At 43.4% G+C, this 63,360-nt stretch overlaps 3 protein-coding genes across 3 annotated transcripts; all 3 read right to left on the bottom strand.

Annotated features, from left to right (window-relative positions):
- Positions 1-7,634: 7,634 nt before the first annotated feature.
- On the bottom strand, positions 7,635-12,086 carry ccn1l2 (cellular communication network factor 1, like 2; the record flags this gene model as incomplete). The annotated part of the gene is made up of 5 exons (XM_079222984.1): positions 7,635-7,928; positions 9,043-9,245; positions 9,995-10,357; positions 11,405-11,618; positions 12,018-12,086. 5 exons carry the CDS (start codon positions 12,084-12,086, stop codon positions 7,635-7,637), a joined length of 1,143 nt encoding a protein of 380 aa, XP_079079110.1.
- A 13,916-nt stretch (positions 12,087-26,002) lies between these two features.
- Positions 26,003-50,570, bottom strand: fkbp15b (FKBP prolyl isomerase family member 15b; the record flags this gene model as incomplete). The annotated part of the gene is made up of 30 exons (XM_079221753.1): positions 26,003-26,733; positions 26,878-26,998; positions 27,814-28,571; positions 29,635-29,742; positions 30,365-30,478; positions 30,565-30,657; positions 31,395-31,547; positions 33,264-33,419; positions 34,013-34,149; positions 34,784-34,955; positions 35,535-35,567; positions 37,128-37,230; positions 38,319-38,413; positions 38,507-38,605; positions 38,741-38,850; positions 39,344-39,419; positions 39,502-39,581; positions 39,692-39,776; positions 41,484-41,600; positions 41,693-41,741; positions 41,837-41,985; positions 42,579-42,722; positions 43,803-43,871; positions 43,955-44,104; positions 44,209-44,307; positions 45,755-45,829; positions 45,917-45,986; positions 46,202-46,280; positions 47,642-47,745; positions 50,521-50,570. 30 exons carry the CDS (start codon positions 50,568-50,570, stop codon positions 26,656-26,658), a joined length of 3,726 nt encoding a protein of 1,241 aa, XP_079077879.1. The 3' UTR covers positions 26,003-26,655.
- A 2,515-nt stretch (positions 50,571-53,085) lies between these two features.
- Positions 53,086-58,072, bottom strand: fgf17 (fibroblast growth factor 17; the record flags this gene model as incomplete). The annotated part of the gene is made up of 5 exons (XM_079222065.1): positions 53,086-53,376; positions 55,717-55,823; positions 57,486-57,663; positions 57,856-57,892; positions 58,041-58,072. The coding sequence occupies 5 exons, from the start codon at positions 58,070-58,072 to the stop codon at positions 53,086-53,088; spliced, it is 645 nt and encodes a 214-aa protein (XP_079078191.1).
- Between the last annotated feature and the right edge of the window lie 5,288 nt (positions 58,073-63,360).

Genomic DNA, 63,360 nt, shown 5'->3' with positions numbered 1-63,360 from the left:
AATAGTAGTTAGTAGTAGTATTAATAGTAGTATATTAGTAGTAGTGGTAGTAATAGTAGTTGTGGTAGTAATAGTAGTTAGTAGTGGTAGTAATTGTAGTAGTAGTAGTAGTAGTAATAGTAGTATATTAGTAGTAGTGGTAGTAATAGTAGTAGCAGTAGTAGTATATAGTAGTAATAGTAGTAGTAGTAGTAGTAGTAGTAGTAGTAGTAGTAGTAGTAGTAGTAATTGTAGTAGTAGTAGTAATTGTAGTAATAGTAGTAGTAGTAATAGTAGTAATAGTAGTAGTAATAGTGTTAATAGTAGTAGTAGTAGTAATAGTAGTGGTAATAGTAGTAGTAGTAGTAATAGTAGCAATAGTAGTAGTAGTAATAGTAGTAATAGTAGTAGTAGTAGTAGTAGTAGTAGTAGTAGTAGTAATAGTAGTAGTAGTAGTAATAGTAGTATGTTAGTAATAGTATTAGTGATAGTAGTAGTGCTATTAATAGTAGTTAGTAGTGGTAGTAATAGTAGTATATTGGTAGTAGTGGTAGTAATAGTAGTAGCAGTAGTAGTAATAGTAGTAATAGTAGTAGTAGTAGTAGTAGTAGTATAGTAGTAGTAGTAGTAGTAGTAGTAGTAGTAGTAGTAATAGTAGTAGTAGTAGTAGTAATAGTAGTAATATTAGTAGTAGTAATAGTAGTAGCAGTAGTAGTAATAGTAGTAATAGTAGTAGTAGTAGTAGCAATAGTAGTAGTAGTAGTAGTAGTAGTAATAGTAGTAGTAGTAGTAATAGTAGTAATAGTAGTATGTTAGTAATAGTATTAGTGATAGTAGTAGTGCTATTAATAGTAGTTAGTAGTGGTAGTAATAGTAGTATATTAGTAGTAGTGGTAGTAATAGTAGTAGTGGTAGTAATAGTAGTTAGTAGTGGTAGTAACAGTAGTAGTTGTAATAGTAATAGTAGTATATTAGTAGTAGTGGTAGTAATAGTAGTAGTAGTAGTAATAGTAGTAATAGTAGTAGTAGTAGTAGTAATAGTAGTAATAGTAGTAGTAGTAGTAATAGTAGTAGTAGTAATAGTAGTAATAGTAGTAGTAGTAGTAATAGTAGTAGTAGTAATAGTAGTATGTTAGTAATAGTGAGAGTAGTACTGCTATTAATAGTAGTTAGTAGTGGTAGTAATAGTAGTAATAGTAGTAGTAATAGTGTTAATAGTTGTAGTAGTAGTAGTAATAGTAGTAATAATAGTAGTAGTAATAGTAGTAGTATTAGTAATAGTAGTAATAGTAGTAGAAGTAATAGTAGTAATAGTAGTAGTAGTAGTAGTAGTAATAGTAGTAATAGTAGTAGTAGTAGCAGTAATAGTAGGAGTGGTAGTAGTAATAGTAGTAGTCGTTTCAAAGCACTTACAGTTAAATGTTGGAGTCCTCGCCTGAATGTTCTCTGTTCTAAACCCTCTCTAACTTTGTTCTGCTTCACTTTATCAAAGTCAACTTTTGCAGAGAGAATGTTCACATATTGAGTTATGATTTGGGTTAGAGAATGTTCACATATTGTGTTATGATTTGGGTTAGAGAATGTTCACATAGTGTGTTATGATTTGGGTTAGAGAATGTTCACATATTGAGCTATGATTTGGGTTAGAGAATGTTCACAAATTGAGCTATGATTTGGGTTAGAGAATGTTCACATATTGTGTTATGATTTGGGTTAGAGAATGTTCACATATTGAGCTATGATTTGGGTTAGAGAATGTTCACATATTGAGCTATGATTTGGGTTTGAGTTGGACCTTACAGCTGCATCATTTCAAAGAAATAATCATCCTGAAAGTGCTTTTTTTTTACAGGCGGACCTGAAACCTTTTCATTTCTTTCTGTGTGTCATCTTCATTTACTCTTAACCAGTAACATATAGACTGATATGTACACATCTGAATAAAATCTCACATGTGTACCTTTTATTATAACACCAACATTATTAAAATAGCCCTGGTGGTTGCAGAGATACACCCTTTTTAGTTTGGGGATGATATTTTCGAGCGGGAGGCCTAAAAATAGGTTGGTTTTCTATTTTAAGAATGGTTATTCGAAAGCAAATGCAGAGAGACCTGATCCTGAAAGACCTCAGACTGACAGGGAGCAGATAAACGCTTTGATGTGTGAACGCTGTTTGAGCCCATGTGCTTGCAGGCTCAAACCTGTGCTGGCTCTAGAACAGGGGTTCCCTGTTTCTGGTTCCACAGAATAAACCCACTGACTATGCTGATCCAATAATATTTCCTCTAGTGCCACTGTGAGATTGCCATTTGTGGGTTTGAGTAAGATGTCTCCATAACTATTGGCTGGTCCTGGCTTTCATAGTGCCTGGAGGATAGCAGAATTTCAATGTGTCCATAACTTTGGTTTATGACCTAATATCTGAAAAACTAACATAACTCACATACTTAACAATCAAATGTTAGCATTCTAACGCACTGAATGATATCTGCACCAGCATATTTGCATGTTCAATGAGTCGCTATCATGGATATAGACTTACGTTTTAACACATTGCGGCAATTCTGTATAGTTCTACTTTGACTGGGGTCAATGGCATACCATTAGTAAGACACATCGACAAGATGGCATTACGTGGTGAGAAACTGATCCCAGTAGATGCAGCAGTAGTATCAGGAGCAGCAACAGTAGTAATAGTAGCAGTAACACAATGACAGTAGTAGGTTTAGGAAAGCAGTCATGTGAATCGGTGTTGACGTCACAGTGTTTGCTCGACTGTGAATCCTCAGCCTGAACCGGACCCCTTGTAGAAATGTTGACCTGAGGTCCATAAAAGTTGTTGGCTGTGACACTCCTAAAAATGGATGCGTCATGTTCCACACATTTGTTTTCAGCACGACAAGCCAATAACAAGTCATGTGCATGACGTAGGTGACTGTCCCGCATTGTGTTGAAGAGGAACCACTTCAACACATCCTTTTTCAGAGAGCATGCCGGGTCCTCTGCTGTCAGTGTGGCAGCCAACTTCTACCACTCCCCGAGGCCCCGGTGATTTCATCATATTTCCTGTTCCTCTGTCAAGGCCATGCTGAAAGTCACATCTCTCTGTGAGGCTGGACAACACCTGTAACTTCCAGTCTGGGTTCCCAGCCTATACAAAGCGCTGGGGGGGCATCACAGTCCGCAGACCACCAAGACAATCACTTTTATGAAGTTCCTTCACTGTCGTCCTTCTATTTTAGGGTCTATTTTTCTCTTTCTTGAGAGAAAGCACCTTATCACCACCTAATCATCCTTAATATCAATAACCATAAATTTACAATTTGGCATATGTAAACAAAACCAACAGCCAATGTCCTACAACTTTAAAACTAACATGTTGTCAAAATGAGAAAAACAACAACTTCAGTCCCCGAGGAGCAACGTTAGCATTGGTGACGGACGGTTGCATCCATCCCATTACCCAACCACGTCCTAAAAATGTATTTAGGACGATCCCAGCTGACATTGGGTGATCCCAGGGCTCATATAGAGACAGACATTCACACCGACGGGCAGTTTGGAGTCTAATTAACCTGAGCTGCATGTCTTTGGACTGTGGGAAGAACCCGGAGAACGTCCCACGGGGAGAACGTGCAAACTCCACACAGAAGGACCGCCTGGGACCGGCCCCTCTTGCTGTGAGGTGACAGCGCTTATGATTGTGTTTAGCAATAATAACTATTCTGTGGGCGCACATGGTGGAGGCTGTATTACATAGAGAGGAACTGATACCAAACTAATTTATTATTACTGTAAACTTCCTGGAAAAGGTAATGTCTTGTTTAAGCTTTGAGAAAACGATTGTCGTCTTAGTTCAAATTCAAGTCTAGTGTGAGTCTTTTACTCATTGCACTTTGATAGACAGACAGATGAGGAGCAACAGAAATATGTTCCTAATATCTTCCTCCCTCTGATTCTCAAAGTGCTTTTAATTTCACTGAACTGCCACGATGACCCTGAAACAGATGAGCAGTCAGACGTCGTCATGGGACACCGGCTTTCGTGCACAACAACTCAGTTGGAAGGATCATTTCCTTGAATTTACACCAACCAAACAGTTCAAGCAGACAAACATTGTCATCAAGGCTGATGTTGAGCTAAATGGGAACCGTTGGCGCCATCGATGACGACAGCAGACGGTAAGGACGTCTCCATGGTGATATGGTATGTCATGTGTGCTTTTTGGTTGCTGCCAATCGGTTGGCCGGTGAAAGAATTCAACCTTGTTTGAAGGAAGAGGACGCACAAAGGGATACTTATATTTGATCAGTTGAATTTATGATAGATAGGAAAACGTGCCAATACAACTGACTGTTCAGCCCAAGTTAGAACACCCGCGTCCTGAGGAACACAATCATATTAAAGTGCTCCTACAGGAAGTATATTTTTGTCCCTGGAAACTATGGACTCTGTGTGAGAGAATGGGAGCTCAATATGTTGTAATGCCACCATTGTAGGGGGCTGCACAGCATTAAAACATAATGAACTATCTAGTGTAGTTTTGTTTACTTGCACAAACACTCAAACATGCAATAACTGTGAGCTGCAGAGCTTGAGTCTGCATATAATGAATACAATATATATATCATCAGATTATCAGATTACCATGACATTAGCATCAGATATTCATAGTCCCCTGACACATAATCCTAACCTTACTTCTACTTCTACTGAAGAAGTATCAAAATGTAATGCGCACATTGATTGACACCTTCACACTTGGAGAATGAACCCGTTCCATGTGTAGGAGCCACCAAACGTTAAGTATGGTTCCACCACACTTAATACCTCAGGTGCAGCTGTAACTGGAGTCTGGAGAGTCGGTAGAGATGAGGCCCGCTGCATTAGTACTGACTTGGGCAGTCAGGAGCGTTCCTCCCTCCTTTCAGAAGGAAGCAGAGGCCAGGGTGAGGAATGTAGTGGTCCATCGTCATGTTTGTGCTCCAGAGCCAGCCGGAGCATTGTGTCAGGCCACGAGGGCTGAAGAACGCAGAGCTGGAAATGTGTGCAGACGTCTGAGAAGCTCTACGGTAGAAGACAGACTAATGAATAAAGGGTTAAGGGTTCCATTGTTAGAACAAAGGCCTGAAAAAGACGTGAGGGTCATGGTTGCCCAACCGAGGATGTTGGTGTAAACAAGCCAGAAATATGTCTGTTGAATAAAACATTTTCTTTAGGGTATTGAACAGTATAAAACTCACCAGTACATCCACTGTGTAACTCAGCAGGTAAAAAACTGCAACTGTATTTTTGGTTGATAAACAACAGCCATTTCCAGAGGAGACAAACATGCATTATCAGGCTATTGGTGTCACAACTGGATGATGCCGTTATTGACATTATTATTATTGCCTTCTCAGAATCATTCTAATGTGTTCCTTTTCGTTGTGTTTGCTAAAGCGCTGCAGGTTCCTGCTGAAGGGCTGCTTTGACTCTTAAGATCCTTCTCCACCTAAAGTGTTTGAGTGTGAAAGGTGTCCTGCCTTTTAAGCAACTCTAAGATTACAATTTGGAAAGCGCCCACAGCATGGGGGCTACTGAGAGGTAAAAGAATAATTGTGGTTAATTTTTGTTGCGATATTGGTCGTCTCACAGCTTTGTTCCAAACACCTTTGTGGGATGTATCCATATGACTTTGGTTATGCTCTGACCTTTCCTTTAGCGCCATCATCAACATAAGAAACCACACATTCCCCACCATAGCAGAGCACACGATGTGGAATCAGAAATCAAAAAGATGGACCACTGCTAAATGGTTCCTCCCTTTGGTACAGCTGGCTTTTGCAGTGTGATGAAACCCTTTGCCTGTGTGTAGATGCTATAGATTTCACCTTGTGAGTCATCATGACAACAGACCAACCACAGAGGAGTTTATACTTCTTTCTGTCTGTGGACAGATTTTGTCAAGGTGACAGCGTCACAATGTTGAAACTGCATTCACCAAACCTCCCAGGTGTGTAGTTGAGGTCCAGATGAAGGCTGAGTTGGAAGCTGGGTGTGGTGTGAGCGGGGTAGGGAGCAGGAAGAGGCTTTAAGTCCATGACAGCATTTAGTGTTGGGCCTGGTTCCAGCAAGATGGTTCAAGTAGCCTTTGGTTAGAGAAGCTTGTAAACAAGTAGAAGTCTCATAGTTATAGTGTAGAGCAGTTAACCTGACACCAGATGGTTCATGAACAGAATCTGAGAAGCCATCATTGGAAACTGCAAAAGGGCCGGCACTTTAAATAAACTTTTACCAAAGCAGTCAGTAGAAGAGTGAAAACATCTTTTACATGGAGAGAAGCCTTCAGTGCGTCCTCTCTATTTCTGAAAAAACGGATTCTACTGCAGCATCTATGCTAACGGATGCTACTGCAGCATCTATGCTAATGGATTCTACTGCAGCATCTATGCTAACTGATGCTACTGCAGCATCTATGCTAACGGATTCTACTGCAGCATCTATGCTAACGGATTATACTGCAGCATCTATGCTAACTGATGCTACTGCAGCATCTATGCTAACGGATTCTACTGCAGCATCTATGCTAACTGATGCTACTGCAGCATCTATGCTAACGTATTCTACTGCATCATCTATGCTAACGAATGCTACTGCAGCATCTATGCTAACCTCTTCAGGGGCCGCCATCGTTGTTTAGAATGAACAGCTGCTGCTTTGTGTGGTTCCACACACACACACACACACACACACACACACACACACACACACACACACACACACACACACACACCTAAGTGGCTCCTCACAGGATGCTGATTGGTCACAAACACACTCCATAGATGTATTATTGTATTAACCCCCAAAAAACAAGATGTATTACAAGTTGATACATTTTTATTTGATGCGCATGAAATTACAGACCAAAACATTCTATGAACACAAGTTTTAAATACATAGCATCATTTCACTCCTCAAAATACAACATTGTATGTACACTGTGAAGGACACACACACAACAATAAAATATATAATCACACCCCGAAAAATGAGGTGATCCTAGTATTTACCACTCCACAACTAAGAGTGAAGTCCATATACACTATATTCTTTGATCAATATACTGTAGTAGCATAATAAACACATTCTCTGTAAACTCTCACTGGTGAAAGTTTCTCATCCTTCACACACACACACACACATACACACACACACACACACACACACACACACACACACACACACACACACACACACACACTCAATGACACAGTCAGTACAGGTGCATCACAAAGGACAGGTAATAAAGAACACTTAGCCCCTATAGTAACTAATGAATACGTCATCTAGTTCTTCCTCATTATTTAAAATGCATGTCCCTAATTTCCATCACTTGTCATAAAAAGCTTCATTCTGTGTGACGGTCACATGGCTCCCTGTGGAGAGGACACAACATTACAGTTCAATAAAAGAAGTTTCAGTAAAAGCACAGCAGCACGCTGCAGAGCGCCGTCCTCAGTGCGGCCCTGAAACACTGGTGTGGACAGACTGGTGTGATTGTAGCAGGACGCTTAAAGTGCAAGCGAGGGTATTGCCTAGTTAGGGAGGGGTCACCCTGCTGACAGGCAGGGCGGTGCAGAGTCTTGCCCCGGCGTGCCAGGAGAGCCCGCCTCAGCGCCTGAAGGTGTGGATGTCATTGTGGAGGCTGACTGAGGGCCCGCTGTGTGTACGGCAGCTTGTGTTGCAGCTGCAGCGCTGGATCCACATGACTTTCCTGTAGAAGCCCTCTCCGTCGGGGCAGTGGAAGCGCAGCATCACGGTGCGGGAGAGGGAGGGCGTGCAGCAGCGGTCGTCGGTGCAAGTCCCACAGGTACGAGGGCGGTACCGCTGCGGGGTCCAGCATCCGGCGAAGGTGATGCTGACCGGTTCCTGGGGGCGGACAGTCCGCTGACACTTCTTCCCCTTCTGCGTGACAGAGAGAGAGCCATCATTACAATGACATCAATAAGTCACCTCAGGCTAGATCCTTCATACACTTCACATACACTGCACATACCTTTCCTTTTTTTACTTTCTTTATTGTTTCGTTTCCTAAATTATTACGTTTTTTTTTTATATATTGAGTATTTTGCATTTCTGATATTTGTTTTGTGATATTTTGTGATATTTTTAAGTTGTATTACATTTTTTCTAATATTTTGAATTTTTATTGAATTTTTTGTGTCTTATTTTTTGTGTCTCATATGTAAGTTGCTTGCTTCTGCGACAAGCGAATTTCCCCTCTGGGATAAATAAAGTATACATCTATCTATCTATCTATCTATCTAAACTATTATTGAATCTTCATCGAGGAACAATGCCGTATTTATTGATTAAATTATTTGTTTTCCAAACTACGTGAAAATCCCAGGTACTCAGAGGACAGTAGGCTGTAATCATCTCAAAGCCAGCTCATTACCAGTATGGAGCGTTCAGAGAAATGAGGGAGAAAAGAGAGACAAGTTCGTAATATTACCCACTAATATATGATGTTTATCTCCAATATTATTTCCTTTCTTAGCAGGTGTACCGTGAAATGCAGGTTATAAGGCACACCCTTTAACAGGGCTCTCAAGTTTTTAAGACAGGTAAGAGTGACATACTCCCCCCCCCCCCCATCCCCCCGCAGGGACCAGCTCTAGTTAGCGCTAGTTAGCGCTGCTAGTTAGCGAGCTGGCACTGTCTCTATGTTTGTTCTTGTTCTCACAGCTGTGGTGGAGGTGTCACAGGCTAATCCACCAGGACGTTATGGACATTGTAGCTTCTGCTACTACATCACTAGCTAGCTCACGCTACTAGTTCATGAGCTAGCGCTGTGGCGGTGGTGGGAGGCTAGCTTGCATTGCTACCTTGCATTGCCATCTCGCAAGCTTGCGCTGACCTGTAGCGCAGACCGGTTTTCCATTGCGCCTCTTTGGGTGAGCATGGTGGCAAATTAGCCCCACCGATATTTAAGCCGCACGTGTCAAAGTTGAGAAAAAAAAAAGAAAAAAAGTAGCGGCCTTTAACTCAAATTGTACGGTATTTGTTTGTTTAGTACCTTGCTAGCTACAGAAAGCTGCAGCTCACATTGCTGGATCTGGCATAGTCTGGTTTCTCTGAGCAGCCGACAGTCTGCGTTGTCGCTGCTCACTCGACTTGAGATGCCCATCCCACACGAGGTGGAGCACTCGGTCCACTCGGTGGTTTGTGGGAAACAGCTAGATTTGAGTAACACCTCAGACATGGGGAAGGACACCATCTCTGTCGGGAAAAACAAAGACGACGAGTCATTATCAAACAATGTATCCCAGCAAACGAAAAGCATCCATCCATATAATCATGATCTTTGGATTAGAGTAATGGGACTCCATTAATGGAAGAAGATGTCAGCCATTTGAGCACGATATCTCAACCACAGGACACATTAGCTGTGGGCGTCTATAGGCCGATGACACTGTATTGTCAATATCAGGTCTTCACTTCAACAAAATAAATATCTGATGTGTGGTTGCCATTGTATTAACTGAGCACATTCATGCTCCCCTGAGGCTAAACCATTTACTGTAGCGCCACCCTCAGGATACAATATCAGCTTTGCTCACAAGATGACAAATATAGCGATTCAAATTTTCACATTCACGCTATATTGTATATTTTTATATTTTTAAATCTCAGAATAAGAAACATATTTTGGTTAAATATATATATTTTCATATATTCTTTATTAAGCGGTGCCTAAAGATCTCTGACTGGAGTATGACATGTACTAGTCGTGACCTGCTTTATCACAGAATTACACCAAATGTCAAGTTATTGTTTTGTGAAGTCAGGACTATCTCTCTGAAACCGGTTCAAGATGGATTCCAAAGCAGTTTTTCATTTGCAGTTTTTGGATTTGTTTCATTATTAATAGCAATAGGAACACGTTGTGTTTGACTCTGCACACCGACAATGATAAATCTCCTTCGGGCCACATGCAGAGTTGGCGGCAGGCCTCAGTAGGAGCTCACCTCTGGGCGCGGCCCCTCCGACGGTGGCTGGGAGCCGAGGGTGCGGCGGGGCCTGCAGCAGGGCGCTGATGTGGTTGGGTAGGGACCGGCCGTCCGGCAGGGAGGTGTGCGCCGGCTCGTCTGGCTCCTCGCTGATGTGGTTGTCGTCGTCACACACCCACTCGTCGCAGCAGCCGCCCTCGGGCCGGGCCAGCCGGGGCCGCGAGCAACGGCGGCCGGGCAGCGGCAGCTGGCGCGGGCAGAGCGGCATGCAGCCCACCACCCGGTCCATGCAGGTGCACTGGTGCTGGCAGCTGGGCTGGAAGTCCTCGCCGTGCTGGTACACCCGGCCGCCAAACTCACACGGCAAACCCTGGGCCTCAGCTGTCACACACACACACACACACACACACACACACACACACACACACACACACACACACACACACACACACACACACACACAAAAGGAAACACAGCTGTGAAGGGAGACCTTTGAACTTCATAGGACACAGTGGAAAACCTGTGTTTAAGCACAATCACAAATACATCATAGTCAGCATCAAACTGCACAAATAATGTTACTTTCTTTAAAAGCACGAAGCTATTGTTAGGCCTCTGCTCGAAAGTTGCATACCCAAACTACAAAGGGTGTATCTCTGCAACCACTAGGGCTATTTGAATACTTTTGGTGTTATAATAAACAAGTATAATGTGAGATGTTGTTCAGATGTGCTAAATAAGAGTAAATGAACATGACACACAGCAAAAAATTTAAGTTTTCAGGTCCACCTAGAAAAAAAGCACTTTCGGGATGATTATTTATTTGAAATGATGTATTCGTAAGGTCTACACTTCTCTCAAATCAAAACACAATATGTGAACATTATCTCTGCAAAGTTTGACATTAATAGATTTTCTTGTGATTCATGTATATATTTTGCAATAAATAAATAAATGCCCATAAGTGGGCCTATGGTGTTTAAAGGTTTCTATAATCAAAAACAATGTGAACATTTGTGCAACAGAGGCAGACATGTCCTTTCTGTCAGCTCCTACAAGCCAATCTCGACAACTCTGGATCCTAAACGTCCCATGATGCAACTTCATACCACCTTTTATTTGACCCTTCTTGGCTGGAAAATGCAAAAATCTTTAAAACTCTACACTTCCAGTTTATGACACAAATTGTATTCTCCAAAACCACCCTGATGACAGTGCTGCTTTACAGCAATAGCACCAGTGAATTGCCTTGTTCATTATAGGTGACCCTTTGGGCCGGTGGACCTTTAAAGTGAATGAATGTTGTGACTCCCCATGATGTGAGCTGGAAGAAAAGTCAGAAAAAGATAAAGACAATGTTTGCTGCTGTGTTCTCCGCTCTCTGTGTGGACATAGCGTTGAAAGCAGTGTTTTACTGAAGTAACCCACCTCGACACAGTCCTCTGTGCGGGTCCCCTCCGGCCCCCAGGTGGCAGCGCAGCCCCTTGATGTGGTCGCAGGGCTCTGTGGCGCTGCAGTCCTGGTTGAATTGCCGGGCGCACACTTTACAGCAGCCACAGCGGTCGCTCACCCAGCTGACGCCCGGCGGGCACGGCTGGGGCGACGGGGTGCAGGAGCACTCAGCCGGGCAAGCACTGTCCTCCTGGGGACCGGGGTCAGAGGTCAGAGGTCAGGGGTCAGGGGTCAGGGTGGGACGGGTGAGATGGTGAACATGTACAAGCTAAAGAATAAGATCATCTGTGGCGCAGAATGCGTTAAAACAAAGACCTCCAAATGAGTCAAATTCATAAATTTCCTTTACTGATGTAATATAATTAAAGTCTACTCAGTGATTCACAGCTGATTTTATTCACACAAAATTAAGTCAAATGTAATTAATAATGAATAAACATTTCTTGAATTCAGCTCAATGTAATTCAAAACAGTACATCCTCTTTTTTATTATGTAAAGGTTACTATTATTTATTTAGCAGATATTAATGAATGCAAACCCCAGTTTTTACAGTGTAATGTTGCGTATAATGAAGTGAGAGCAACTCACCATCACTGCAGCGCTGCCCAGCACAAACAGGGTGGAAATGATCTGCTGCAGAGTAGCAGGGATCAGCATCCTGGTAATAAACAGATAAAAAGTATATTCCAAAGGAATAAAGATTGTAAGTAAGACGTTTTAGATGGACCGTCCTGAGTCCCTGAGGAAAGAGGTCTGGTTGTCGGTTGCAGGATCAAAACGGATCCACAGTTCAGAGTCTGTGAACAGAGGAACCCGTCTGCTCTCTGACAGTGACTTGTTGTGAGCTCACTCTGCTTCATGGAGAGGTCTCCCTGTGGGGGCCGTTCTTATAGACTCACAGGCCCCGCCCCCTCCGCCTTGTCATCGCCTCTCAAGACGGCTGCAGCGCGGCCGGAGGAGGCGGCGTGAAATACGGACAGAAACAGCTTCAAGTGACTGCGTGGTTGTGGACGTGTGACCTCAGGAAGAGATGCTAAGGTGTCCGGATGTAAATAAGAGCGACTGGAATATCAACCAAACCATGACTCACATATACGGAGCTTCGGGCCTCAAGGGTCATTTTAAGACACGGCAAGAAAAGCAAAGGAAAGGATTGGGGGAATGGAAACCTGAGAGGGGAATCCCACTCCATCATGGTCGAGTGAAGTGGAGAAAACCCCTGTGAATAAGTCTCCCTGCAGCTGCTCTGTCCTCGCTGCTCAGGACATCCTGTGTTCTCTCCATCGCTTTCCGATCGGGCCTCGATCCAGGAAACACAGGCCTGTCCTCGGGTTCCCAGGAGCGGGAGGAAAACCTCCTCATTCCCATTGTCACCCCAGAGCACGGAAAAAGTGTTTTGCTGGAGAGCAGGAAGGTGCTGCATTAACGCTTGCTCACACAGGCATGAGGGACATGTCATGTGATCGTTTGATAAAGCAGGTCTCCCTTTGCTGCCTGGAAAACACAAGTATGCATTTCATAAGTATGCATCTCACAAGTATGCATTTCATAAGTATGCATTTCACAAGTATGCGTTTCATATGTATGCATCTCATAAGTATGCATTTCCTAAGTATGCATTTCACAAGTATTTCATAAGTATGCATCTCACAAGTATGCATTTCATAAGTATGCATCTCATAAGTATGCATTTCACAAGTATTTCATAAGTATGCATTTCATAAGTATGCATTTCACAAGTATTTCATAAGTATGCATCTCATAAGTATGCATTTCATAAGTATGCATCTCATAAGGATGCATTTCCTAAGTATGCATTTCACAAGTATTTCATAAGTATGCATCTCACAAGTATGCATTTCATAAGTATGCATCTCATAAGTATGCATTTCACAAGTATTTCATAAGTATGCATTTCATAAGTATGCATTTCACAAGTATTTCATAAGTATGCATCTCATAAGTATGCATTTCATAAGTATGCATCTCATAAGGATGCATTTCCTAAGTATGCATTTCACAAGTATTTCATAAGTATGCATCTCACAAGTATGCATTTCATAAGTATGCATCTCATAAGTATGCATTTCACAAGTATTTCATAAGTATGCATTTCATAAGTATGCATTTCACAAGTATTTCATAAGTATGCATTTCATAAGTATGCATCTCATAAGTATGCATTTCACAAGTATGCATCTCATAAGTATGCATTTCACAAGTATTTCATAAGTATGCATTTCATAAGTATGCATTTCACAAGTATTTCATAAGTATGCATCTCATAAGTATGCATTTCATAAGTATGCATCTCATAAGTATGCATTTCACAAGTATTTCATAAGTATGCATTTCATAAGTATGCATTTCACAAGTATTTCATAAGTATGCATCTCATAAGTATGCATTTCATAAGTATGCATCTCATAAGGATGCATTTCCTAAGTATGCATTTCACAAGTATTTCATAAGTATGCATCTCACAAGTATGCATTTCATAAGTATGCATCTCATAAGTATGCATTTCACAAGTATTTCATAAGTATGCATTTCATAAGTATGCATTTCACAAGTATTTCATAAGTATGCATTTCATAAGTATGCATTTCACAAGTATGCTTTTCACAAGTATTTCATAAGTATGCATTTCATAAGTATGCATTTCACAAGTATTTCATAAGTATGCATTTCATAAGTATGCATTTCACAAGTATTTCATAAGTATGCATTTCATATGTATGTATTTCATAAGTATGCATTTCATAAGTATGCATCTCATAAGTATGCATTTCACAAGTATTTCATAAGTATGCATTTCATAAGTATGCATTTCACAAGTATGCTTTTCACAAGTATTTCATAAGTATGCATTTCATAAGTATGCATTTCACAAGTATTTCATAAGTATGCATTTCATAAGTATGCATTTCATAAGTATGCATCTCATAAGTATGCATTTCACAAGTATGCATCTCATAAGTATGCATTTCATAAGTATGCATCTCATAAGGATGCATTTCCTAAGTATGCATTTCACAAGTATTTCATAAGTATGCATCTCACAAGTATGCATTTCATAAGTATGCATCTCATAAGTATGCATTTCACAAGTATTTCATAAGTATGCATTTCATAAGTATGCATTTCACAAGTATTTCATAAGTATGCATTTCATAAGTATGCATCTCATAAGTATGCATTTCACAAGTATGCATCTCATAAGTATGCATTTCACAAGTATTTCATAAGTATGCATTTCATAAGTATGCATTTCACAAGTATTTCATAAGTATGCATCTCATAAGTATGCATTTCATAAGTATGCATCTCATAAGTATGCATTTCACAAGTATTTCATAAGTATGCATTTCATAAGTATGCATTTCACAAGTATTTCATAAGTATGCATCTCATAAGTATGCATTTCATAAGTATGCATCTCATAAGGATGCATTTCCTAAGTATGCATTTCACAAGTATTTCATAAGTATGCATCTCACAAGTATGCATTTCATAAGTATGCATCTCATAAGTATGCATTTCACAAGTATTTCATAAGTATGCATTTCATAAGTATGCATTTCACAAGTATTTCATAAGTATGCATTTCATAAGTATGCATTTCACAAGTATGCTTTTCACAAGTATTTCATAAGTATGCATTTCATAAGTATGCATTTCACAAGTATTTCATAAGTATGCATTTCATAAGTATGCATTTCACAAGTATTTCATAAGTATGCATTTCATATGTATGTATTTCATAAGTATGCATTTCATAAGTATGCATCTCATAAGTATGCATTTCACAAGTATTTCATAAGTATGCATTTCATAAGTATGCATTTCACAAGTATGCTTTTCACAAGTATTTCATAAGTATGCATTTCATAAGTATGCATTTCACAAGTATTTCATAAGTATGCATTTCATAAGTATGCATTTCATAAGTATGCATCTCATAAGTATGCATTTCACAAGTATGCATCTCATAAGTATGCATTTCACAAGTATTTCATAAGTATGCATTTCATAAGTATGCATTTCACAAGTATTTCATAAGTATGCATCTCATAAGTATGCATTTCACAAGTATTTCATAAGTATGCATTTCATATGTATGTATTTCATAAGTATGCATTTCACAAGTATGTATTTCACAAGTATGTATTTCATAAGTATGCATTTCATAAGTATCTCATAAGTATGTATTTCATAAGTATGCATTTCATAAGTATCTCATAAGTATGTATTTCATAAGTATGCATTTCATAAGTATCTCATAAGTATGCATTTCATAAGTATGCATTTCATAAGTATGCATTTTACAAGTATGCATCTCATAAGTATCTCATAAGTATGCATTTCATAAGTATGCATTTCATAAGTATGCATTTTACAAGTATGCATCTCATAAGTATCTCATAAGTATGCATTTCATAAGTATGCATTTCATAAGTATGCATTTTACAAGTATGCATCTCATAAGTATTTCATAAGTATGCATCTCATAAGTATGCATTTCATTAGTATTTCATAAGTATGCATCTCATAAGTATGCATTTCATAAGCATTTCATAAGCATTTCATAAGTATGCATCCCATAATGTCAGGAGAACGACCGGCTGTGCTTTCTGCGACCCGGAGGACCTGAACCTGTCTGGAGCAGGGAGACGTACCATTTATTTAATCACATGTTGTGTATCAATATTATAATATCACATCCATCATTTAAAAACATGTAGGAAATATTGGTTTTGAATGTCGACTTGAATATGCAATTTCACATCATTTTAGACCCAATATTATCACTGTAGGCCTAGATCTACACACAAAACCTCAGTCATTATTTTACTACATGTCACCACCTTCATTGGAATATTTCATTATTCTGTAAATCTACATTTATATTCTCTAAATTATCTTTCATTAGAGGATATTTGATCCCAAATGACAAACAGTATAATAATTTCACAAAAAGGACGTAGGAGAACATTGTTTTAATGTTCATATGGCTTGTAAGGCTCATAAGGCCCTGAGCAAAAACACTGGTGCTGCACGTCTGATTATGAATCTTTATTGATTATGAATCACCCACAAAGCCTGATGTGGAGGGACCGTGAGGATTGTTGAGTATTGTTGAGAACAGAGTTGGTCTGAGTCACACATCATGGACTCACCTGCTGGGAGGTCAAAGGTGTGCTCTGCCGCACCCGTAACCACGCCCACCAGTGATGTCACAGAGTCCTGACACGCCCCTACACATCTACGTCAGTGAGTGGAGGTAAAAGTATTAACACACGTTCATTTGCTGTTAAGTTCTTCTTTAAACCTGCACATATTTTTTGGTACCCTTCGTGGCAGTAAAACACTGACATATTATCACTTTTTATGAAGTACACAGTATTTAGCATTAGTAAAGCATGAATAAACACTGAATTCATCATTTATAAGTCCTTAATACTTCATTTACAAATGGGAAATCAATCATTTATAAAGTATGAAAACACATGCTTATTAATCAAGCATAAAACATGTATAACTGTGTTTATGAATTGCATACTAATGAGTTACTAATGAGTGTTCATGTTGGAATAATGCTTTATAAATGATGAATTCATTGTGTATTCATGCTTTACTAATGCTAAATACTGTACTTATTATAAAGTGCTACCACTTTTGAAATAGATTTGGAGAATGTTTTCCTTTAAGGCCACAAACCAGAACGTTTAGAAACTATTATCAACATCAAAACATGTGTAATAGCTTTGTATTTGAATACATAATGTGAAGGCCAGATAGTTCAGAAGCATTGCCACACTAAAGAGTCACAAGTAGAGATGAAGCCGGACCTCAGACCCACAGCACGCCCAGAAAACCTCATCAAACCCGCCTTTGGCCTTCAGGTTGACCGTTGGTGCAACACACACAGCTCACTTCCTGAGAGCAGGTGTTGCACCGCTGCTGTTCCTGCAGCGACAACACGACCTCCAACCACACGCAGCCAGACGCCCGGCCGGGCCGCTGGAGAGGGTGAGGTGTGGGAGGGAGCACCTTTTGGGCAGGAGTCTGGATTCCTAGGATTCCTGGCCCACAAAGGCAGGATGTGTGTGCCGGCCACGCTGCGCCGGACACTGATGGAGGCCGGAGGAGGAGGGAGCCTCGGCGGGCGGAGGGGTTGCCAGTTTGGCAGCCTCCTGCCTGGCCACGCGCCAACCATTGTGTGTCAGCCAGGCAAACATTTCCAAAACACACGGAGGTCAGGAGTCGGCGGCGGCGATTCATCACGCAGCCCGCGGCAATCTGACACCATCAACCAGTCGGTCCGATAAACACGTTTCATAAAAACACAAACAAGGTCACTCGTTTCTGCATTGGGTCCGTCCCCATCGACGGGACCAGACTCTTCCTTGAAATGTAATAACAGTAATGGAAAATCCTGCTGAACAACTCAGATTCACACGTTCATCGCGATCCAAAGGATGAACAAGAAGCGCTCGGCATGCAGGAAGAGAGGCCGGTGCTTTAGAGGTGAGCAGCCAGAGCAACACCGGAGAAGGTTTCGTCCGGTTGAAGGAGCTGAAGGAAGTTTAGCAGATCTTTTCCGCAGCCCCGAGATGCTTTTCTCATGAAATACCTCATCATTCACTGATCATAAAGTGACTGCACTTTCAAGATGGTGTCATGGCCAAGAAGTGTCTTAAGAAGCCTGGCATTAAGTCTTATTGTGTTTATTATTCATACCAAACACTAAATATACCGTTTCACTAAGTGACTCTGAGAGAGCTGGCCCCACTGTGTTGGTCCAGATATGATGAACAGCTTCTGCACTGCGCCATTTTGTAATCTTACTTACGTTTTTGAGAGGAAGTGACAGTAATGTAACGTAATTACTCTGCCTGTCAGACAGTGTGTGTGTGTGTGTGTGTGTGTGTGTGTGTGTGTGTGTGTGTGTGTGTGTGTGTGTGTGTGTGTGTGTGTGTGTGTGAAACCTGCCCCTTCACCCGTTACATAGCTGCCACATTCCTCATGCTGGTGTCCTTAGAAAGCTCCGGGTTACTCAGCCGTCATCCCTCATCCCTTCAACCACACACTGACCACCAGCAGAGCATTAACCAGTGGCGGCCACTAGAGGGCCACGAGGCCCCATCCACCCACCTAATAATAGTATTTATAATATTATTAATTATAAAAATATAATAATATTAATCAATTATACAAATGGTCAATATGTGTGTTTTTGAGCTATGGAATATACCCAGTAAAATTTGTAAAATATGATATCTGCGCCAAATATGTGCTTTTCCTGCTTGTCCATTCTGCTAGTGCACGTCTCTGCTGCTAGTGCACGTATCTACTGCTAGTGCATGTCTCTGCTGCTGGTGCACGTCTCTACTGCTAGTGCACATCTCTGCTGCTAGTGCACGTCTCTGCTGCTAGTGCACGTCTCTACTGCTAGTGCACGTCTCTGCTGCTAGTGCACGTCTCTACTGCTAGTGCACGTCTCTGCTGCTAGTGCACGTCTCTTTGCTAGTGCACGTCTCTGCTGCTGGTGCACGTCTCTCTGCTAGTGCACGTCTCTACTGCTAGTGCACGTCTCTGCTGCTAGTGCACGTCTCTCTGCTAGTGCACGTCTCTGCTGCTAGTGCACGTTGTGGGGCCAGATCCATTTGGCCCAAGGAAGACGGGTCTAATAAGCAGTTTAGCCAATCACTGGTTAAAGATATAAATGAGTGAATTATAATTGAACCAATCAGCGCCCTAAAAAGGACTTCCGGAGGGCTATTCTCCTCTCGCCCCAGGCTGTGCGTTCCCGTCTCTCCTTCTCTTCAGGGCAGAGGAGGCGTCACCCATGATAACATGCTGCTCTTCACAGAAAACCAAACGCCAACTCGGTATAATCTTTCCTCCAACACCCGTTTGAGAGAAGACCTTTGGTGGAGAAACTACAGGTGAAACACCTGGTCCCAGATCAGCCTGACCTCACCACAAGACAACAGACCGGGTGAAAGGAGCAGCTTGAGCTTCTGTGCAGACGGCTAAGCTACAACAGCACGGTTTGGCTAAACTCGCTGCTGGACGCAATATATATATGTGATATGACATGATATATATATATATATATGTATATATATATATATATATATATATATATACATATATACATATATATGTATATATGTATATGTATATATATATATATATATATTATAATATACTGAATTGTATTAATAAGATGTCCTTATTATGTCAAAGTGTTGGAATACATGTTAAATATTGAACTGCAAAGTAGTAATGCGTGATGCCTTTTTGAATCATACTGGGATTAAATGGCCCTATAAAAAAAATGTACACCAGCCGCCACTGATATTACAAATCATAGATGAGTGTGAGCAGATTATGTCATGAGCTGTGGTGTCATCAGCCTCTGATGTAGAGTTCAGCTTCCGTCACCTTGGACCTTTTCAATAGCCATCGCTGATACTCTTTTCTTTTTTCACATGACAGTTTCACACTGAATTTGAGACTGAATTTGTCCACTATCTTCTGTCGGCATTTGACAAGTTGGAGGTGAGACCGGTTTCATCTCCTATCTGACCAGCAGGACCTTGGAGACCCCTCCTCCTCTTGTGTGGCGTTCCCCCAGGGTCTATTCTGGGCCCCCTCTTGTGTACTTGCTACACCGAGGGTAAATCGTGTGCAGACATGACATTGTTTTTCATTGCTGTGTGAATGACATGCAGCTTTTATCTCCTTTATAATGTCCTTCCTCCATTTTTTATTAAGATGGATGTCCAAACATGTCCAGCAGTTAAATGACTCTAAAATCAAACATTATTATAATGACCTCTTCTGACCCTTCAGCCCGAGCAGTAATGTTTGAAAGTGGAAGATGGATACTTCAAATATAAGCTAAAAAGCATCCATTTGGAGGAATTTGTTCCAAAGTACTATTCCCATAATCCCGAACACGCTCCTGGGATGAAGAGTCCACGATGAAGGCCGGTCCTGCGTCTGTTGTCACATTGTAGCATCATACAGCATATATGGTCATTATTATTAATGTCACATTGTAACATAATACAGCATATATGGTCATTATTATTAATGTCACATTGTAGCATCATACAGCATATATGGTCATTATTATTAATGTCACATTGTAACATAATACAGCATATATGGTCATTATTATTAATGTCACATTGTAGCATAATACAGCATATATGGTCATTATTATTAATGTCACATTGTAGCATAGTACAGCATATATGGTCATTATTATTAATGTCACATTGTAGCATAATACAGCATATATGGTAATTATTATTAATGTCACATTGTAGCATAGTACAGCATATATGGTCATTATTATTAATGTCATATTGTAGCATAATACAGCATATATGGTCATTATTATTAATGTCACATTGTAGCATAATACAGCATATATGGTCATTATTATTAATGTCACATTGTAACATAATACAGCATATATGATCATTATTATTAATGTCACATTGTAACATAATACAGCATATATGGTCATTATTATTAATGTCACATTGTAGCATAATACAGCATATATGGTCATTATTATTAATGTCACATTGTAGCATAATACAGCATATATGGTAATTATTATTAATGTCACATTGTAGCATAATACAGCATATATGGTAATTATTGCGCTCCCTACTGGCATGGAAGAGTAATTCATTACTAGACCAGCCACTATATTGCAGCTCAGACGCTCAACAATGGAACATTATTTGCGGCAACTAAATAATATTTTTTTGGACCGATTAAGTGAAATTGGACATTTTTTTCGCACGGCCCACCTGACGATCTCTCACGGCTCACTAGTTGAAAACCACTGGTTTACACGGTCTTCTTCTCTTGGTGATGGGAACCACCACCCCGGTCTGCCAGTCCATGCCACTGTTCCCGACCCCCATGCGACACTGAAAAGGCGTGTCAGCCAAGACAGCCCAACAATGTCCAGCGCTTTCAGCATCTCAGGGCGGATCTCATCCCCCCGGCGCCACCAAAGAGCTTTTTGACTACCTTAGTGACCTCTGCCAGGGATATGGGTGCAACCACCCCAAAGTCTTCTGGCGCTGCCCCCTCTCCGGGTGCCATGTTGGCCGGGTTTAGGAGTTCCTCAAAGTGCTCTTTCCACCGCCCGACGATGTCCCCGGTCCGGGTCAGCAGTCCCCCCCCCCCCCCCTTCCCCGCTGAGAACAGCCTGGGGTAGGCCCTGCTTTCCCTTCCTGAGCCATCAGATGGTTTGCCAGAACTTCCTTGAGGCCAACCGAAAGTCCTTCTCCATGGCCTCCCCGAACTCCTCCCATGCCCGAGTTTTAGCATCCGCGACCATCGCAGCTGCAGCCCTTCTGGCCTCCCGGCACCTGCTTCAGGAGACCCCTGGGCCAGCCAGGCCCGAAAGGCCTCCTTCTTCAGTTCTGAAGAAGGAGAATGTTCTTCCAACTCCAAAAGCCAACATCTCTGCTGAGATGAGACTGAACCAATCAGTAAAGTTAGGGGACAAAAAGGGTCTGTATAGCTGACGGGAACGTTATGCATTGTTATTGTGAAAGTATTGATGGAGCAGCTTCAAGAAAACTGAGTTGGTGAGGTAACTTACACGATGCTTATGGTAGCTAGTGAAACTGCGGAACCGGATGCCTGCTTTATGGATCGTGGTTATCTGGATCATGGACCATGCCGACTACTCATATACCGTCATATTCATGTAATGTGCTGTAACTCCGTTACGTTATTCATTCTGGTCACATGACATCTATTGCTTCTGAACATCCAATCAGAGGGATCCTCCTCTGTTGCTCTCCCTCAGGTTTCTTCCCCTTTTTCCCTGTGAAAGGGTTTTTAGTATCTTTATTGGGGGAGTTTTTCCTGATCCGATGTGAGGTCCCGGGACAGGATGTTATGTTACAGACTGTAAAGCCCTCTGAGGATAATTTTGTAATTTGTGATTTTGGGCTATATAAAATAAACTGAATTGAATTAGTGTGTGTGGAGTTTAGAATCCAACATTGGAGGACAATGTGTACAGTGACTTATTTATTTTTAACTGATGGCTAAAGGCCTAAAACTGAGGTCATCTGAGTTTTGCAAATAAAAATGTGTTCAATGGGGCGAGTTACCCTCTATAATATAATAACATCCCACTGGACGAAAATGAAGACACAGAAAGACACGACAGAGAAAGGAAAACAGAGTTCTGAGACACAGAACCAAGGAGGTGTTTGTATGAAGATACAAAAGGAAACACAACCAGCGTGAGGTGAGGTGACCGAGCAGAGAGCCGTCAACAAGATGCCGCCTGTCTCTCCGGCCAATCTGAGGTTCCTTAAGCGACACACTGCATATTTAGTATTCAAGAATAAACAAACTGCTATTTCAAAGAGACTTTAGTGTGGGAGCTGGCGGGACAGAGCGCGTCCTGTTAGCGGACAGGGAGCGGTGGCACCGCTACACAGCGCTGCCTGTGATGCAGAGCGGGAATGTTATCACAGCCAGGCCGTAAACAGAAAACGTTCCAGGGCTCCCCTGCAGGAACTGGGACACAAACACATAAAGCTCACTGAGTCGGAGGCTGCTGGAAAAGCAATATACAGTAAATGGAAATGAAGTCACTCCTGCATTGACAGCACAGAAGGGATTGTATGTGTGAGGAAGAAACTCCACCTTGATGTAGCTCACGGTAACATTTGGCGCCTTCGGCAAACTAGCAGCATCGTTAGTTTGCTGCGCTGATGCGCTAATGCTCTGTGCTACTGGAGGCTAAAATTAGAAAGGAGTGTTTGTGCTGATCGGCAGCTGGGATTCACAGAACTCTTTGGTGTGTTTCAAGGTTTCTTGAATCATTTTTCTCAGACAACATGCATGGAAATCTCAACAAAGAAAGTCCCATAAGAAACACATGAGTGTCACCAGAGAGCTTCATCACGCAGCAGAAGAGGACTCTGGGTATTTAAAGCACTGAATCAGATGTACACACCACTTCTTCTGTTAGTGGGAAGTCCCAGACATTTAAACCTCTTAAAAACTGTGGAGCCCATATCGGCTCTGTGGCAGATATTGCTATAAAAACTGTATAATTCACTTCTTCATTTACTCATGACCAGTAACATATAGACTGATATTTACACATCTGAACACACAACTCACATTATACTCTTTTATTATAACAGCATTATTCAAATAGCCCTAGTGGTTGCAGAGATAAACCTTTTTTAGTTTGGGTATGACATTTTTGAGCCGAGGCCTAAAAAGAGATGTTTTTTTAAAGCTTCACCTCTTGATGTCACGTGACTTGTTAGGTTTGCATAAGTCATTGCAGCTACCTTACTACCACACAGGACATTACTATTTGACAACCAAAAACTCAAATTACACTCACTGACAACGTAATGTATTTTCCTGCTATGGTATGGTTAGGGTCAGGAACATCCTGGTTATGGTTTATGAGCATTACTTTATAAAACCCTGTTTAAAGCCCCATGGAGCTGCTACCTACTGGTTCATTCACCAACCTGGTGCCAGTGTGAGATGCAATAGAGCCGTCCTGTGTGCGTTTGGAGACGTTGGTAAGAAATAAACCAGTTTCACCGTCTGGCTTCATCTCGCCATGACTTGAGTTAATGCTCGCTGTAGGAGCTGTGTATTGAATATTATATATATATATATATATATATATATATATATATATATATATATATATATATATATATATATATATATATATATATTCACAAGTACTATTGTTTAATTAACCTGTGAATTTAAATAACCTGGAGTTCTAAAAGGAGTAGGCGGGTACAGGACCAGCATGCACCTGGAGTTCTTAAAGGAGTAGGCGGGTACAGGACCAGCATGCACCTAGAGTTCTTAAAGGAGTAGGCGGGTACAGGACCAGCATGCACCTGGAGTTCTTAAAGGAGTAGGAGGGTACAGGATGCACCTGGGGTACTTAAAGGAGTAGGCGGGTACAGGACCAGCATGCACCTGGGGTACTTAAAGGAGTAGGCGGGTACAGGACCAGCATGCACCTGGGGTACTTAAAGGAGTAGGCGGGTACAGGACCAGCATGCACTTGGGGTACTTAAAGGAGTAGGCAGGTAAATATAAATATTAGAAAAATGGTGCATCAGTGGCTTTTTGATTTTTATTTATTTTCTTTGATTTATGTTTATTTTCTTTCATTCACGGGACAAATGGCCACTACACTCGCTAATAATTTAATGTAGGCTAGATGACCAGATACGATGCAGTGCATCTATAAAGTATTCAGGGGGAAGCGATATGACCTCTACAGATAAGACCTCTACAGATATGACCTCTACCGATAAGACCTCTACAGATATGAACCGATAAGACCTGTACCGATAAGACCTCTACCAATATGAACTGATAAGACCTCTACAGATATGAACCGATAAGACTTCTACCGATATGAACCGATAAGACCTCTACCGATATGAACCGATAAGACCTCTACAGATATGAACCGATAAGACCTGTACCGATAAGACCTCTACCAATATGAACTGATAAGACCTCTACAGATATGAACCGATAAGACTTCTACCGATAAGTCCTATACCGATATGAACCGATAAGACCTCTACCGATATGAACTGATAAGACCTCTACCGATATGAACCGATAAGACCTATACCGATAAGTCCTCTACCGATATGAGCCGATAAGACTTCTACCGATATGAACGTTTCATGAAGAAGCTCCCAGATCCCTCTGAGCCAGGATCAGACAACATCTGGCTGGACTTAAAGATTGCTTGACTAACTTTGTAAAACACAATGTAGCAAAAACATCAATAAATGGAGTGAATTGCCCGGCTCAAAGCCAGAGGCACACCTGAGGGCTGGACCCCTCGCTCCTGAAGGGGCGGGGCATGGTGGAGCCATGTGACACAGAAACAGGGTCTGAGTGGGGTGTCGCAACAATGGCGTGTGAAGAGGGGCATTTCCTTTCTGAACCACAGCCAAGACGTTCACACACTCTGCATGTTTCAGTGAAGCCTCCTCATAAAGAGGAAGGTGTTCAGTACAGTTTGGCATCACCTGCTCATCCTGCTTTCTGGAAGCTGTAACACTCAGCTTGATCTTTTATTTGGGTCTCCAGCGCCCTCTGCTGGTCTCTGGCAGTCATCCCCAATACTGAAGACATGCTGTATATTTGACAAACTAACTAATAACATTTAAATTGATCAAAAATACCCACATCAAATGATATATCATTTAAGGACACATTTTATGAAGAAGCACCAGGCTTATTTGTTTCCAAGGTTTCTGAAATGCCAACTTTGATAAAAATGTTAAACTCAGGGTTCATACACATTCTGACCAATGGATTCCATAACCTTTCCATGACTTTAAACCAAATTTCTATGACCAAACATTTGGAAAAATGTAGTATTTAAACTAACAATGACAATTCCAACGCATACAGTAAAGCTTAAATGACACAAATGAATGAGACAGTAGTTTGATTAAAAGAATAAACATTTATATAGATGCCTGTATGTATGCCTGCTTATATTTTGAGTCTTTCTTTTAAAAGCATATTCATTATTTCAAACTCAGCGTAAATTAACGTCATGAACACATGAATATAACACATTTACATGACTTTTACTAAACCTTTGGGTTATTTTTTGTCAAGGACTTTTCCAGGCCTGGAAATAACCATTTATAAACTCCATGACTCTTCCAGGTTTTCCATGAGCGTAGGAACTGTAAACTACTACAGACACAATTCCTTTGAAACGCTCACCAACACGCCAAGAGAAACGATGAAGCCAAGACCACAATTTACATGTCATTTATTTCACGGAAGGAATTTCAGGTTAGCAAAAATGTGTAAAAGTTCTATTCTTAAAGCAGCAAGCTAATAATTAAAACCACAGGATTTCTGCTGATTCAACAGACTAATCTGCTACAGTGCAATGTAAAAAGATTGGGACTGAAGTACATCACCAACAGATATCACATAGATATGTTAACTCTTTGTTTTGATTCCTCTGTGAATTACAGCCTTATTTCAAACTGGACTCGATGCCTGGCAGCTGTCAGTCAACACGTCTTCTCCGTCCAATCAGGTCCATCGTCTCCTTTGGGCCCGCCCCTCACAGCTGCTGAAGCTCCTCTTTGAGTGTTGGAGGCAGACTTGTACGACGTCAGTTTAGCCAGTCCAGATCATTGTCCTCCTCTTCATCACCGAAGAGCGGGGTAGGGGGGGGGCGCCCCTTCAAGCTCTGGAAACACAGAGATGATGACATCATTAATGCTGCCAGACAAAACACATGTCTTTTTAAAGCAGTGTGATGGAGGGATAAAACACCACTGGCTGACTGAACATTGACACTAAACACAAGGAAAGGGAGGAGATCCTTCCTCACCATCTCCTCCTCCTCTTCCTCCTCTTCCTCCTCCTCGCTGGGTGCTGCAGGCGGGTTGGCAGGAGTTGTGTTCTGGAAAAATGGCTCCTCTCCATTTTCCTCACGCATTCTCCCAGTCAGACTGAGAGAATAGCCAAAAAAGGGTGAGGAGTACAAAAAGACAGGGAAGAGGAGAAGGGAAGTGGGGATGAAGCAAGCAAGGAAGGAAGGAAGCAAGGAAGGAAGGAAGGAAGGAAGGTTCAGACAGGCAGTTAGTTGGCAGGACTCTGCATGCTGTATAACAGGGTTCAGACACATTCTTACCAATGGGTTTCATGACTTTTCCATGACTTTACACCCAGATTTCACTAAATGTTTGTCATGGAAAGTTTGTTTAAACAGTAAAAAGTGAGTAAATGTAGTATTTAAACTAACAATGAGAACACAAAGCATACAGTAAACCTTAAATGACACAAATGAATGAGACAATAGTTTGATTAAAAGAATAAACATTTATATAGATGCCTGTATGTATGCCTGCTTATATTCTGAGTCTTTCTTTTAAAAGCATATTCATTATTTCAAACTCAGCGTAAATGAACGTCATGAACACATGAATATAACACATTCACATGACTTTTACCAAACTTCTGGGATATTATTTTTTTGAAGGACTTTTCCAGGCCTGGAAATAACCATTTACAAACTCCATGACTCTTCCAGGTTCTCCATGAGCGTAGGAACCCTGGAAGCGGTCCGACCAGAAGTGGCAATAAAGGATCTGCGTGACATTAAAGAGATCAGGTGCTAAAGGGCTAGGATGTTACCCGCCGAAGCTCCGTTATATAGATGCCTGTATGTATGCCTGCTTATATTTTTTGAGTTTATGAAGCCATTGAAAAGGCCGCAGAGTGGAGGCTCAGACTGAACCGCTGTGGTCTAGAGACCAGGACTCACCTCGTGTCCTCTCCTGCGCCGCGAGGCGGTGGAGGTGGGTTGGCTGGGGGTCCGAAGGCCTTCGGAGAAGCCTCATGCATGTCTCCTACATGCTCTGCATTTCTTTCTGACGCAGCTTCCTCTCCGTCCTCAGGTGGTGAACTCTCATCGGGTTCATCATGCAGATCTGCAGACTCGTGTTTTTCCTCCGTAGGGATTTCAGGAGCAGGAAGTCCTGCCGTCTCCTTCTGTGCTTCAGACTCTGATGTCTCTTGCGGTCTCGGTTCTGCCTGGCTTTGTGTCTCTGACCCGGTCTCTGTCTCCGCCCCCTTCTCTGACCCGGTCTCTGTCTCCGCCCCCTTCTCTGACCCGGTCTCTGTCTCCGCCTCCTTCTCTGACCCGGTCTCTGTCTCCGCCTCCTTCTCTGACCCGGTCTCTGTCTCCGCCCCCTTCTCTGACCCGGTCTCTGTCTCCGCCCCCTTCTCTGACCCGGTCTCTGTCTCCGCCCCCTTCTCTGACCCGGTCTCTGTCTCCGCCCCCTTCTCTGCTGCTACTTCCTGGTCCATCTGGGTCTCCGTGACTTGGTGAGAATCTGAATCGGCCTCAATATCTTTTTCCTCTCGGACTTCTCCGTCACCGTTCACATGCACATTCTGTCCGGTCTCCTGTCTTTGTTCCACATCATCACTTTCTTCTTCTTCCTCCTCCTCCTCCTCTTCCTCCTTGCTCGGTCTCAGTGACGCTCCGTCTGAGCCGCTCAGCAGCTGCAGGGTTACATTCTGGAATAGAAATGTCCATATGATTGAGGAAAGGTGTTTGGACAGCCAGTATCACCCACCTCCATTATAGTGAATACAATGTAAGTAAGTGAGTGAGTGAGTGAGTGAGTGAGTGAGTGAGTGAGTGAGTGAGTGAAGCTGGGTATAACTGCTGCCAGGCTTTTAACACATTGTGAGAAGGGAGCAGAGCATCTCTTCACTGGTATCCTGTGTCTTTTAGAATGGCTGGTTGTTAAACCCTGCAGACCTGCAGGCATCAGTGGACCTCTCAAGCTGCGTTTTAGCGAGAGTAGATTACATGCAAAGTCAATGCACAGACACAAATTTTTCGCCGTGAATTTGCGAGTTGAAATTTTCGAACTCTGGCGAAAAATGTGCGTGAATCTGAGTTGCATAAACCAATCAACGTTGAGAAGCTCCGCCTGTCATCACGCCGTCCTGCTGCTGCTGAATCAAACCGCTGCTGGTCCTGAAGGAGCGCTGGCGGATAATATTATATATTATATTATGAACCCAGACATCATGGAGTTTGATGTTCCCACGTATGTGGAGTTTACACAACAAGTATAAAGCAGAACTAGTGGTTATTTCCATGGTGGATGAAGGAAACGGTAACTGTTTTTACGGAGATAAGCCACGCCCCCTTTCAGCAGGTATACAGAGGCATTTGGTGTGAACGCAGCTTGACTCCCCACGAGGTTACTGGAGAGGATTCCTCTCAGGCAGGACAACTGTTCTAAGTCCCTCCTTAAAGTCCCTCATCCTGTATCCTTCTCTAAGTGTAAGCCTCTTGAAGAACACAGCGTGGGGATGAAAGCCCTGGAGACGGAGAGATGGAGCCTTATGAGCTACATTCTGTTTGGAACACCTGCAGTTACAGCTCCTCACCACAGGGGCTGGACCTTTACAGGATGCCTTTTGTTGTAATCATTTGATCTGGTTAAATATTTAATGGGGCTATAAAAAACAGTTATGATTATCATTCTAACGATAAAACACATGTATAGCTGACCACCACTGGGTGAGAGACTACATCCTGTATCGTGTGAAGTGGAGACTTTACCTTAATAGTCGTGACGATCACCTCCAGCACCGCCTGGCCGCTGTACGACTCCCCGAGGTCAAACTCCCCTCGCAGAGAATGAAACACTCCGTTCATCACACGCTTCACCTGCAGGGACACACAGCCTCAATGCTCAGGAGGGATGAGTCACATCACACACAGGCTCTGACCGACAACTTTTAACACATCGTCACATCCGTAATGTTAGAATTATATTCAGGTTGAGCTCTGACTCTCATAAAGGTGCTGGTTCAAACTGAAAGGCTCTAGAGACTTTGCTGTCGGACTTTGCTTGTGTTCACATGAAACACTGTGTTTGTTGGGATGATACTGTACATAGTGAGTTCATCCTCTACTTCTAGACTACTGCAATTCCTTATTATCAGGCTGCTCTAATAAGTCTCTAAAATGAAGAGCTTAACGTACCATATTACCCCACTAGAGAGCTTATAGTACCATATTACCCCACTAGAGAGCTCATAGTATCATATTACCCCACTAGAGACTTCATAGTACCATATTACCCCACTAGAGAGCTTATAGTACCATATTACCCCACTAGAGAGCTCATAGTACCATATTACCCCACTAGAGAGCTCATAGTACAGAGTGGGCGCCAGTGTTCAACTGGTTCTACAATTGTTCTATAATGGTGTGTGTGTGTGTGTGTGTGTGTGTGTGTGTGTGTGTGTGTGTGTGTGTGTGTGTGTGTGTGTGTGTGTGTCCTCACCTCTGCTGAAGTGTCTCCTGAGCTCTCCTCCTCTTCCAGCTTCTTCTCCAGTTCAGCCACTCTTCTGTCCAGTTTCTCCCTTACAGCTACTCCTTGCTGCTCCAAGGCTGTGTACTTAGAGAGAACAACATGCAGTCAGTGAGTGAGTGAGTGAGTGAGTGAGTGAGTGAGTGAGTGAGTGAACTAGTCGTCCATCTTACTTTCTGCTGAAGGACTTGCAGCTCTTCAGTCTCTCCGCGTTGTTGGAGCAAAGTCTGTTCTTCTAAATCTCTCGACTGCTTCAGAACCGTAAACTGTTGAGAGAGAAAGGCCATAAATAAATAAATAAATAAATAAGGAAATCACAGAATCATATATTCGCTTACATAATACTATAAAACCAACTTGTTCTTGATTCAAATTATGGTGAATCCAAGTTTAAAAAAAGAAGTGTAGGAGTCATCTTTTTTTAGTTAAAACGCTTGTGTAGAAAATTATTTGTTTTCTTTGGCGACTTTTTGGTACATGTATTAAAAACATCTGACAAGTTGTGTTCAAGGGATTTTATGTGACCTAGCAATGGTCATCAAAGTAAATAATTAGGAACCTATTATTCATTCATATCAATTATCGAAGCATTTGTAATTCACATAAAACATGAATGGCAGATTGTGCTAAATCTGCTCTGTATTATGACCCCAGATGAAAAGATAAAACAATCAAACTCAAGAAATGACATTATTATTAAAAGGATAACTCTAGCATCATAAAGATGCTGTACTCAGATGTATAAAGAAGACATCATGACTTATATTCATGATATAAGTAATCTCTAGTCTAATAAAGTGACCATAATGTGCAAAATTGGACTTCCTCGTTGAGTCAACAAGCAATGAGACAAACTTTCTGATCACATTGCTTGGACTGGTGTTTGTGTTTATGGTGGCGTTAGCTTGTCTACCTTCTCCTGTAGCTGCGTTAGCTTGTCTACCTTCTCCTGCAGCTGCGTTAGCTTGTCTACCTTCTCCTGCAGCTGCGTTAGCTTGTCTACCTTCTCCTGCAGCTGCGTTAGCTTGTCCTGCAGAGCATCTCTGAGCTCCGTTAGCTCAGCCAGCTGTCGACTGTGCTGCTCTTCAGCAGAGGCCAACATCTGCTCACACTTCTTCTTCCACTCCTCCTCCAGCTCCGCCTGCAGCTGAGACAACTGTGACACATGCAAGGTATACGTTAGTTGGTGGACCCGTGTGCAGCCATGTTCACAATGTAGACCCCATAAAACCTCTTTTATTAAGCCATTACAAGACATTTTCATTTTCTGTCAGAATCCAGAATCCGACCTGGTGGCCCCGAATACCAGCATTAAGAATAACTTTAGAACCAGACCATCTTCTCTCTGATGGTCTCGTTTACTGATGGAGATCTATAGAGGACCAGGACTAGACTGAGGTCTATAGAGGACTAGGACTAGACTGAGGTCTATAGAGGACCAGGACTAGACTGAGGTCTATAGAGGACTAGGACTAGACTGAGGTCTATAGAGGACCAGGACTAGACTGAGGTCTATAGAGGACTAGGACTAGACTGAGGTCTATAGAGGACCAGGACTAGACTGAGGTCTATAGAGGACTAGGACTAGACTGAGGTCTATAGAGGACCAGGACTAGACTGAGGTCTATAGAGGACCAGGACTAGACTGAGGTCTATAGAGGACCAGGACTACACTAAAACTATAGAGGACTAGGACTACACTGAGGTCTATAGAGGACTAGGACTACACTGAGGTCTATAGAGGACCAGGACTAGACTGAGGTCTATAGAGGACTAGGACTAGACTGAGGTCTATAGAGGACCAGGACTAGACTGAGGTCTATAGAGGACCAGGACTAGACTGAGGTCTATAGAGGACCAGGACTAGACTGAGGTCTATAGAGGACCAGGACTACACTAAAACTATAGAGGACTAGGACTACACTGAGGTCTATAGAGGACTAGGACTACACTGAGGTCTATAGAGGACCAGGACTACATGAGGTCTATAGAGGACCAGGACTAGACTGAGGTCTATAGAGGACTAGGACTAGACTGAGGTCTATAGAGGACCAGGACTAGACTGAGGTCTATAGAGGACTAGGACTAGACTGAGGTCTATAGAGGACCAGGACTAGACTGAGGTCTATAGAGGACTAGGACTACACTGAGGTCTATAGAGGACTAGAACTACACTGAGGTCTATAGAGGACCAGGACTAGACTGAGGTCTATAGAGGACTAGGACTAGACTGAGGTCTATAGAGGACTAGGACTACACTGAGGTCTATAGAGGACTAGGACTACACTGAGGTCTATAGAGGACTAGAACTACACTGAGGTCTATAGAGGACCAGGACTAGACTGAGGTCTATAGAGGACCAGGACTAGACTGAGGTTTATAGAGGATTAGGACTAGACTGAGGTCTATAGAGGACCAGGACTAGACTGAGGTCTATAGAGGATTAGGACTAGACTGAGGTCTATAGAGGACCAGGACTAGACTGAGGTCTATAGAGGATTAGGACTAGACTGAGGTCTATAGAGGACCAGGACTAGACTGAGGTCTATAGAGGACCAGGACTAGACTGAGGTCTATAGAGGATTAGGACTAGACTGAGGTCTATAGAGGACCAGGACTAGACTGAGGTCTATAGAGGACTAGGACTACACTGAGGTCTATAGAGGACTAGAACTACACTGAGGTCTATAGAGGACCAGGATTAGACTGAGGTCTATAGAGGACCAGGACTAGACTGAGGTCTATAGAGGACCAGGACTAGACTGAGACTGGTTCAGGACCAGGGGAAAGTTCCTCACTATAACTTGAACTGATGCAGAAGGCGTGTAAGGGAACTCAGAGAGAAGACTTCACATTCCTAGAGTACAGCCACCTGTTCAGAAGCAGCGCTGTTGGTGCTGGTCCTGGCGTTGCGGAGTTGAACTCGAAGCTGGTCCACCTCCTGCTGGCCGCTCTTACGGAGCTCCTCAACCTCCTCGTCTCGACGCTGCCGCTCGGCCTGCCACTTGTTCTTCCTCTCTGAAAACGTCTTCAAGGAAGGGGAACCAACTGTTAGTCGACTCTCACAGAACAAGGACTTCCCATTTCAAAACAGCGTGTTGTTCTGTGCACTGATATCAGGGTTCATACACATCCTGATTAATGCATTTCATGACTTTTCCATGACTTTAAACCAAATGTCCATGACAAACATTTAGTGAAATCTGGGTGTAAACAGTAAAAAGTGAGTAAATGTAGTATTTAAACTAACAATAGAATACAAAGCATACAGTAAACCTTAAATGACTCAAATGAATGAGACAATAGTTTGATTAAAAGAATAAACATTTATATAGATGCCTGTATGTATGCCTGCTTATATTCTGAGTCTTTCTTTTAAAAGCATATTCATTATTTCAAACTCAGCGTAAATGAACGTCATGAACACATGAATATAACACATTTACATGACTTTTACTAAACTTTGGGGATTTTATTTTTTTCAAGGACTTTTCCAGGCCTGGAAATAACCATTTATAAACTCCATGACTCTTCCAGGTTTTCCATGACCGTAGGAACCCTGTGATATGAAGCGCCTCCCCTCTGTAGAGAACCAAAGTCAAGCACTTGAAGCATACTTACTCGTTCCAGGCTCTCTTTGTCCGTCTTCAGGTCCTGCACTTCCTCCTCCATGTTGTTGACTCTCAGCTCCATCTCTTTGCGTCGTTGCTTCTCTGAGCGGTACTGAGCCTGCGTCCTCTCTGCTGCTTCCTGCAGCTCTGGAACATGTGAAGCAGCAGAGTTAAACCGGTTTCTCTCCAGCTCTCATGGATCTGCTTAGTCAGTGAGTAACATCACATATCTTCAGCGTTTCTTTTGTCTTTTCAGGGATTTTTCAGTCCCCAACACATTTCCTGTACATGTGCGCAGCTGGTTCAGCCTCACGTCCGAGTCTGACCGCAGTATTTATGAGTTTACTGGAATCAGACTACGATCAGTGTACCCACCATCCTGGATATCGTTATAAAACAGGACGTTTGAGAGGTGAACACTATTTATTTACTCATGGCATTATTTCCACATGGTTACTCCAGTGAGCTCTGGTCCTCGTATACCTGGTCACAGGTTGTTTGTGCTCATGTTGACCTGTCCCTATGGAATAAACCAGGAATCACTGAAGTCGTGTTCACTGCAGCAATTTTACACTCAAAAACTACGTGAAAACTAAGATGCTACTTGCTGATATCTGCACTCAGCGTAAAGGAACGTCATGAACACATGAATATAACACATTTCCATGACTTATTTTTTTTCAAGGACTTTTCCAGGCCTGGAAATAACCATTTTAAAACGCCATGACTTTTCCAGGTTTTCCCTGACCGTAAGAGCCCCGTGTGTGAAAGCAACGCTCACCTTCCAGCTGTGCTTCCAGGGCAGCGGTGCGTTGGCAGCGCTTCTCGCCGTCCTGCAGCGCTGAGCTCAGTTGACTCTGCAGCGCCGCGGCCGTCTGCTGCTGAGCCGAAGCTTCCAGCTGCAGCTGAGCCAGCTGGGCCGAGGACGAAGACAGATCCTCCGTCAGACGCACCTGTGGAGACGCAGAGGGCGGGAGGGTGAGAGGCCGTCTACAGGGAGGGGAACCCGGGCCACAGAGACAGAGGAACAACATAACAGCCGAGATGAGAGGCTACTGGTGCTACTGGTGCTAGTGGTGTGAGCGGCATGACCCTGTGGGAGGAACACGTGAGTGATGGCTGATGGAAAAGAAGGAAGAACGTTAGTTTAAATGTCATTGAGTATGATATGAGAACGATGATTCCAGTGGCAGGGGTCAGGGGTCAGATCAGGGTCAAACAGTAGTTCCACATGATCCTCACAGTCTGAGCATGTTTGGAAGAGGATTGCCAGATCAGCTGACAATATGTCGCATGTTGAGTGAATTTGAAATTATTTGATTGTTCCTATTGTGCGCTCTACATGGGAATGCGTGGAGACCAAAAGAGAAGGTCTAGACTGTCAATGACGAACTGAGAAGATGTCTTTGCTTTGCTTTCTCAAAACAGCCGCTGATTTGGAGCGCTTACACCATTTCACTTTGTAGTTGTTTTTCCTCCTTCTCTCACTATTTGACCCCAGTCTGGTAGCAGTACAGAGAAAACAGGCTCACCTGGCCGGAGCCCAGGTCCCGAGGCCGAGCATGCTGAGAAGAGAGAGCAGTGAATGCTAGATTGTTCTCAGAGCAGCACTGCAGCCAAACAAGCAGGAGGACGAAGACCGAACCGTTAGCATCAGATGTGTACCAGGACACAGATCATTAATACATATTAATGAGTGCATTACTCAAGTGACAGTCACATGGCATAGAACACAAGATAATGATGCATCACCAGTACTGATCAATCCTCAAGTAGAGTAACCTTAGAAACAGCTGTAAAACCCGATGTATATTTAGATGAGTTTTCTCCCATCAACTTTTCTACTTCTAAACCTTTTACTAGACCCATCCGACCTGACTGCTTAAAGTTCTACCTTTCATTAACACCTTTCTGCTGGATATTATCAATGTTTCTCGAGACTAGAGAGCTGATAGTACCATATTACCCCACTAGAGAGCTCATAGTACCATATTACCCCACTGGAGAGCTCATAGTACCATATTACCCCACTAGAGAGCTCATAGTACCATATTACCCCAATAGAGAGCTCATAGTACCATATTACCCCACTAGAGACTTCATAGTACCATATTACCCCACTACAGAGCTTATAGTACCATATTACCCCACTAGAGACTTCATAGTACCATATTACCCCACTACAGAGCTTATAGTACCATATTACCCCACTAGAGACTTCATAGTACCATATTACCCCACTAGAGACTTCATAGTACCATATTACCCCACTAGAGAGCTCATAGTACCATATTACCCACTAGAGAGCTCATAGTAGCATATTACCCCACTAGAGAGCTCATAGTACCATATTACCCCATTAGAGAGCTTATAGTACCATATTACCCCATTAGAGAGCTTATAGTACCATATTACCCCACTGGAGAGCTCATAGTACCATATTACCCCACTAGAGACTTCATAGTATCATATTACCCCACTAGAGAGCTCATAGTACCATATTACCCCACTAGAGACTTCATAGTACCATATTACCCCACTAGAGAGCTCATAGTACCATATTACCCCACTAGAGAGCTCATAGTACCATATTACCTCACTAGAGAGCTCATAGTACCATATTACCCCACTAGAGATCTCATAGTACCATATTACCCCACTAGAGACTTCATAGTACCATATTACCCCACTAGAGAGCTCATAGTACCATATTACCCCACTAGAGAGCTCATAGTACCATATTACCCCATTAGAGAGCTTATAGTACCATATTACCCCACTAGAGACTTCATAGTACCATATTACCCCACTAGAGAGCTCATAGTACCAAAGTACTGAGCAGGACATTTAACACTAAAATAAACACATCAGTGCTCTCCGGTGGACACACGTTGCATTACAGACACTGTTTCTAAACTACATAACAGATCGTTGGCTTTTCTCGGAGGATACTTTCACATTTTGCATCTACTTGGTTTCCAGGACACTGTACCCAGGCCAGCTGTGCTGCATTTAAGACTCAGATCACAAAGGTATGACAGCACTCTGGTGTATGTGATGATAATAAACCACCATCTACTAATGTCAGCATAGCATGAGAGTAAATCAGTCTTGTGTGTCCTCACCTTGTCCTGCTCCGCCTGCAGTAATCTGGCCTGGTTCTGCTCACTGGATGACTTGAGGGAGTCGTTCCTCTGTTCCAGCAGCAGGTTACTCTGCTCCACATACCTAGACCACCACGGCACAGTCGCATTACATCCACCTCAAGCACAGCGACAACACCTTCCTGATGCTTCTGACCCACTTTTTACTGATCTCACGGAAATGAGAAGTGTGTTTAAAAAAAAAACTAAAACTGTACTATCTCCTCATCCACAGTTCCGAACTAATTCATTTGAATTGCTAAAGTACTGTAACCCTTGTGAGTAAATACGTGGTGGTTTACTTTTTTTTTTTTAAAGATCGTTACATTTGAATAATTCCATAAGCTCCTCAACATGACTAAGCGATTATAACATTTTACTAAAGCGCTCATAAGTACCTCTAACAACGTCTGATCAGTATTGGTGTCTCGCACTGCGAAGCAGGAACCACTGTTTTTTTGTTTGTTTTTTTGGGCGTTTCGAGGTCCTGCGATCTCATTGGTCCTCTGACCCGTCTGAAAGCATGCGTGTCAGATGACACGTGCAGAAGGAGACGGTCATTTATGCCAAGCACCTTATGGTGCGAGCAAGATTCAGGTCAAAGTAGGTAATTGAACCGAAAAACACGGTTTTGGGCTGAATATGCTTCCTAAAATGTAAATGCTTGTGATTATTATTGCAGATCTTGATGATTTAGGTCGTAATCTTTCTAAAGGTGTGCAGTATTACTCTGTGCCATGATGGGAAGGCACGGAACAATACAATTAAAAAACCTGGGGCGCAATCAAGGAGTCATTTTTTGATCAGACTCTTGATTTTTGATTATATTTATGCAGAAAATCACAGTGACAGTGAGGAGGAGATGTGGACAACACAGATCACAGGCCCAGTTCAACCAGATGCTGCTCATCATTCCTATCAGTTACATTGTTTTTTATAAATCCAATAATTTCAGTTTCACACTGCAGCATGATGGGATTGATTACACAGAAGCACTGTCTCTCAAAAAAAAGATCAAATCAAAATGTATCCCTATTTTATCCTTCAAGCTATTCGAAACTAAACTAAATAAAAGTCACATAGTGGAGCTTTAACAGAAGAGCTCACGTTATCCTACGTACATCTCTATTGGAAATAGTCAGCTATAATTATGACTTTAACACTTTGACTCACCTCTGGTTCTGGTTGATGAGCTCCCCGATTTTACGGTTTTGCTCCTCAATGCGAGAGCTTTTCTCAAAGACTTCCTTCTTTAAACAGTCATTTTCCTAAAAATAAAAGTAGAGTTTTCAGAACACAGAATGATTCCAGTACAGCGGCAGATAAAGAAACTGTGATAAACTGGAGATGAGGCAGCATACCTGGATAATTCTTTGGATGTTGTGCATGATCATGGAGGTTTCCATTGACATGCTAGGAACTGCCATGGAGAGACTCCCCTGCCTCTGAAGGTCATCCATCTGTTCAAGGAAAACAAAAGACAAGAACCAGATGCATCTCCTGAAGGCCAGCGGAGTGAAAGGGAGGTCATCTCCTGATGCCCTAAATCCTACACACTGGCCCTTTAAAGCCTCTTAGTCGTACAGTGTATATACCTTTGAGGACAGTTGATCAACTTTATCTGCTACTTTTCCCACAGATAAGCGGATCTCTGTGTTGTGCTGTCGGGCTTCGGTCATCAAGAAGGACGTCACGTCGCTGGAGCCTGAGAGCAACGCGATCAAAGGGTTAGGAATCTGTAACAGTTTGAATCAAAGAGAGCAACGCGATCAAAGGGTTAGGAATCTGTAACAGTTTGAATCAAAGAGAGCAACGCGATCAAAGGGTTAGGAATCTGTAACAGTTTGAATCAAAGAGAGCAACGCGATCAAAGGGTTAGGAATCTGTAACAGTTTGAATCAAAGAGAGCAACGCGATCAAAGGGTTAGGAATCTGTAACAGTTTGAATCAAAGAGAGCGACGCGATCAAAGAGTTAGGAATCTAAGGGTTAGGAATCTATAACAGGAATCTGTAACAGTTTGAATCTAACAGTCAAACTCAAAACGCTCTCACAACGAGTCGCATGTTGATTACGTGTCAAGAGTTTAGGGCCCAGGTTTACTAACCAGACTTCCTTTTACATTTCACTCTGCACATCCCTCTACACAGACACTCCACTGATCAGAACGGCTTCCTGTAATTGAACGGGGTCTCTTACCCATGTATGCAGGGTAGACCTGGCCAACAGGCTGCAGCTGAGATGGAGCCACCGCGCTCTGTGTGTAGGGGTAAGGCTGTGGAACGACGTCATGTTAACAGATGTGTCCAGGATGTACTGATGAGGAGGAGGCAGTACACATGTGGATGGAATCTCACCTGAAAGGCATGGCTGCTGCCCGCAGCGCTCATAACAGGAAGTAAGGCAGAAGGTGCAGCAGTGTGAGGATGAGGATATACTGCAGGAGAGAAAGAAAATTAATTAAGGAACTTACCGAGAAATAGACAAACATACTGTCCACCATCAGAGGAAACTGTGTTTGTAATCAGAGCTGCTGGAGACGGTTACCGTGTGCTGAAGCCGGAGCCGCAGTGGAGATCTGCACTGGAGGCGGAGACGCAGGCCGGTCCTTTGCTCGGCTGCCACTGGTGTCCTGAGATCAAGCCAGCAGGGACACACAGTCAGTAACGACACCAGACAGACATGTCATAGGGGCACACAGTCAGTAACGACACCAGACAGACATGTCATAGGGGCACACAGTCAGTAACGACACCAGACAGACATGTCATAGGGACACACAGTCAGTAACGACACCAGACAGACATGTCATAGGGGCACACAGTCAGTAACGACACCAGACAGACATGTCATAGGGACACACAGTCAGTAACGACACCAGACAGACATGTCATAGGGACACACAGTCAGTAACGACACCAGACAGACATGTCATAGGGACACACAGTCAGTAACGACACCAGACAGACATGTCATAGGGGCACACAGTCAGTAACGACACCAGACAGACATGTCATAGGGACACACAGTCAGTAACGACACCAGACAGACATGTCATAGGGGCACACAGTCAGTAACGACACCAGACAGACATGTCATAGGGACACACAGTCAGTAACGACACCAGACAGACATGTCATAGGGGCACACAGTCAGTAACGACACCAGACAGACATGTCATAGGGACACACAGTCAGTAACGACACCAGACAGACATGTCATAGGGGCACACAGTCAGTAACGACACCAGACAGACATGTCATAGGGGCACTGCAGATATGTCCACCAAGTTAAAGAACAGGCTGGTGAAACTCCTCTGGAGCCACATGAGACATTTAACCGACATTTAATTTTCAGAGTTTCTATTGAGGTTGTTGAATTTGTATTTGATCTGTAACACCAGGAAACAAACAAGACAAGAAACTTAACAAGGTACAAGAATCATGAAATATACACACAGTGGAATGCCAGACTCTTGTTTGAGGACAGTTTAGTTCATTCCATTTCAAAAGGCCTAAAGCAGCTGTGTCAACATTAATGCAAACATTAGTGATATCGAAGGTTAAGAACTGTCCTTAATAGATTTGAATGAGATGTCAAGTAGTTTGGAAGCTTCACCAGCAGAGCTTTCTAAATGAAAAACATGAGAATGAATGAGAATGAAGCACGGACCGCCTGGCGTCACTTTTTATGACATCATCACCCTAAAAACATAGATTTTGTCTTGTGTGTTATGTGCATGTAATGCATGGTGCTGCTAGATTGCTGCTGCCTCTCTTTGTGTACGGCAAGCAGGAGAGCACACACCTTTAGACCAGTCCAAATGTTGTTGTTTGAAGGGAAAACGCCAACAAGACTGGTTTAAGCAGAATATTTCTTTAGCTAAAAACACGTTGTAAACTTTTTTTTTATTAGGTATGACTTTTGGACTTGACAATGCTCTGGAGTTACTGTAAATGTTTGGATCACATGAGTCTGAAACAATCCCAAGCAGCCACAATATAAGTCTAAATATTGCAGCATACTCATGACATTAGCGGACGTTTTTCCAAAATGCCATCACTTAGTAATGTTACCCTAGTAGTCATTTGTGTAAAATGTTTATAATTAGGATACGAATGATGGAGTTATGGCCAAAAGCATTTTGTGAGGTCACAGCGACCTTTAAATTTGACCACAAAAATCCCCAAAAGTAGTTTTGTGCCAAATTTGAAAACAATCCCTCAGAGCGTTCCTCACATATTGTGTTCAAAAAAAATGGGACGGACACCCTGAGAATATAATAAATGTAAAACATTGCAAGACGCATTCTTTAAAGTGGACAGTCAGATGTGCAGACCTCCAGCTCAGAGTCGCTGGAGTCGGGCTGGCCGCCCCCCCCCGTCAGAAAGGGCAACATGGGCTGGCCCATCTTGGCCATGCGAGAGATCAGCTTGGCCTTTGTGGCGTCTGGATTCTAAAGGTCGACAGAAGAGATCCTCCATTAATACACCTGCAAAACAAGTGAGCAGAGTGAATATGAAGTTGTTAATAAGTGAGGGTGCTTACTGCCAGCTGTTCACTGAGTGAGTTTGACTTGGCACGAAGCGGCGGGTCGCTGCAAAACACAGAAAAGCCAAGAAACGGATCATCTTAAGTGACAGAAGAGTTCAAGATGATGCCGCCAACCGTTTCCCGAGGTGGAAGTCTCACCCTGGTCTACCGGGACCGGAGGCCGTGGTCTGGACCGGGGGCTCCGGGGCCAGATTCTCCACATTGAGGACCGGGGAAGGAACCGGGGACGGAGCAGCCGAGCCTCTGGAGCTGCCGCTGACGGACCCGCTGTCCTTGGAAAACTTCACCTAAGGCACAAGAGGAAAAACAGAAAAGGCTTCAGCTCAGTCACCAACATTACAAGCAACAGGGTTCAGACACATGTTGACCAATGGATTTCAGGACTTTTTCATGACCAAAAAAACAAATAAACCAAATGTCCATGACAAACATTTAGTGAAGTCTGGGTGTAAACAGTAAAAAGTGAGTAAATGTAGTATTTAAACTAACAATGAGAACACAAAGCATACAGTAAACCTTAAATGACTCAAATGAATGAGACAATAGTTTGATTAAAAGAATAAACATTTATATAGATGCCTGTATGTATGCCTGCTTATATTCTGAGTCTTTCTTTTAAAAGCATATTAATTATTTCAAACTCAGCGTAAATGAACGTCATGAACACATGAATATAACACATTTACATGACTTTTACCAAACTTCTGGGATATAATTTTTTTCAAGGACTTTTCCAGGCCTGGAAATAACATTTTAAAATGTCATGACTCTTCCAGGTTCTCCATGAGCGTAGGAACCCTGGAAGCGGTCCGACCAGAAGTGGCAATAAAGGATCTGCGTGACATTAAAGAGATCAGGTGCTAAAGGGCTAGGATGTTACCCGCCGAAGCTCCGTTTCAAAGACCAGAGTGCTGTTGGCCGGCACTCGGTTGGGGACGCCCTTGGCTCCGTACGCTTGGTGGGCCGGGATGACGATGAGGCGCCGGCCGGCCTTCTTCAAGCCCAGCATCCCTTCCTCCCAGCCCTGCTCACACAGAGAAGGTAGTTATACTGATGTCATAATGTGATGACGAAGCACATATTGTCACAGTTATTACTACTCTTGGAAAGTAGAATTCTTGTCTGGAATACCAAACAGACTAGACTCAAAGTCCACACACTCATATAGATCGAGCAATTCAAAAACTCAGGTTCTAGTGACTGTTTTACATGAAAAATATATATGCTGTGCTGTTGTCTACATGCATGTATATTTAAATATGTATTTTTTATCTATACAATCATTAGTAGAAGAGCACTAGATGACCGACAGATCCTCTCAGAGAGCAAACATCCTGTCCATTAAGGCAACGGGGACAGAAACATCCTTCTCAAATCAAGCTGAAACATTACTTATACATGGCGATGGATTAAAGGGAAGTATTCTCTCTTTGGGGCATTTTATTCAGTGAGAAAGGCCCCTGGTTTGCTTCTGCACCAGCCAGACTTACCGACTGGCTTTCAGAGGAGAAACGTGAGAGGAAGAAGCACCTGGTTACCTTGGTGGTGTCAACATGTTCAGAGCACTACTTCTGGAGTGAACTTCAGGTTATGCTCTGCTCTGGGACATGTCCAGCTCTCCAGTGGACACATAAACTCTCTGACACACTTCTCATGGAGGTAGCGTGACTTTCATCTATAAAAAGCCTCCATACATGTTACTGTATTGTTGACTACGTACTTTTCCAGTGATCTGATTGGTCAGTAGTTGAAACCCGCTGGTTAACTTCAGCCTAGACCTTTGTAATGTTCATATGTCATTTACCAGAGCTCAAAGATGAACTGCACTTTATTTACAGTTTCCAGATCAGTGCAAAATGACCAGTCATCATATCTACATTATGAATAATTTCTCAAATTGTCTTTCTTGCCAGAACCAACATGTGATATCGTTTTACTGGATACAAAGATCAAAGAGACTGAAGCCTATAGTAACACAAAGGACCAGAGGAAAATAAATGTTCAATGTGTATGTATTAATACCAATATGTGACAGTATGAGTGTCTCCTCCTGGGGACTGAACTAAGCCGCTCTTATTATTTCATAAAGTCCATTCAGACTCACTTTGATCACTTTCCCGGCTCCGATCTTCAGGCGCAGCAGCTTGTCCTTGTTCTGGTTGGAGTCGAACATCTGCAATGGTTTCATGGTTCAGTGAGTCAAACCCTCAGGGACGGAGACGCAATGACAAGGAAACAATGGAGGAAGCGTGCGACCTGGCCAATGGCGTGGTCCTGCAGCAGCCAGCCCGTGTACACCACCTCCAGCGAGTCTCCGGTCTCCACGGCCGGGCCCTCGCCCAAACCCAGATCCTGGACCAGCACGGCATCCAGCGAGACCTCGCTGTTCACTTTGGCCAAACACACCTGAGCACATGAGAGTCCGTATGTAATGGGCAACACGACTCCTGCGTAGCTGAGAGTAACCCCAGGGTGCTGCAGGGGGATCCTGATGCAGCACAGCCACGCACCTCTTTGCAGAAGTCCCATGAAGCCTTGTCCGACTCGAACATCAGGGACCAGTTCTGCCTCTGCTCATCGTAGAACGTGCAGTAGTTGTTTGGCTGTACCTGCAGGACAAACAGAACATGTGATCAGTCATGGACCACTTCCTGTTTCTTCCTTTCTCATCGGCAACTTGCTCCGTGAGCAGCAACTTGCTCCGTGAGCAGCAACTTGCTCTACAAGTTGCCCTCTGCAGGAATCCCTTCTGTGTTTTAGTGCTGTTCTGTTTGAAAGTATTTATCTCCACAGTGACAAACACAACTTTGTAAATGTTTGGGAGTTGATACATTGCAGAAGAAAATTATAAAATTTGACTGAAAGAAATATTTACAATGTTGACAATAAAGATAATTTTTCTTCTACAACATACAGACACATGAGCACAGCTGATCCCAGTAATCTCCTCCTGGGGCTTCTGGCGAAGGCGATTGGAGCCACATGATCTAAACTGCTCCACTGATTGAATCACAATCATAAACGGTGTATTGCCGTCTGCTCATACTCCACTTGGTGGTTGGTTCATAACAATAAACACAGTATAATAGTATCAAGACTATGATATGATATGATAGGCTATGGAATATAAAACCCAAACAAATGTATAAGAATATGTTGCACAGTATGTAGTACACTCCTATATTATCTCCAAGTAGTACTAGTAGTACTCTCCTATACTGTATCCTAGTAGTACTCTCCTATATTGTGTCCTAGTAGTACTAGTAGTACTCTCCTATATTGTATCCTAGTAGTACTAGTAGTACTCTCCTATATTGTCTCCTAGTAGTACTAGTAGTACTCTCCTATACTGTCTCCTAGTAGTACTAGTAGTACTCTCCTATATTGTCTCCTAGTAGTACTCTACTATACTGTCTCCTAGTAGTACTAGTAGTACTCTACTATATTGTATCCTAGTAGTACTAGTAGTACTCTACTATATTGTCTCCTAGTAGTACTAGTAGTACTCTACTATACTGTCTCCTAGTAGTACTCTACTATACTGTCTCCTAGTAGTACTAGTAGTACTCTACTATATTGTCTCCTAGTAGTACTCTACTATATTGTCTCCTAGTAGTACTAGTAGTACTCTACTATATTGTCTCCTAGTAGTACTGGTAGTACTCTACTATACTGTCTCCTAGTAGTACTAGTAGTACTCTACTATATTGTCTCCTAGTAGTACTAGTAGTACTCTACTATATTGTCTCCTAGTAGTACTAGTAGTACTCTACTATATTGTCTCCTAGTAGTACTGGTAGTACTCTACTATATTGTCTCCTAGTAGTACTCTACTATATTGTCAATATAACAATCAGATATATAACCATATTTCAAAGAGTGTCAATCTTAAAATAAAGTGTGTGATGAAGCGTTGGACTTGTTATCAGTTAGGAAACATTTACAGATGTAGAAATGATTAGAATCTTTCCCCCGTTGCTGGACGTATGCAGAGTGTGTATTCCTCTCATGAATATCTGCTCATACGTGTCCATCACTCTTTAGGTGTCCACTCACCGTGAAAACAAAGCCCAGGTGGACCCTGGCAGCGGCCACAGGTTTCTGCTGGCTCAAGTACAGGAGCAGCTTGTACTGCAAGGAAGAAGAGGTGCATTATTCATCAAAATCAAAAGTCACACCAATAATCTCAAACAAGTGACCAATTATCAAACCTCCGACCTCTTTTGTCGTGTGGTTGCCCAGAACGGCTGCTCCCAGCTTCCCCTGCTTCACGTACTGTCCATTGATGCTGCACACGGACAAGAGGCAGACAGGCTTCAATGCACTTGGTATGAGAGGATCTGGGAGTTGTTATTGATACGCAGTCTCTTATGGAAATCCACTGCATCGTTACACTTTTTAAGTTAAGCTAAATAGTTATTGTGGTGAGTGAATAGTTGTAGACTTTTTTACATTTAGAAAACATGTGAAAAAGCTTAAAAAATAAGAGATTCTGCTCCTCACTATCTGAAGGCTTGGACTGCTGTGGCCAGTAGCACTGCAGGAGCCGTCGGTGCTGGAGCCGGCTTCTGATTGGCTGCTACTGCAAACAAACAGAAGGCAGATTTCAGTTCAGCCTCCACGTCGTGGCTGAATCTGGCGCCACTGACGTCTACTTTCTGATCGTCTTCGGTCTGAACGAAGATCGTCTTCCGTCTGATTGTCTGATCGTCTTCAGTCTGATCGTCTGATCGTCTTCCGTCTGATCGTCTGCCGTCTGATCGTCTTCCGTCTGATCGTCTTCCGTCTGAACGAAGATCGTCTTCCGTCTGATCATCTGATCGTCTTCCGTCTTCCATCTTTCGTCTGATCGTCTGATCGTCTTCCGTCTGATCGTCTTCCGTCTGATCGTCTTCCGTCTGATCGTCTTCCGTCTGATCATCTGATCGTCTTCCGTCTGATTGTCTTCCGTCTGATCATCTTCCGTCTGAACGAAGATCGTCTTCCGTCTGATCGTCTTCCGTCTGATCGTCTTCCGTCTGATCGTCTTCCGTCTGATTGTCTGATCGTCTTCCGTCTGATCGTCTTCCGTCTGATCGTCTTCCGTCTGATCGTCTGATCGTCTTCCGTCTTCCGTCTGATCGTTTTCCGTCTTTCGTCTGATCGTCTTCCGTCTGATCGTCTTCCGTCTGATCGTCTGATCGTCTTCCGTCTTTCGTCTGATCGTCTTCCGTCTGATCGTCTTCCGTCTGATCGTCTTCCGTCTGATCGTCTGATCGTCTTCCGTCTTTCGTCTGATCGTCTTCCGTCTGATCGTCTGATCGTCTTCCGTCTTTCGTCTGATCGTCTTCCGTCTTTCGTCTGATCGTCTTCCGTCTTTCGTCTGATCGTCTTCCGTCTGATCGTCTGATCGTCTTCCGTCTGATCGTCTGATCATCTTCCGTCTGATCGTCTGATCGTCTGATCGTCTGATCGTCTGATCGTCTTCCGTCTTCCGTCTGATCGTTTTCCGTCTGATCGTTTTCCGTCTTTCGTCTGATCGTCTTCCGTCTGATCGTCTTCCGTCTGATCGTCTGATCGTCTGATCGTCTTCCGTCTGATCGTCTGATCGTCTTCCGTCTGATCGTCTGATCGTCTTCCGTCTTTCGTCTGATCGTCTTCCGTCTGATCGTCTTCCGTCTGATCGTCTGATCGTCTTCCGTCTTTCGTCTGATCGTCTTCCGTCTGATCGTCTTCCGTCTGATCGTCTTCCGTCTGATCGTCTGATCGTCTTATCGTCTTCCGTCTGATCGTCTTCCGTCTGATCGTCTTCCGTCTGATCGTCTGATCGTCTTCCGTCTGATCGTCTTCCGTCTGATCGTCTGATCGTCTGATCGTCTTCCGTCTTTCGTCTGATCGTCTTCCGTCTGATCGTCTTCCGTCTGATCGTCTTCCGTCTGATCGTCTTCCGTCTGATCGTCTTACCTGAATTGGAGTTCTTTCGGGGCTGTTTGGGCGCCGTGTACTGGAAGGACTCGTTCCCCTGACTGCCTTGCTGGTCCAGTCCAAACAGGGAGGCCAGCTTGGCTCTGCAAGAAGAACAAGAGAGGAGATCATCTTCATGCGGTTACTGCCAGGTCACTCTATCAGGGTTCATACACATTCTGACCAGTGCATTTCATGACTTATCCATGACTGTAAACCAAATGTCCATTACAAACATTTAGTGAAGTCTGGGTGAAAACAGTAAAAAGTGAGTAAATGTAGTATTTAAACTAACAATGAGAATACAAAGCATACAGTAAACCTTAAATGACACAAATGAATGAGACAATAGTTTGATTAAAAGAATAAACATTTATATAGATGCCTGTATGTATGCCTGCTTATATTTTGAGTCTTTCTTTTAAAAGCATATTCATTATTTCAAACTCAGAGTAAATGAACACATGAACACATGAATATAACACATTTACATGACTTTTACTAAACTTTTGAGATTTTATTTTTTTCAAGGACTTTTCCAGGCCTGGAAAAAAACATTTTAAAACTCCATGACTCTTCCAGGTTTTCAGACCGTGAGAACTCTGTCTATGATCACAGATCAAAGCCTCTCCTCTCCATCTCAGGGGTCGCCTCAACCGCTCTTAACCTTTGAACCCAAATGTATGAAAGCTGCAATATCTCCAAGACGACTGAGCAAACACCATTCGCTAAACACGGATAAAAGAAAACAGTGTGAAAGTTCTTTCTTGGACTCAGAAAAAAGTAGTACTATATTGGCCATAGATAAAGCAACCACCTCAATCACAGGCACACGTCTCAGTGTTTGGAACAATCTCAAGACAAGACAGACTGACCCCTGGAACGCCTTCCACTGGTAATCACCGGCATCTCCCAAAGCCGCCATGTTGAAGCCTGGAGGCCCTCGGCTCCTTCTCGTGTACGTTAGCGTAGGTTCACCCCTCCAGCCGGCTCCTCACCTCACACCAGCGTGGTAGATTCTACACTGGACCCGGCGCCGGTGCCGCTGAGCCCGGATAGAGGCTCCTCTAACGGGCAGCATGTGAGGGGAGTCCCATGACTTCATGAACACTGCTGCTTGTTCACCAGATCACACACTGCTGCCTCTCACACACACACACACACACACAGTGCTGCACACACACTGCTGCCTCTCACACACACACACACACACACACACACACACACACACAGTGCTGCACACACATAGCTGCCTCTCTCACACACACACACACACACTGCTGCCTCACACAACGGCAGACAGACAGTCAATGAAGCAGACAGACAGAGAGTCAGTCAGACAGACAGTCAGATGCACACACACAGTCAGACAGTCACACACACACAGACAGACAGGCAGACACACACAGTCAGACAGACAGGCAGACACACAGTCAGACAGACACACACACACACACACACAGTGCTGCACACACACTGCTGCCTTACACAACGGCAGACAGACAATCAATGAAGCAGACAGACAGTCAGTCAGACAGACAGAGAGTCAGTCAGACAGACAGAGAGTCAGTCAGACAGAGAGTTGCACACACACAGTCAGACAGACAGGCAGAGAGTCAGACAGACAATCACACACACACAGTGAGACAGTCAGTCAGTCAGACAGACAGACAGACACACACAGGCAGACAGACAGACAGACAGGCAGAGTCAGTCAGACACACAGTCAGTCAGTCAGTCAGTCAGACAGTCAGGCAGAGACAGGCAGACAAACACACACTCAGACAGACAGGCAGACACACAGACAGTCAGTCAGACAGACAGACAGTCAATCAGACAGACACAAACACACAGTCAGACAGGCAGTCAGTCAGACAGACACAAACACACACAGTCAGTCAGTCAGACACACAGTCAGTCAGACAGACAGACACACACAGTCAGACACACAGCCAGTCAGTCAGACAGACACACACAGTCAGTCAGTCAGACACAAACACACACAGTCAGACAGGCAGACACACAGTCAGTCAGTCAGACACACACACACACACAGTCATACAGGCAGACAGACAGACAGGCAGTCAGTCAGACAGGCAGTCAGTCAGACAGAAACACACACAGTCAGACAGACACAAACACACACAGTCAGTCAGTCAGACACACAGTCAGTCAGTCAGTCAAACAGACAGACAGGCAGTCAGTCAGTCAGTCAGTCAGACACACACACAGTCAGGCAGACAGTCATACAGGCAGAACAACGCGTGGTCAGAGTGAGATGTATCAAAGCCTTCATGAAGTCTCCTAATGAGGACGGTGTGTTTATAGGCTAGTCTGTTCAGACTCAATGAGTTCACAACATCACAACATCCGTTTAGAGTTCACACACACAACCTACACGTGTAAAACACGACCCTCTGTGCTGTCAGTAGATCTGACCCCTGTGTGCCAGCAGGGTGTTGGTTCATCCGACGCAACCCGGTGCTGTCCACGTGACACCGGATGAAAACACCTGTGACGTCAGCTGCTAACGTCACACGCGTTGCGGGTCTGGTGTGACGTCTCAGAGTCCGAGCCTTTGATGTTCTCCTGAAACAACTGCATTCACACATTCTGTGTGAGCTGACACTGCTGGAGAGAGTTCATGCTACACAGCCATGTTGTAGCATGAAGTGCCTGTACAGCCGAGGGGGCAACGACCCAACAACCTGCAGGTGGTTCCCTCACAGCTGTTACCCAACAACCTGCAGGTGGTTCCCTCACAGCTGTTACCCAACAACAAGCGTTTGCCAGACGTCTCGTGCCCCAGGAAGCCAGCCTTGCTCCATGGTGAGCTCGTTAGCTCGCAGGCTAACATGCTAGCAGGCTAGCAGACTCACCCTCCGGTGGGAGACAGGAAGTCCCCCTCTTCGTCGTCTCCCCCGAACATCTCCGGCGTCTGAAGCCTTTCCTTAGCTCATTAAACAAGGACACAAAATGTGTGAGCTGCTTTTGACATGACTAGTTTGTTGCGATAGGACTTCCTCTTCCTGTTGGAGCTGGAATCAGCTGACTTTCCACCTGATCCCAATTCAGTTAGCGCCGGTGACCACTGGAGGGCGCCAGAGACTACGTCACCTGACCAACGGCCCTGTGGTCAACCCTGACCTTTGACCTCACAGAAGGGTTACAGGAGAGCATCATGCAGGGTTCTTACGGTCATGGAAAACATGGAAAAGTCATGTAAATGTGTTATATTCATGTGTTCATGACGTTCATTTACGCTGAGTTTGAAATAATGAATATGCTTTTAAAAGAAAGACTCAGAATATAAGCAGGCATACATACAGGCATCTATATAAATGTTTATTCTTTTAATCAAACTATTGTCTCATTCATTTGAGTCATTTAAGGTTTACTGTATGCTTTGTGTTCTCATTGTTAGTTTAAATACTACATTTACTCACTTTTTACTGTTTACACCCAGACTTCACTAAATGCTTGGTCATATAAATTTGGTTTAAAGTCATGAATCCACTGGTCTGGATGTGTGTGAACCCTGGTCATTTCGTAATAGAACAATTGCATACATGTGGCATAAATGACACAAACAAAGAAAAAAGTAATACATATTATTAACTAAATGTAAACTTACATGACTTTAAAATCCTGCTGCTGGTTTATAAAGCACTGAATGGTTTAGGGCCTAAGTATGTTTGTGATCTGCTGCTACCTTATGAACCATCCTGACCCTCAGGTCGTCTGGGACGGGTCTACTTTCTGTTCCAAGAGTCAGAACTAAACATGGAGAAGCAGCGTTCAGCTTTTCTGCTCCACACATCTGGAACAAGGTCCTGAGAGCTGCAGGTCTGCTGAGACCCTCATAGACCCTCATAGACCCTCATAGACCCTCATAGACCCTCAGCTCCTTTAAGTCCACAGTGAAGACTTTTCTGTTTGCTGCTGCCTTTAACTGAACCAGATTCAATTACTGCATCTCACTACTGCATTTTATTTCTTAAACTGCACTGCAACTTTTATTCAACTTTTATTTTTTATTTTGCTCTTTCTACTTTTATTTTGCTTTTTGACTGTTTTAATGTTTTCTTAACTGTTTTTAAATCTGCATTATGTTTTGATGGTTTTATGTGAAGCACTTTGAATCGCCTTGTTGTTGAAATGTGCTCTACAAATAAACTTGCCTTGCCTTACATTTGAAAGAAGACAAAAAGAGACAAATCTTATGTTGCCTCATAGATTGTATTCGTGACGTCAGAGAGGAGATGGACATAACTTCTGCTCCTTTTGTGGAAATGTTGGTAAAACATCATTTATTTTTTCCCCACTATATATTAGTCATTTATGTTACTAAGGCAACATATGTCAAACTTTAGAATATGTTATTATTGTTTTCATTAATGTACCAATTGACCTTTTATCTTATTTTAAATGTATGACTGCATTCTCTATATACTCTGATGTATAAAGCTCATATATCTACTGTAAGTGATACAGTTCATTTAATAAAGTTCTGAAAAAGGAAAGCAATAAGCAAATCAAAAGCAGTTTGTCAAACAGAGACACATTTCACCAAGTGGAGGTCTTCCAGTGAGTGTGTGTTGTGTGATTAGTTTAACTAATAAAACCAGAACGTGTGTGTTCTACCAACCTTGCCTCACATGTCTTCCTCTGTAAAAATAGCTCTCATGGCGTTGTGATGGTTCCCTCAGTCTGAGGCTCGTCTTCCTTCTTTGCCAAGTTGATTAACCAAGCTTTATTGTTTGGCTGCGCTCCAGGTAGCGCGTTGATCTGTCACAACATGGTGTGTGTGTCCTGCTCTCACAGACGTTTAATCAGTGTGGGGATGAGCTGCACGACATTCTGACGCTTCTTATTCTACCTGCTGGTCTTCAAGCCGGTCCTCCAGCGCCACCATGAGGCTCACCTGAGTCACAAACTCACAGATCTCACACTGCACTGTTCCATGTTGCATTTAAGATATTTCACCAATCAGCTTCTCAGAAAACCTTGCAGCTGCTTTTAGTTCCCTTCCTACAGCATCAGTTAGTTCATCAAACAATGTGAAAGAACAGGAATGGCATGATGTGAAGCTGAATGTCTCTTTATTTACTTTGAATTGCCTCTGACTTGTTCTCAGTGTATTTTGGTTCATGTTGGTGTTCATGTTAAATCCGTGGAGCCGTTTGTTAACCTCTGTAACAGAACCGGTATGACAGGCGCTCGGGCCGCTCTACTCGGGTCACAAGGTCCCTCCAGCCGCTCGACACAGACGTTAAATATAATCCATCTTCTTTACTCTTTCAGTATTTACACATCATCATTTTACAGCAATATTACTTTAGATTTTTGGCATTTTAACCATCTTTCGCCTATCAAAAATATACAAAAATAAAACGGCATCTGTTTTTCCGCGTCCCTGTCGTCAGTCCATCTCTCGCCGCGCGTTAGGAAGAGCTGCGTGACTTCCTGTTCCGCTTCGCTCGACGTGTGGCCGGAAATCGGATGAACTCAAAGTGTTTGCTTTGGTCGGTGTTGGGGAAGGGAGGCGGGCCGGTGTGGAGCCGCTTGATGAAGTGGACCTCCCTCTGGTTCTCCCTCGTCCTGGAGGCCTTGATGGGCCTCCCTTTCCTGGTGAAGGCCACATACCAGCCCTCATACTTGGCATTCTGGAAGGCCGTGTAATTGTTCTCCAGCACGATCTCTGTGAAGATACAGTCCCTGCTGCGGCCGTTGGGCTGCGAGAGACGACAGGAAAGGTTTCTTTTGTTAAAACTGGACCAACGGCTCATAGAAGCATCATTCAGATTCAGTCACACACCAAAATATCAAACTAAATCACAAAGATAAGCTATTCCATCTCACATTAGACCGTTTTTATATCGTATCAAACATCTTGAGATGAGACGGTGTGACTTCAGAAAGAAGAAATGACTCATCGCTCCTGTGACCCATGAGAAGTGGAAGTTGTTGGCGATAACACACAGCGGTTCATGAGGAGGTTCTCATGGGAAATATACAAACGATTCTGAATCACACCGAAAACAATATCAATGTGTACAATATCCATGAAATGCAAATCATTCCCATGATTTCTTATTCTGCACATAACTAAAAACCTTCTGCAAAAAAACCCCCACAATTATGCACATTTTCAAAATTTCACAGGCACAACTCACGATATGAATATCATATATATATATATATATATATATATATATATATATATACGTATATATATATATATATATATATATATATATATATATATATATATATACGTATATATATATATATGTATATATACGTATATATATATATATATATATATATACGTATATATATATATGTATATATATGTATATATATATATATATATATATATATATATATACGTATATATATGTATATATACATATATATATATATACATATATATATATATATATATATATATATATGTAGGACACTAGAAGTGCAGCTATGAAACAGACGGCCAGGAAACCTACTCAACTTGTGATACCTGGAAAGAAAATTCTAGAAACAAATAGAAGAAATTAATTGAACGCAAAGTATTCTAATTAAAAATATTCAGATGCACAGCCTTAACTGACACAATGTGATGCAGTGTCTGCAGCAGAATGTGAGCTTTGCCCTGGACAGACACGGAGGTGCACACTCACTTCACACACTTCATAATAAAGGGTTGAATACCTCGGTGGGACCAACCACCAGGTCATGTGACGCAGAGAGGAATAATAAAGTCTGCTACCTTGGTTCTGACCTGGTTAGTAACCTTTAGGTTATTTGTATTTACAATAATACATACTTTTTTGTACATGTGAATTCCACACAATGTGATTGGTCGCTGCCTCCATTCAGTGTGAAAGCTCCTCATAATCAACGTCGTCACGGAAACACATTCTGTGTGAAAGCAAATATATTTCCTGTATTCATGTCACACGTTGTTAGTGTGCTGGCTTTTTGCAGGAAAGGCAACTTTTTGTAAGAAATGACATGAATCGTTGGATGAGGATACGTTGGATGGCCAGTAGCTGAAGGTGGCTAATGTTAGCTAATGTTAGCTAATGTTAGCTAATGTTAGCTAATGTTAGCTAATGTTAGCTAATGTTAGCAAGCTTTACGTAGATATTGCAGCGTAACAGACACTTTAAGTTGCTGTTGTCTGGAATGTTTTGTTGCAACTAACTTGAGTTATATTCAGGAAGAGTTTGACATTTTTGAAGTCCCTTATTTACATTATTTAAGATCGGATAACACTATTTTGGTCCATGAAACATGAAGCTATAGCGAGCAGTCGGTTTACTTAACATCTCCCAAACGCAGCAGCTAACACCTTTATCTCAATGTTTATTTTCATTTAGCTGACACTTTCAAAGACTTAACTGCACTACTTATCCTCTATGATATCTTCATACACACATCACAGAGATGTAAACAGCTACTGCAGGCTCGTCTCTCTCCTTGACATGTGTGCTGTTGGTGTTGTCTGGGATGTGATTGACAGGTCCAACCTGACTCTAAAGGATCAGTGTCACAGATACACAGCTCTTTTGAAGTCATCAGTTCTTGCAGCACAGAAATGCTGAAGAAGGAAAGTCTTTCTATAAAAGGCGTAACTTCATGTGAACTCTTGTTCTTGTCTCAGGTTCTCAGAGTCAAGAAACATTTCCATGAAGGAAGTGGAGAGTTGACTTCTGACCCAACACACAGGCAATGCATGCTGGGTACTTTCCTCTCATCGCCGTCCTCCGAGGCCAATCAGGCCGAGCGGCTTTCCCTCCGCCGGTTCCTTTTTCCAGCACATCACGTCCCAGCTGACGGACGCTATGAGAGCTGATGAACTCATATACAGATTCACATGCAAGACTGTTACACCCCAAGTACACTGTGTCTGCTGGGCAAAGAGGGACATTTCAAATGAAACGCTTCCTTGTGAATTTGGCTGAATAATACTATAAATCTACTAAATGTTGTCATAGCGTTGATTCTCCGGCATCTCAAATCAGCAGTCACCTTGTTTTACCCATGAAAGACGTGCAGACATGTGTTCCTACCTTTCCAACCAGCTTCCCCTTCCGGTTCATGCAGAGGTAGCGTCCACTTTCTGCACCGCGGATCCTCACCCGACTGCCGAACGTGTCCGTCTCCACGAAGAGGCGAGCTGAGGAGGAGAGGAGAGTCAAGGAGCTGCAGGGAAGAACATCTCAAGTCTTCATATTTATGTTTTCAAGACTTCTTTGTAACGCCTCAAACACACAACAGCAAGCATCATTTAGGACGAGGCATCAACCTGAAACACAGACAATGCAGTCGCTGTTGCATGCGTGCCAGCTGCGTTATTATGTTACCTGCTGCTATAAGAATGTACTTTGTAATAATCATATTAGTAAGTCATTGTCTGTTTGTCGGTGGGTGATATCTCTGACCCTGGAGCCCTGCTGGCCTCCAACAAGTGATGAACATCTGTTATCCGCGAGCATTAAAGAGCACAATATACGTTCTCAGTTGAATCCGTCCTGCGGTCCTCACGCTGCAGCAGCCGTGTGTATTGAGGCCGCAGAGACAAAGGCCGCGTCCTAATCAGCCGCTCACTCGCCAGACGACGGCCTCATGGATCCAGCAGGGCGGCATTAGCATAGACGCCTGAACACAGCTCACAGGAGGAACTGCTGCTCGGCCCGAGGACATTGCTCTCAGGCTCTAAGGGACCGAATATCTTCCACCAAGAAACCCTTGATTCCCCTGAAGAACCTCTGCGTTGCCGTTAAAGCAGGACAACCTCTGCTCACCAGGAGCGATGTGTGTGGAAACACATCAACATGAACAGGAAACAGGGCAACAGGGAGTCATGCAGATCTGGCTTCCTGACACGTTGAGATGTGTCGTGGAGGTGTTGCCTCAGGTCAGAATGATGTCATCACAGAGCAACACCTGAGAACGATCACAGCAGCTCAGAGGTCACACAACACTCTCCAAGCATCAGGAGGAGATAACTGTGTCCACTGCAGAGAGACCTGCATCCAGGCTGGCTTGTGACCTCACGCTGGCCAATACTTTACATTCCCATCAAAATAATGAGTATGTGATTGTGAGATTGTTGTGTCATTTCCAGCCCACTGGGTTGTGATCACATGAGAAACAGGTTAAACGTTACATCTCATTTAGCTGAAGCCTTCACCCAAAGAGACTTACAGTGAGTGATTCAACCATGAGGACAAACTGAAACAACAAGAATCAAGAAAGCAACATTTCTTCAATAGAGTTAAACTACAAAGTGCCATCAGTAAGAGACATTTAAGTGCTACCTTTAGTAAGTGCTATTAAACATCTTTAATGTCTGTTTTAATATGTTTTAATTATTAATTAATTAATTAATATAAACTCTTTTAAGACAGGCCTAAAAACCTTTTCATTCAGGAAGGCATTTTTTACTTTGTGTTGATTCATTGTCAGCTATTCATTTGTCTTTTTTTATTAGGGGTTGCTTTAATGTTTTAACTGTTTTTATTTGTTTTACTATAAATTGGCTCTGCGGCACTCTGAGTTTCTTCTGAAAGAAAAGTGCGTTTAAAAATGAAATGTATTATTATTATTATTATTATTATTATTATTATTATTATTATTATTATTATCTGTTTTGAGGATTCTATAGCAGCGGTGAGGTGTGTCCAGCCCTCTTCATTCACTCTGGCTGCAGTGCAAAGAGACTCAGGGTCCCACACAGGAATAAAGAAGCTGAATGCATCCTGTGCCATGTACGGGTGGAAGAAGGGAAGAAAGGAACAAGAAGCACGGCTTACAGCGGGTCTGGGGTCAGCCTTACCGAACACGTTCCCGTCCTCCGCCGTGGCGGTGACCCTGCGGCCCTGGATCTGGACGTGCTGGCCGCTGGTGCGGCTGTAGAGCTGGTAGACCCGGACCTGCCTGCGGCTGAGCTGGTCCGGCACTGCGCCCTGCGTCCTCACATACTGCTTAAAATTAGGAGACGGGTGATTCTCCCCCTTTTTTATGCAAAGGGAAAAATGAAATACATAATGTTTTTCTTTCTAATCTGAGAATCCGCATAAAGAAAAGTATAACCGCCTCAACAGTGTTTGAAACATCCACTTCTCTCTACAGTTATATAAGTGATATCTGCAATGTGCATATGAGTTATTACAACTTGTTCTACTTTCTAAAGGGTGAGCGCTTACCTGAGCATGGCACCACAGCACGAAGAAGTGAAACGATCTGCAGAAGAATGAAGAGTTGTTATCATGAAGGAGCCGCGGTGAGGCGGTCACACACACACACACACACACACACACACGCACACACACACACACACACACACACACACACACACACGCGCGCGCGCTGCAGGGTGATCTCTTCTTACATGTAAATGCAGCGCCGGTTCATTCCATACATCCTCTTTATTTCATCCGGTGAAGGAGCGCGTTCTTGAGGCACATAAATCCGGGAGGATGCGGTGCGTAAATCCAGCGGAGCTCCCAGTGTTCATGCGCTCCTCTGACCAGAGGCTCACAGACCTGACCCGGCGGGCGGAGGGGTGGAGAGCTGGAGGGGAGACCCGCGCACCATGCCGTCCATCACGCACAGGGGGTGACGTCACGGAGCACGGCTCGGCGCAGCCTCTGGAGAGCTCTGCCTCCGCGGGACGAGCTGTGGAAAGGAAAAGTCCCTGAAACGTGTGTCGTGTGGTGCCGCGGCAGCTTGTGAGGAGCGACTGCAGAAACAACCTGTAGGACCAGCGGAAGGACAGGAGAGGAAGGAGAAGCACGCGCCACGACCTGAAGCTGCACAAGCAACGAAACTGAGGCGGAAGGAGTCCAGACTGCTTCCATGCGCATCACCGCAGCACTGTATGCAAACGAGAGGGGCTAACGGCACCTTATGGGTGTGGCAATTACGTGTTAATTACACCCCTCCCTACACACACACACACACACACACACACACACACACACACACACACACCCCTTTTATCTTATGTTAACTGGTCACACTTCCAGCTCATGTTGAAGGAGCCAAAACAAATCATGTAGACAAAAGGTCTGTTTCATCTTCACATTAAACACAATCAACATCCAGAGAGGAGCAGGAAACTGTCCTTAAGTATCAGAGAGGAGAGGAGAGGAGAGGAGAGGAGGAGAGAGGAGAGGAGGAGAGAGGAGAGGAGAGGAGAGGAGAGGAGAGGAGAGGAGAGGAGAGGAGAGGAGAGGAGAGAGGAGGAGAGGAGGAGAGGAGAGGAGAGGAGAGGAGAGGAGAGGAAAGGAGAGGAGAGGAGAGGAGAGGAGAGGAGAGGAGGAGAGGAGAGGAGGAGAGGAGGGTAGAGGAGAGAAGGAGAGGAGAGAGGAGAGGAGGAGAGGAGAGAGGAGGAAAGGAGAGGAGGAGAGGAGAGGAGGAGAGGAGAGGAGGAGAGGAGGAGAGGACAGGAGAGAGGAGGAGAGGAGAGGAGGAGAGGAGGTGAGAGGAGAGAAGAAGAGGAGAGGAGAGAGGAGGAGAGGAGAGAGGAGGAAAGGAGAGGAGGAGAGAGGAGAGGAGGAGAGAGGAAAGGAGGAAAGGAGAGGAGGAGAGAGGAGAGGACGAAAGGAGAGGAGGAGAGAGGAGAGGAGAGAGCACGTGTCCTGGATAACATTTAACAATAAACATTGAACAATAAACATAGTGCAGTAAATGGGAGCATGCATATTTAGAATTGAATCTCAGTCAAAGTTAACATTAAAGTTTAAGTGTGTTGTGTGAAAGTGACAACTGTATGATGAAGTGTACTTACATATGAGGTGTGGAGGGGAGTGGCCAGGAGGAAGCTGTCTGTGGTGACAGAGTCACAGCCCATAGAGAAGAGGGAGAATATGATAAGAGGAGCTTCTGAGTCCAGAAGAGACGCTGCAGGTAGCCTGAGGCTCTGGAGCCTCCTCATCCTCCTCATCCTCATCCTCCTCATCCTCATCCTCCTCATCCTCCACATCCTCCTCATCCTCCTCATTCTCCTCCTCCTCCTCATCCTCCACATCGTCTTGGTCTCTTGACCGGGCGGTGAAGTGGTGAATGCAGCCGTTATTCTGATGTGTTGATCTGCTTGAGACGGCTGGCGGGAGGCAGACTGTATAGTCTCCCATCATCTGGTTCTCCTCTGGTTCTCCTCTGGTTCTCCTCTGGTTCTCATCTGGTTCTGTACTGAAGGAACCAGGCTGTATGAGGGCATGACTTCTTAAAACCCTGTTAGTTTTAAGAAGTTAGTCCTGATGGACAGGTGGTACCTTCATGGTAGCTCCTCCCATCAGTGTGAATGTTAGTTAGTCCTGATGGACAGGTGGTACCTTCATGGTAGCTCCTCCCATCAGTGTGAATGTTAGTTAGTCCTGATGGACAGGTGGTACCTTCATGGTAGCTCCTCCCATCAGTATGAATGTTAGTTAGTCCTGATGGACAGGTGGTACCTTCATGGTAGCTCCTCCCATCAGTGTGAATGTTAGTTAGTCCTGATGGACAGGTGGTACCTTCATGGTAGCTCCTCCCATCAGTGTGAATGTTAGTTAGTCCTGATGGACAGGTGGTTCCTTCATGAAAAAGGTAAATGGACTTGTTCTTGTATTGTCACAGGAGGAGGGCAACAAGGGATGGATCCAAATGCAGGAGATCAGGAGATGGACTACAACTATGTCCTCTTACGGTGTTGCGTCATGCAGACGCTTTAAACAACCCGGTTCAAAGTATTCCTTTATTAACGAGGTTGGAATAGAAATGATAGAAGAATATACAAGTGAAACCAAGGTATTTTTCAGGTTCTCATCCTGATCTTCTGTCCAAAGCATTTGGTTACAGGACAAGACGGCGCTTCACGTGTCTCAAATCACTGCAGACGTTTTCTGTAGGCTATTTAACCGGATCGTGTATTGCGAAGCAACATTTTACTGATACGTTTAGGATCAACATATTGGTGACAATACAATAACATGTCCTCTTTTTGCTGGTATAAAATCTAATCTGCATGGTCATATGTTTCCTTCAAAAGGTATTTGCTGTTCCAGGTGCATATACAGATCATTTCAGGGCACAGGGTTGATCCGCTGGGAAATAAAAGCTTCACCTTCAGGTTCTGGCCATCGTGCAAGAAACATCAAGCTGTACATTGCTGTGAACTTTGCAGAGAGAGAGAGAGAGAGAGAGAGAGAGAGAGAGAGAGAGAGAGAGAGAGAGAGAGAGAGAGCGTACCTTAACTACAACCAACATGTGTTGAAAGAACATAAAGCTGTGTTGGTTTTAGTTCACAGTCATGATGTGGAGATGAGGCTTGAGGCTAAATGTCTCCTAGTTGTCTCCTAGCAGCCTGTCAATCACAAGTTAGCCTCTTCATGGTCTATTTGAACCTAAATGGGACCATCATTGATACGACCTTGACCATCATGCTGTATTAAAGAAGACTTGAAACTAGAGATGGAGACATAAACTCAAGTTCACAATGTTTATTGAGGTAATAAATCAAGAGAGAAGTAACATAAAGTCAGCCATAAAATATCTGGGTGTTATCCTAGATAGTTAGCTTGGGGCAACACATAAAGAAAGTAGTGCAGTCAGGTGTATCCACTCAGGTATATCTCAAACCGGATCAGTTCTGTCCGCCAGCAGCACTGATAATAATACATCCGAATACCTCGTTCACTTGCCTATATAATCCAAATGGTTCCAAATTCAGCAGCTTGACTTTTGGGCAAAACAATGATTCACACACCAATGTTGTCTGAACTACATTGGCTTCAAGTCTCTTTTATAATCCCTTTGGAAGTTAACCTGATGTAGGCTCTGCAGTCTGGTGCTGGAGGATAACGGAGCTCCTCACAGGGCGCCGTGCCAACATCCCTCAGGTCTGCTTGTCTGGTCTTCTGACTTTAGTGCAAGTTAAAAACCAAGAGAGATCAAGCTCCTCGGCTCTGTCTACACGTTGGTCTTTACTGAAATATCCATAGCCTATGAGACGGGTTGCCACGGAATTTGACATTCATTCATTCATGTGTCCCTGAAGATGAATTGTTATAATTAGCCCTAGCCCTAACCCAATGATCATGTTGGGTGCCATCCCAAGTTGTGATGGAAACAAGAAGTTCAGTACAGTAATTCCATAGTAATTATCCCAATAAATGTCTGTTTATGAAACATACTTCATTACATACTTTATGGTTGTGTTAATGCATGGAGGAAAGGGTTCTTTACAGACTTTTGAACAAATTCCCCAAGACTTCAAAACAGTGAGTCCATTCCCTTCCTCGGGCTCCTTTAGCTCCGGGGACAAGTGAAAGGAGAACTGGTGGTCTCCAAACAGCTCTGACCACATCGTAAAAATCTCCGCCATAAAGAGCAACTGGCCACTCTTTCTGACCCTGCACAAATAGAGGCAAGGGTTCAGAAAGTGGGTGGTCCCCTTTATGAATGATCAAAAGAACAGAAAAGTAGAAAAAAGCCTGAAGGATTCCCTCGGAGGAGCAGCCTCTCTCCATCAGCTCTTCTTGTCCTTCATGCCACCCGAACACAAACTCAGGTCAGTCTCCCCGAGTCAGCAGCCTGGGAACACAACCGTATCTTTGAATGTACTTTGAATGAGCTGAAAATGGACAACTCTGTTCTTCTCACAACGGCCGCTGACCCTTAGGTATCGGCCGGCCATTTGCAAGCTGACCATTTGAGCTTGCCAAATTTGACACAGCTGACGCAGGCAATAAATTTGAACTAGTTTCCCCACCCCCTTTATCCATAATGAGTGCTGCCCTGGAAGGCCTTTGAAGAGACAGACACAAACACACTCATGCGCACATACCAGCAATGATGTGATAATCACAGGATAAAGTTGAATTATCTGATGAAAGACACAAGCAATATCCAGAATCATGAATCTGCAGAAGTGTGAAAATGCAAAGTGTCTACAGATTAACATTGCCAGTCAGACTGATGCGTGTGAATAACTAACGAGGACATGTGAGAGCTATCGGTGGACAGACAAATCCTCCAGCCCCTGAGCGTTGGGACGTCCAGCAGGTGAAACCCAAGTCGCTGATCCGTGATTAACGCTCGCCAGTTGCAGACAGGCTCTGACTGCTTCTACAGGCCGAGAAGCTGAGAACATGTCAGACTTCAAAACTAATAGAGTGACTCACACGACTGCCCTTCTCCGAGCCGCAGACGGCAAGCGAGAGGGAGGGGTCGCAGTAACAACAATAGGACCTACAGACACGGGGACAGTCGGACAGGGCCCGGCATCTGTGTTGTTTTTAAGGAGCGAAATGTCACTGAGCAATGAACATGCTCAAGGCGCATATCTAACAGGGTTAGATGCAAGGTCACGCATAGCCGGATCACTTTCTGAAGACAGACGCTGGTGTAAATGGTAGGGACACACATGTTACTGCTTTGAAGGCGTAACCGAAGCGTTTGAAAAATCGTACTGGTATGTGCACATGTCTCTCAGTTGTTTGGAGAATAAAGGAGGTGTAATAATCATTCAGAGCATTAAGCAGTAAAGCACTAGCATAGAGATCTAGAGGAGTAATGTGTACCTGAGCAGAGCATGGAGTGTGTTGATATCAGAGCTTCTCCGCTCTTTGTTCACATAGCCGGTCGGCCATGTGCCTTTTAGTGCACGTTCGTGCACGTGAGCGTGCACCGCTGATTGGCTTACGGCTGCCGCCCTGCATTGCTCT

This window comes from Taurulus bubalis (genome assembly GCF_910589615.1).
Source record: "Taurulus bubalis genome assembly, chromosome: 8".
NCBI lineage: Eukaryota > Metazoa > Chordata > Actinopteri > Perciformes > Cottidae > Taurulus > Taurulus bubalis.
Note: the sequence above shows the minus strand (reverse complement) of the source record. Positions and strands in the feature narration are given on the sequence as shown.